General features: G+C 38.0%; 3 protein-coding genes across 3 annotated transcripts; all 3 read left to right on the plus strand.

The window, feature by feature from the left end:
- Positions 1-595: 595 nt before the first annotated feature.
- On the plus strand, positions 596-10,567 carry tmem106bb (transmembrane protein 106Bb). Its single transcript, XM_053612637.1, has 8 exons — positions 596-704; positions 2,816-3,060; positions 3,975-4,038; positions 4,916-5,075; positions 5,252-5,392; positions 5,564-5,613; positions 7,340-7,393; positions 7,517-10,567. The coding sequence occupies exons 2-8, from the start codon at positions 2,856-2,858 to the stop codon at positions 7,644-7,646; spliced, it is 804 nt and encodes a 267-aa protein (XP_053468612.1). The 5' UTR covers positions 596-704; positions 2,816-2,855; the 3' UTR covers positions 7,647-10,567.
- A 3,204-nt stretch (positions 10,568-13,771) lies between these two features.
- On the plus strand, positions 13,772-25,040 carry scin (scinderin). The gene is made up of 16 exons (XM_053612636.1): positions 13,772-14,057; positions 15,549-15,703; positions 15,930-16,091; positions 17,915-18,064; positions 18,287-18,379; positions 18,493-18,625; positions 18,809-18,897; positions 19,234-19,449; positions 19,926-20,059; positions 20,183-20,273; positions 21,156-21,326; positions 21,436-21,613; positions 22,480-22,601; positions 23,302-23,379; positions 23,527-23,587; positions 24,386-25,040. The coding sequence occupies exons 1-16, from the start codon at positions 13,865-13,867 to the stop codon at positions 24,529-24,531; spliced, it is 2,172 nt and encodes a 723-aa protein (XP_053468611.1). The 5' UTR covers positions 13,772-13,864; the 3' UTR covers positions 24,532-25,040.
- A 1,322-nt stretch (positions 25,041-26,362) lies between these two features.
- arl4ab (ADP-ribosylation factor-like 4ab) lies at positions 26,363-29,434 on the plus strand. Its single transcript, XM_053612638.1, has 2 exons — positions 26,363-26,535; positions 27,261-29,434. The coding sequence occupies exon 2, from the start codon at positions 27,360-27,362 to the stop codon at positions 27,963-27,965; it is 606 nt and encodes a 201-aa protein (XP_053468613.1). The 5' UTR covers positions 26,363-26,535; positions 27,261-27,359; the 3' UTR covers positions 27,966-29,434.
- Positions 29,435-52,415: the final 22,981 nt, after the last annotated feature.

Here is a 52,415-nt window from a genome sequence, read left to right on the forward strand (position 1 = left end):
CCATTGATTTTACATAGTTTTTTTTTTTTTTTTTTTTTTTTTTTTTTAACTATGTATATCTTCTTTGTCTTTGTAGGCATAAGAGAAAAGCATCATCAAACTGAGTTTAATGTTTTTTTTCAAATATTTTACTGCTGTTTAGACAGTTTGTTAGCTAAGTTATATATTGTGATACACATCATGTATCATATGACATTTTTGTCATATCGCCCAGCCCTAGTCTGCAGTAGTTGACTTATTATTTTAGATATATTTGAGATATATTTAGATATTTTTTGATAAATTCTATTCTATTACCTTCTGTACATTGCAATAACCCTTACATAGCTGTACATAGCATCTGCACCATGTCTATTCTTCCTTAAGCTTATTGTGTCTTCTATATATTTTTCTTACTTAATTCTTATCACGTGTCACATTATTATTATTATTATTATTATTATTATTATTATTATTATTATTATTATTATCCACTTACCATAATAAATTCCTTGTGTGTGAGAGCTGCACACTTGGCAGTAAAGCCCTTTTTGATTCACATTCTGATAACTACACTTTCTACTGTGTTATTTAACGCACTTCCAGTGGGGGGCAGTGCTTCTCCTCGGACTGACCTACAATAAACCACAAGAAGAAGAAACAGCCGTCGCTCAATAAACAGGTTTTGGAACAGAGGGGAGTTTCACAGGAAATAACTAAAGCGGGTAAGGAAATAAAACATTGGTATAAAAATAAAATAGTGGTTGAATACTGCAAGTTATGTTGTATCCAGTTGGATGCTTTTGTCTTGCAGCTGACTAATACGAGCTAAACCTCGCTAACAATCCAGCTAGCGTAGTAAAGCACTTCAGTCAAGTTAATTTATACAACCATTAGCTGTCTTTAAAATGTTAGCCAAATTATAGCTTGATTATTTTTTTAATTATTTATGTTTTAGACGTGTAACAGTAAGGGTTAAATATTTCCCTTACAAAACATTAATATATACTGCAGCTTGGCTTGTTGTCATCATGTTGTGATCAAAAATTAGAACTGCTGTTGGCTGCGTCCCAAATAGCTCCATTCCCACTATATAAGTGCACTAATTCTATTAACACACAGTGGCTTTACAGCGTAGCTGTCTAGGGTCGGTCTTGTAGAATAGGGAGCCGTTTGGGAATCGGTCGTTGTCCCAGCATAATTAGACTGGCGAGTTTCACACTCTGGGTAATTTACCGTGTTTTTCTGGTTTGTTGTATTTTACGGTAGGTAAAATACAAACAAACAAACAAATAAATAAATAAACACGTACATGAGCTTCAACTCAAATAACATTAGTGAGCTAAAGTGGTCCTGGAGTAACCCCAGTCCTGGACATTTTTTTTTCTTTTGTGTTTTCTCTGTGTAAACACAAGCACTTCGGCTCAGGAAGCGGCGTTTGTTTGAATCAAAGTGTGCAGGACGGGACAGGGAGGCGTCCAGGGTTAACAAACAGATGTATGAGTGTATGAGTGGGTCATGTCCAGCTGTGTTGCTGTATCTTTTAAATACGGTGTACAATTCTTTTAGAAATATTTACCGACTGTCACCTTGTAAGTGTACAGTTAAAGGATATATGTTGCGTTATCATCCTCTAACCTGGGCAGTATGGTGTAGCGCTGCGGCCTCACAGCTCCTGGGTCTCTGGTTCGATCCTGAGCTTACTGTCTGTACTGAGTTTAACAGGTCCATGTGGGTGTCTCTCTGGGTTTTTCTGTTTCCTCACACTTCCCTAAACATGGCCATATGTGGAATTTCCCCCAAGTTGTGGAAAATTATGTGCATGGTGTCCTATTCAAAGGTTTAGCCACTCCTTGCACACGGTGTTCCCGAGATAGGCTTCGACTTTTCACTGCGACTCTGACCAGGATAAAGTGGGTATTGAAGATGAATGAATGAATCCTCAAGCCCTTTATCAGTATTAATTTCTGATCCCAGGACTGATCTTTGCCGGAGCTTTTTGTTCAGGTGCTTATTCATAACATAGCAGTGACATTAAGGTGTTTAAAATCTCCTCATACAAAGCATCACAAGTGGTTCACCATGCCACTCAAATTATATCAGTGTTGCTGCTGATGTCATCTCTTTTTATTAATGGATGGCGTAGAGGATTGCTAACAATTTGTAGCTTATCTACAGATGGACTACAGCCAATAATTGTGACCTAATAAATGCTGGAGGTACCTGATGGAATTGGCAATTAGTGTGTAGGCAGGTGTATCTAAAAAAAAAAAAAAGTATTCAGTGAGCGTATACAACGTCCACAATGACATATTAAAATATGCTTCTATTGAAATATTCCATGAACAAACTGAAAGACCTAAGAGCTGCTGCATTGGTCCCTGTAGGTGGAGTTGTAGAAAGGGCTAAATTCCACTGGCGCCACTATGAGTATTTCATTACAGTATCTTGGATGCAATTGAATGTCGTGTGTTAAATATAAATATTAATAGGCAAGTGGATTTTTGCTGTGTTAAAATGTAATCTATAAGGAGATATTTTGATTGCAGTGGGATTAATGTCTTTCTGTGCTCTTACTGGAAATGTTTTTTTTTTCTTCTTCTTTTTCTTGTTTAAGCGTGAAATCTTTGCTGATCATGAGTCAAGTTACCATAATTTCTCTCTGTGTAATAAGGATGAGGTAAAAAATAAAGTTTAGTGTACTACATTGAACTACGTTTACACTGGCTGAAACAACACAAGGCAGCATTTGGTGAGCAGGCCTTGAGTTGTGACACATGTGCCCTATTTGATTTGATTGCTGTATTATTGAGATATTATTTCTTGTGCGTTTTAGTTCTGAGGGAAAGCTTAGCTCTAAAAGGCCAGGTGTGATCATGGGGAAGGCACTTTCCCACCTGTCCAAGCAGACATGCCATGAGGAGTGCCACGCCACCCTGACCTCTGGCCCTGAGTACAACCGCATGCCGAGTGAGGATGTCAAGGGCGGCGGGGATGTCTCTCAGTTCCCCTACGTGGAGTTTACTGGCAGGGACAGCGTCACCTGCCCAACATGCCAAGGCACTGGAAGGATTCCACGAGGTAAATGTTACATCATTCAAATAAAAACAAGGCACACATTACCTCCACAAACTAGCTAGCAGTCCTTTACATAATACAGTCAGTCTGTACAGGCTTTTTTTTTGGAACAAAATGCATGAAATTATTTTGCACATTCATTTGCTGTGAAGTTTGTTGGTAAATGAGACCTTTTAGCTGTACACATGTTCGACGTATGTGAATCGAAGAGGGCTTTGGCTGAATGTGCGTTGTGACGAAGTCACATGATGCATCTCGGCCCAAATCCGCTGTAATTTAGAAAAATGACCAAAGCTCAATCTAATTAAAAACCTGTAGGAGATTTTGGTTGATGACCATCATCATCAAGATACCAACTGAAGGAATATCTTTTGGAAGAATAGTGTTTATCCTCCAATACAGATGTAGAGACTTGCCTTGTGGTGGCCCAATACCTTACTGCTATTTGAGATCAGACACAGAAAAGGATGGATATTGTGACAGTGTTTTCACTCAACATTCAGTTTGTTTGTAGGAAGATGGAATTATTTTCACACTTGGCTTTATAAGGGTTGAGCTCTGAGATTACTGTGACATTTGACAGCATTTTAACATGCTTTATGCCTATTTTTACATTTTATCTTGTCATAGGAAAAAAATGTGAAATTCGAGTGGCGTTTCATCAGTCAGTTAACTGTAATAACAGACACGGATTAGTCAGTTCCTGACCATGAATAAAAGTCAGCCCACAACCTTCAGAAAACTCCTATAGTACAGCTAATGCTATACAGTAGGAGGGACACACAGGTACTTAACCAGGATAGGGATGGAACTTGATTTGGATTAGTATCTCCACTGTGTCTACCGCAATGTCAAATGAAAAATTGCTATAAAAGACTATGAAATGGTCGACTTACTGAAAGATGTTTTTCTTGCAGGTCAGGAAAATCAGCTGGTGGCGTTGATTCCATACAGCGACCAGAGACTGAGGCCAAGGAGAACGTAAGCACAGACTGGTTGTAATGATCATACTCTATGAACTATGTTAGCTAGAAGTATGTCATCAGAAGCATGTCAAGTATGTTTTATGAAATTTAAATACTCCTAGAGAACTCCTAGCTTGTCATTTGGATTCCACCGTTACAAGTACCAAGGAAAGACAAATAAAAATATAGAGTACTAATAATATAAATACAGTTAAATGAATTAATTTCTACAGTATTCGCTGTAGATGAGCTAATCAGCGTAGGACTCTGGAATGATTGACAGTTGTGCAGGTGTTTTGAACTTTCCAAAATTTCCTCCATCTCTCATTAGTGTCTTGTTTTCCTTTGATTTGTGTCCTTGCTTTCTGTCCTGGTAAATGGAGAATGTTCTGAGTTCATAAATATGAAACAAAATAAAGTACACCCAATCAAAATTTCTTTTTTTTTTAGGCTGAAAGGGGGAAAAAAGGGCGGGGGGGGATTAAGGTGACCTACAAAGAAGTGTCAAATCCAAACTTTACAAATAATTTTCATAGTAATGATACTGAGTAAGTGATTAAAGTGCCATTTGTTCTGCTCTGTCAGTCAGTGCAGATGCGTTCAAACAGCACGGTGAAGCCCATAGCAGTAGAAAATGTTTGTAGATCAGTTTAAAAATAATACATATTTTATGGCATAAATATGTAGTCTTAGTTCTGTTTTATGGGCAACTTTTATATTATTCCGAATTAAATTTTTTTATCTGCGTGTATCACCCAAATCAAGCATATCAAAATGTAATGCAAAGATTAATTGCATTTTTAAATTAAAGCTAATGTATTAATTCATATTCTGCTTATGTATTTTGTTTACGATTTAAAACAATGATCATCATCATCGTGTGTGTTTTATAGAAAGCTATATGTGTCAGCCTCGGTCATCGTTTGCCTGCTGCTCTCAGGCCTGGCAGTGTTTTTCCTGTTTCCACGCTCCATTGATGTAACCTATGTGGGGGTGAAGTCTGTATATGTCACCTACGACCAGGCCAAGCACATTGTGTATCTCAATATTACTGTAAGCACACATCACCATTTCAGCTTAATCTTTACAAAAGCAGCTCTACAAAGCTCACATTTGTGTGTTTATGTGCGTTCCAGCGGCATTTCTTAAAGCAAGAACTGAATATGATGTATAAGTAATAAAGAGGAAATTTCACATTTCTTAACAACGTGTTATGGTTTCTTTTATAGAACACGCTGAATATTACGAACAACAACTACTACTCGGTGGACGTGGCCAACATCACAGCTCAGGTGCAGTTCTCCAAGACTGTGATTGGAAAAACCCGCGTTAGCAATATTACCACCATCGGCCCACTTGACATGAAGCAGGTAGGCCTTTTACGTAGAATTTTAGATTGATAAATGATATTTATCAGGTTAAGCAGTATCGTTTGATATTATCTAGACTTATCACAACACATCACTTACTCTCTACATCTCAATCTGGTTTTAAAATTCAGGATTAAGATGCTGTATACTGATGTTGCCTCTGTGTTTCAGATTGATTACATGGTGCCTACCATTATAGCTGATGAAATGAGTTACATGTAGTAAGTATGCTTTCAATTTATACATACAAACGCACCAAGACTTGCACACACTTTCACACAGCACAGTTTACATATGCTTGGTTCTTATTACTGTGTGTTGTTACCTGGATGATCAACGACTGTTTTTATGTTTTGTGAGAGTTGTTCATGAGTCCCTTGTTTGTCCTGAGCAGTTAAACTGCCCACTGCTCTTCAGAAAAATCCTCCAGGACCTGCACACTCTGGTTTTCCAGCATTGTCTGCATATTTGATCCCTTTCCGACAGCGGCTGTATATTGATGAGATCCATCTTTTCACTCTGAGGACAACTGAGGGACTCGTACATGACCTATTACAAAAGGTGCAAACATTCACTGATGCTCAATAAAGTAACGCATTAAGAGCCAGGGGGCAGGGGTGTTAGCTGAACTGTTAATCATCTGGGGCTGAGCCCAGATTCTTCTCCATTTAAAAAACAAAAACAAAACTTTTTCAAATGTATTTGTAAATAGACTATTTGCATGCCCAGGCCAGGTTACACCCCTGCGGGGGGTGTGTGTGTGTAGACTTTTGAACAGGATGATTAGTATAAATTATTATTTCGTCTTCTGGGGAACATGTAAATATCTTATGTAGCTTTTGAAGGGCAGTACTAAATGGGGGGAAAAATCTCTTTAAACAAAATAGTAATTTACACCAATCATCCTGTTCAAAAGTTTACATCCCCTGGCTTTTAATGTAGTGTGTTGCTTTCTTGAGTATCAGTGAATGTTTGCACCTTTTGTAATAGTTTTGTATTCCAGTCGTTGATCATCCAGATAATAACACCCACTATTAAAAATTAAGCGTATGTAAACTTTTGAGCTGGTTCCTTTGTGTAAATTCAGTTATTATTGTGTCTTGTGGACTTTATGTAAACAATAAAAAATAAAAAAACAAAATGCAATTTACAATCCCTCTTTTTTAAAAAAATGATTAACGTTGGCAGATTCTGTAAGGGGTATGTAAGTGTATGAGCAGGTAGGTATTACCCTGTAGTAATACCTACCAGTACAATGACATCCACTGATAGGATACTTCACATTCACAATCACCATAGCGACCATGGCAAACCAGAGGAGCTTAATCGTCTTGTTGTGTTCCTGTCAGATTTCACAAATTTACTATTTTTTCCGTCTGTTTTTTGTTGCAGTCTTCTTGATACAATGTAAGACATGTTACAGTGTAAACTAAACTTGCAATGCAAGTATCTTTAGCCCAACCTTGACCTAGCAGTCTAGCCTTCGATAATCACTAAGCAAGGTTTTTCATTGGTCTATGCACTTTAGTACTTGAAATATTCAAATTTACTTGTGAATGAGTGGTGTAATTTCAGTTAAACGTGTTTCATACACCATCAATTCTGAAAAGAACTGTAAATCGTTTGGTGGGTTGTTTAAATGGTTTAATGCAACAATAGGTAATAAATGTTAATAATAAATATTTTGAATTATTTTAAGGAACCTGCCCAATTTAACTGCCAAAGATGGAACACTGTCTTTAACACAGCACACGGGTTAAGACGCATCAGAAACATACATTCTTCACAGCTCATATTCCAAGAATTTCCTTTTGCTGGATATCCATTTCTATTTCTCAAACATGCACATGTGAACATTCAGCTAGTCAGTGATTTAATACACCTCTTGTAGCCCGGCCCAGTCTAGGCCAGCAAAACTAACTCTTCCCAACCTTGTTTATTTTTCAGTGAGTACTGTACCATGCAGACTATCAAAGTGCACAACATTGTAGTCATGATGCAGTGAGTATTTCACCGTAAATGCCTAGATATTCCCTGAAGTGAATGAGAAGCACAAGTGACTCTAATCATTTTCTTTAGTGAATCACAGGGATAACATTTCACGTTTTGACTCTTGCTTTGCAGGGTCATGGTCACCACGGTGTATTTCGGCCACGCTGAGCAGGTCTCTCAGGAGATGTACCAGTATGTGGACTGTGGGGGAAACACAACATCGCTGCATGAGTACAATCTAAGAACTCCTGCCTCAGATTAATGCTCAAGCTGGGGGTACGCTGTGTTTATCCCTTTTCCCTGCAATCACCAAGTCCGTTATATTTTGTCAAATTGGTTGATTCCGTTACATACAATTGTTGAATAACAAGGGTGTTTCAAAATCATGAGTAATGCACTTTATTTTCCAATCTCCCGAGACTTCTGTATTCTTAGTGTGTAGTGAAAATAAGACAACTGAAAAACCACTCACAGGTGTATATTTACATACTCTTTTAATGTTTGACAAAAACACTTTAGTTGCAGACACTGCTACACTAAAACTTGAAAGCTGTCTGCTTAATATCTAAGCTTCTGTATTAAAAAACAATGCACTTTGAATACTTTTCTGTTCTGATATAGAGTAACATTCATGAATATCCTGATGCTAATAGGTCCTGCATGTTTTTGAGATCTGTTTGAGTATGTGCAGCATAGTTGCTATATACTAAGTAAAATTATTTACTAGAAGTTTGGTTTATATCCTGGCATTTGCAGACCCTCATCTGCTGCATCTCAGCCTGCAGTGGATATTGTTGTTCTCTAGGGGTTGAAGGTTTGCACTTTGGATCTCTTTTTCAGCTTGCTAACAAATTTGCTTTATTTGTCTCAGTTTTTGAGCTGTCAGAGATTTAATTTACCTTGAAACACACATTTGTAAAAAAACGCAGCTTATGAAAGAGGAAATGTGTCTGGAAAATGGAACCAAGTAATTACACTGTCAGTGTTTGAATTTATGCTCAAACATTCCAAAGGAAAATTTCACGTGTTAAAGTATATACTGGCTGTGATGAATCCATGTATCACATTTAGAAAGCTATTTCTAAACCTAGTAAGCCAGTTGCGTTGAACGTGATGAATTGTCATTTTTAACATTGAACATGAAATGCTGATAACATAACACTTTTAATCAAACTTGTATGAAAGCTTCTAGTACAAACATTATTAATGAAAACTAAATAACTGAATATTAATTAAGTTGATTTAGTGTGTTATGTATGAAACATGTGTTAAGGTCTGTTAACCTACAGTCCCCACTGAAAGTATTGGAACAACAAGGCCAATTCAGTTGTTTTCGCTATACATGGAAGACATTTGGGTTTGAGATCAAAAGATGAATATGAGAAGGTAGATCAGAATTTCACCTTTCATTTCATCATATCTACATGTAGTTGTGTTAAACAACTTAGAACATGGCACCTTTTGTTTGAACCCACTCATTCTTTCAAGTGATCAAATATTGGGACATGTGACTTCTATTTGTTTCCTGCTGCCTAGGTGTGTCATGTTAAATTGATTTTTTTTAAAAAATTAACAGCTCTGAATGTCTGCTCATGGTTTGAGCCCTAGGTTTTACCTGTGAAAAACCAACATGAAGATCAGACCAATTTGAAGACCAGAGCCATTTTGAAGCTGAGAAAAGAGGGAAAATCTAACAGAGCCATTGCACAAGCACTGGGCATAGCCATTACAACAATTTGGAATGTCCTGAAAAAGAAAGAAACCACTGGTGTATTAACAACCAGACAAGGAACAGATTGGGCAAAGAAAACAACAGTTGATGACAGAAACATTGTGAGAGCTATGAAAAAATCCCCCAAAACAACAGTTAGTGACATCACTAACATCACCCCTGCACCTCCACCGGGCAGGGGTGAAGATGCAATCTACTGGTTGAAGAAGACTTCAAGTGCAGAAATATAGAGGCCATACCACAAGATGTAAACCACTCATAAGCGGTAAGAATTGGAAAGGCATATTGGAATTTGCAAAGAAATTCAGAGATGAGCCACAAAAGTTCTTGAACCATAATTAACCTCTACCAAAGTGATGGAAAGGCCAAAGTGTGGAGCTCAGAAAAACATCAGTCAAGTATGGTGGAGGTAGTGTCATGGCTTGGGCTTGCGTGGCTGCTTCTGGAATGGGCTGTCTAATCTTTACTGATGATCTAACTCATGATGGTAGCAGGAGAATGAATTCAGTTTACAGAGAAGCACATTCCATCTAATTGGGAGGAACTTCATCCTGCAGCAAGACGATGACCCGAACAGCACTGACAACCCAACGAAGGACTTCATCGGGGGGGAAGTGGAAGGTTTTAATCCTGCCAAGTCAATCGCCTACTGAAGGGAGAAACACCCCAAAACAAACAACAACTGAAAGAAGCTGCATTATAAGCCTGAAAAAGCAACTCGAAAGAAAATGTAACATTTTTTTGATGTCATTGGCTGGATGTCAACCAGCTGGATGCTGTTTTATATATAGTATAAAATATTTGACTATCAGTTCCTATACTTTTGTTCACCTAAAAATTGGGTGGTCTCCAACCAAAGATGCCATGTTTTAAGTTGGTTAACACATCTAGATGTAAACATCAGGAAATTAAAGCTGAAATTCTGATCTATCATCTCATATTTTCTCAAACCCAAATGTCTTCAATGTATAATGAAAAAAATAGAATTAGCCTTTTTGTTCCAATACTTTCTGATGGGACTGTAAGTGTTTTTTTATTTTTGTTTTTAACACTAAAGTGGTTCACGATTCGATATTAATCACTGAACCCACTGAATATTTGTTTCAAGGTCATATTTTTGTCTATTTAAAGTCTTTGCACTCATCTGCTAAGGATCATGATTTTCGTATCTAACATCAGCAAAATATACAGCAGACAAATGGCCGAAGGTGTCATTATATTTAACAGCTGTGTCTGACAGTGTGTGAAGTTTATAACTATTATAGTGCTGTTTTAGCTTAAGCTTTGTTTGCAGAGTTTTAACAAAGAGATAATAGTTCTAGATGCTGAAAGTATCGTGTAATAAAAAGACTTGTAAAAAAAATAGTGCACTAATAGTTTTGGTACATGTTCATCTGAAGCATATTTTCTTGGCTTGAATAAAGGTCTAAATCCTCTTATGTCTTCTTTAATCAGTTTTGCTTATGTGTGCTAATGTACCACAGATACTACAGGGACAGTCGTGTGGTTTACTTATGGTAAGACAGTGGCAAATTGCTGATTTATGACTTTCAAGCTGGAACAGTTTCATTTACAACAAGATTAAGGCTGCTGTGCCTTAGGCATGAAGGCTGGAGTGCAAGAGAGACAGTAAAAATTATAATATCATTATACATAACATGCATTCTTCTGAGCACTGGTAATAGACAATACACAAACTAGTAGTAACATTAAAAATGATTCCAACATTTTTCCCCCTACTATTTATGAAAATATACTATTAAACAAAAGCATGAAAGATAAAATCTGATACCTTTAAACAGAAAAATAATGTAACAGTGCTACAGGCTAAGTTTATAATGTAACCTTCATTGGCTGCATATCATGACATGATGTAATATAAACCACACTGTCATTTCTAAATTGCATTGATTCAAAACACACACACACACACACACACACACACACACAGAGTATATTCCAGTTTCCATCAATGCTAGTGATAAGATAATATGTTCTTTATAAGATCATAAAAACGTTGTTCAAAGTGTCGCTTGCTCTGCCATGACACAGTGAACTTTGCTCTGCAATGTTGTTAATTTAACCTCTGATTATGTAGAGCCTGTTCAGGGGGATGATTCAGAACGAGTGCTTGAAAAATTAACCCTCACATTTTTTTTATTTGTTGGTTAAAAATAAACAGTTTTCTAACAGAGTCCTAAATAAGTTAAAAATGAAATGATTTGGTATATTAATGTCTAGTTAACATACCAGATAGGTCTGTTAACTACGGGTGGGCATTATGGCATAAATATCTCATCACGATTCTTGAAGATGTCTTCCCCATACTCGATATGCATACAGATAATTCTTCTGAGTGTTTTTATTTTTTACTTTTATTTTTCAGAATCCTGACAGATAAACCGGGATGCTTATGTAATGCTTGGAAGGAGCTTTGCAGTAAAGGGAAACTGAAGAAGAGTTAAATCTTTCAGTGGTGACTTCACTGTTATGAGTAATGAACTCAGATCATTTGATGAAGGACAATGAAAGGTCTAGTGACCTAAAAGAGAAATTGGGAACTAACATCTTCCAGCAAGGAGATGAAAAGTTAAATCCATTGTATTACTGTCTTTGTGGACAGCGTCTGTGCCGGTTTCCACTTTGGTTAAGTTTTACTCCTAAAAACATGTCGGTGTGGATTGGTGACTCTAAATTGCCCCTAGGTGTGAAGGAATGTGTAATTATGTGTCTGCATGTGACTGAGACCCCTTCCATGGTGTATTCTTGCCTCCATTTGGTGTTCCAAGGATAGGCTCCAGATCCACTTTGACCAGGATGACGTGGTTACTGATGAATGAATGTTATACACAGACCTTCTACTTTGCCTCCCTTGATGATAAAACCCATCTCACTGCCTTTTGGTCACTGGCCATTACCAGCCCATGATGTCCTGTGCAGTGGTTCAGGGACCTTGCACTGTAAGCAGGAGTTGGATATTCCCGAGGCAGTATGCTTAACATCCGATCTAAATGTGTTTCAAAACTTTTATGTGGGAAAAGCATGCACGCCAGCAGCAAATTGTAAAATTACTTATCTACATTATCTTACCATCTACCTTATCAATCAAGTGCCTATAAAAAAGTCAATCAGTAATGCATACTCTTACAATTCTCTAGCAATGTTATCAAGAAGCCTAGTAGGTTAGTGTATGGGATGAACTGTGATAAGTGTGTTTATGTAGGTGAATGTTTTAAGAGCACAGCATTAATCTCTGACTCAGTCAGTGAGGCTAAAGTGGCTCCTGAGCAGCTTCAGCAGGATTATAGAGATAATCAAGTGCAGAGGAGGAGTGCAGAGCATACAGCAAACCAGTTTTACCAAGTGGTCCTTTTCCCACCACAGACAGCCAACTTTTTTTTTTTTACCCGTTCCCAGTTCTCATCATATCTGTACAAGGCATTTGGTGTGACTCATTTAGGTGTGTCATCGGAGGTGTTCCAGATGCCCTGAGGGCCAGAACCCTGGCATACAGTGGTGTGCCCTACTTTGGAATACAGATGGTATACAAGTATAAACATACTATAAGGATTTTGTTTGGAAAGCTACTGTCCTTCCAGACGTTTATGAATGGCTTGACTATACAAGATGTTGACTTCCTTATTGCCAGTGACAGGAAAATGCAAACACATTCCCTCTCACTCAAGTTCTCTTGTATTCAGGCATACAGTTGACGCTTTCATGGCTCATGCACATTTATTCACAGCTTGTGATGTTGCAGTGGCAGGCCTTTTGAAAGTCATATTTGTTCTGCTGTGTGCTGAGAAAACAAACCTACTTCAGTGCACCCGCCTGAAGAGCGCAGACAGCTTAGATGTTCCATCCATCCATCCAACTTCTATACCGCTTATCCTTCCTTCAGGGTCACAGGGGAACCTGGAGCCTATCCCAGGGAGCATGAGGCACAAGGCGGGGCACACCCTGGACAGGGTGCCAATCCATCGCAGGGCACACACACACCCATTCATACACTACAGACACATTAGACATGCCAATCAGCCTACCATGCACGTCTTTGGACTGGGGGGAGGAAACTGGAGTACCTGGAGGAAATCCCCACAGCACCGGGAGAACATACAAGCTTAGAGGTTTTTTTTTTTTAGTCACATTAGATCACATATAAGGTCAAATTATTGTACACCAGTTACATCTTTGTATTACATTGTGCTGCCTTATATTACTTTATTTAATCTTTTTCCCACGTGCTTGTAAATTCAACTTTACATGCATCAATTCACATGAATACATTAGAACAGTTAAAGTTAGAGTTAGCCCCTTTATTAGCATTTGCACTTTTTAGACTTTATTTGTATGAACAGGAACAAAATCCAATCACTTTCTGTTTAAAACTCTCATGAGATAGGGTTCCTTCCTGCATGATATACTCTTGTAAAGTTCTGTTGAAATAAACTCCACAGAGATAAAGATTATATTGCCTTTAATTGCATTTCTACTTCCACTGAAATGTGTCAAATGTGAGTCAAGTGAGTGTGGTTTTCTTTCTCCTTCTTTCTTTGACACACTCTGTTTCTGCATACAACTGTCTACTTTGGGTTGGAAATTTGTTGAACACACCCACTTGCCCTCTGGTCTCTCTAGAAGTGGAAGTGTGTTATACACTGCCACTATTGATTTCAGTCCTGTAAGGCTGCTGTGTCTCACACCACGCTCGCAGCTCCGTACACCTAGACTACTCACTCCACTCAGCCATGGCTGTCTACCACAAGGAGTTTGAACAGGCAGGCAAGAAAACGGGCCTTCAAATCTGGAGGATCGAGAACATGGAGCTGGCACCAGTGCCAGAAAGCCTGCATGGGAGCTTCTATGTAGGTGATGCATACTTAGTCCTTCGCACAGTCAAACAGAAAAATGCCTGCTTCTATGATCTGCACTTCTGGCTGGGTGAGTTACAGAACATCGGTAGCACGTAGTATTTATTTTCTGACATGAACGTTATTCGTGTTATTTGTTTGGAGTTTGAAATAAGAGCTATGTGCTTATGCTGTCAGGATTTTTATAATGGGCAATTCAGGCTATTCAAAGTGTATTAACGTGACCTGTCAAAATGTGTGTGACATTTCCCTGTTGCTGTATCAAATCATTGATAATATTCTAATGTGTAAACTGAGACATGTAAGGCTTAATATAATCTGGCTCGGGGGAAAGTGGAATGGGGAAGTATATCAAGTGTGTCATTTGCATCTCAAACCCATGATGCAAAATCCTTTTTTGTCTTAATGACACTGACCTCTATCTTATATTGACGCGTGTTTGGGGAAAAGAGATGTCTGAGTAATGGGAACTTTAAATGCATGGCATTGGAAAATGAGTGAAAATACATAATGATTTTGCACTCGTCTTTGAACTGGTAATTGAAGCATAACTAATGGTAATTAGACAGCTTACAGGCATGACACATTTCCTGATATTTTTGTGATGCAAATGAACAATCTGCAATGGCACTCTACTACCGATGTGTTCTGATCTTTGCTGATCACATTAAGTTGCATTAGAACATATACTGATGAAATGATATCGGAAATTGTATCGGTTCACTGCATATTCAAGGTTATGCGCTTGGCTAGCTGTTGAGTGGCTTCATGGGTTCTGAGGAAGTAAGTCTGCACGGTAGTGCATGCATGCAAATAATTCAAACCAGTTCTGGCTTACTATAGTCTTATGGCCAATGAAAGCTTGCAAAATGAGATCTGATATATGTTACAATTTGCAAACAATTCAAATCAGATCTGTTTTATGCTATTATTTCTTTAACTTCACCAACATGAGAAAAAAATGGATTCTATTGACATATGTCGCCTTGTCTCTGCTCTTAAGTCTTGTCTTTCTTTCAACCCACACCATTAAGAATCACTGACCACTGAGGATGTAATGGGCTCTTAATGGATTTTCTGTCCATCACATCCTCATCTTAGGAAAGGAAATACTCTAATGCACTTCATCAGATAATGGAGAGGAATGCATGCAAGGCGTTTTTATAAAGAAATCATATCAACCACAAGTGTTTTTATCGTGCTTCTGTGCATCTTGTAGTTTAGCATCAAAGTTGTTTGCAAAGCATAAAAAGTGTTATCCTTCAACTTGAGAGTTTAACACAATGAGTACCAACAGTTGTGCAAAAGTGTGAAAACAGACAAACTGCTTACCATCACAAACTGAACACTAATGCCACTGATGCTAATTCATGTAACATGCAACAGTGGAAAACTTTAATATTATGAAATTCATATACAGTGCCTTGCATAAATATTATGAAATATGCAATCACAACCTTTAAGGGATTTTTTTTTTTGTAAATAATTTTGCAAACTAATAATGAATATTGACTTATTCTCTAATGTCTTTCTATCTGTATATATTGCTGTATTTGTCCAGGTAAGGAGTGCACTCAGGATGAAAGTACAGCTGCAGCCATATTTACAGTACAGCTAGATGACTATCTAGGAGGAAAGCCTGTTCAGTACCGTGAACTCCAGGGCTGTGAATCTACTGCTTTCACCAGCTACTTTAAAGGAGGGATCACATACAAAGTATGTTTTCCTACATAGTTCTTAAACTTTTGCTTTTTGAGACTTTAGCTTTAAGTGGTTCATATTTGTTATACGCTTGCTTTTTTCTTTTTCCTTATAACGATTGACTGTTTAGGAGAATGTTTGTGCAAATGTTTGTAGTCTTTCCAGACAGGAATGATGCATGGAGTTAAAAAGTGTCTTGCAGAGTAGGAAAGTAAAAAACATTGTTTCTTTATGACCGCAGGCAGGAGGTGTGGCATCAGGGTTCCAGCATGTGGTCACCAATGACCTCAGTGCCAAACGTCTCTTCCACATCAAGGGCCGGCGTGTGGTCAGGGCTACGGAAGTACCTCTGGAGTGGGCCAGCTTCAACAAGGGCGACTGTTTCATAGTGGACCTGGGTGCAGTAAGGGCCCACAAAAACACACTGCCGTTAGATCCTAAATAACTTTAAATGATCTTAATCAGAGAATACACAAGATTAGATCAAGTTTATTTCAAGTTTAAGAAGAAAATTCTTGAGGTATGTCTAGGGTATTTATTGCTGGTGAGTTACTAGCTTAACTGTAACTTAACTTATAATATTGCCTTGTTCCATTTCTGCTTTAAAAATATGCTAATAAGAGCACTCATTTCCAGAGAAGGCAAATGGTAAAATCAGTTATGTACTTTCTAATTACACTTCAGTACACTGTACACTTCAGTAGTATGAAACAGGATCTCTTGTACACCACACATGTGCTGTGTATGTACAATGGGAGGGAATATTATTTTAATTCCTCTATTGTCAACATGGAGACAGAGAGAACTCAAGGACTAGTACAGGATTAGCAAGGATACATGATATTGTTTAAACAGGGTGCCTTGTTTGGCAAGACAGATGCTGTACAGTATATGGCAAGATATTACTTTTGAATTTATTGACCAGCTTCAACTATCATTCAGACAGTTGTGTTGGTAATGAAATCAGATAAGCACACCAATATCATTTAAGCAAAATCTTTTACATGTATTCAGTCAAAAGTGTATTGGATAATATATCGATAACAACTTGTGAAGACATTTTACAATATAGTTTCAAGCAGTTTTTAAATTTTATTTCACATATAGTTTACAGTATATAGGTTACAAAAAAAACTACAAATACAAAAATATATACATGTATTATAGGTAGACCAATACAAGGTATACTATTATTAGTTCAATCGTAGCATCCAGCAATGCATAAGACATTATATGGCTCAGCATTTGACGTAATAAAAGTGTTGTTTTATGATAACAGTAGAAGCCCAAAAAAGAAACATAATGCATATAGATTATTAGATATTACAATAAACTCATAATATGTACAGATTTTGACATACCGATGGGTCACAAATTAAAGGTGCCTCCTAATTGCTCTGAGTGAGTGTGTCCCCTTAGAGGGAAAGATTCCAAAGTTCTTCTGACTGATCACCTTTATCTTTTGATGAAACATTTCTATCCTGACTGTGGCTGACTGAACGTTTTGATGGGTACCAGTTAAACACCTATAGGAGACTGTTGAATGCCATCATCAAAGCACCTGTTGAGGGAATATATTTTGGTACAATGGTGTTCATCCCTCCAGTGCGGTTCCAACTTGTGCTGGCTTGACACATTATTAAGACATGCTATGTTGTTTTTTCCCTTTAATTTGTCACCTGTCTGTACCTTGGTCCCATCAGTGCATGCAGTAAATGTTTCATCATATGATAAATGAGATCAGTCAGAATAAATTTGCATTCATTTGCACTGGTGTTTCACTTTTACACTTATTGTAACATACTGAGAGCTTACCCTTAGTTGCCCATTTATTAGATTCTGTAGCTTCTCCTTCTCTTTGGGGAAAAAAATATTATGACTTATGATATACTCTGAGTGAATTGCTGAATAAGAAACCTGGTGCTTTATGGTTTATTAATATGCCTTGACTAATCACACACAAACAACTAAAATATTTAAATGCCCATTAAACAATTCCACAGTGTTTCCCCCAATGTAAACACAATAAGTACGCTGTCAGAAGTGAAATCAAACATTTGTAGTTGACAGCAATTAAAATATTTGTAAAGTAATTCAAACATGAAGACAAAGAAGTTGTAATATACAGAGCAAACAGTTGAAATTACAGGGTTATTGAATGTTTGTATGGCTGTTATCTGGGGCCTTATTCTGTCTCTCATTGTCTCTCATGCTCACTCTCTCCAGACTATCTACCAGTGGTGTGGCTCGATGTGCAACAAGTTTGAACGGCTGAAGGCAGCCCAGGTTGCTGCAGGCATTCGTGATAATGAACGCAACGGCAGAGCTCAGCTTGTAATTGTAGAAGATGGAAGTGAACCCAATAGGCTGACTGAGGTAACATTTAGTCCTAAATCAAAGCTATAGAAATATTAGAAGGTCTCTTGATTGCACGTCATGCAGTTCATTACTGGAATCAGGAAATCCTCTCTGTAAAACAACAGGAAGCATGCAGTGTGTGTGTGGTGTAAAAATTTTTTAGCAACTTGAAGCCACTGTTCATGTATACACATCTTGTTGTGACAACAAATGTTGCTCTTAATATTTTTCATGTCACAGGTACTTGGTGAAAAGCCAGACCTTGCAGATGGTGATGATAATGATGACATCGCAGCTGATCTGTCTAACAGAAAAATGGCAAAGCTTTACATGGTGGGACAGTTTACCAGCTGCACCACAACACAACAAAATATACAGAAACAAATTCACATATTCAACTTTACCATTAAACCACAGCACAAAACAAATGATGATGTTTTTATTAGGTATCTGATGCCAGTGGGAAAATGCAAGTGACACTTGTATCAGAAGAGAATCCTTTCTCTCAGAGTCACCTGTTGACTGATGAGTGCTTCATTTTGGATCATGGAAAAAGCAAGATGATCTTTGTGTGGAAGGGTGTGTACAACTGAATCGTATAATCTTCATAGCATCGTCCTTCTATGAACTTGTATAGATTCATAATTAATGAATTGGGTCTAATGATCTGCTGAGTAAAAGAAAGCCTGCTGAGGTTTTCTATATCTTGTTCTTTGCTTTATCTCATACTGTATCATACAAACTGCTTCGTATCTGACCTAGGCCGCAATGCAAACCCCAGTGAAAGAAAAGAGGCTATGAAGACGGCAGAGGGCTTCATCAAGCAGATGGGTTATCCTGCAAACACACAGGTATCATAGCCCTAAGTTAATAAAAAATTATATGACAGTCTAGGAAATCCCTTAACATAGTGAATTTTTTTTCCACCTACACTGAACAATTAGGAAAATGCGTATATGAAACTTAAGGTTGAATAATGAAATTCCCCCTGAATTGCCAGGTCATGTATCTAGTGTGTAGATGAAAAAGCAGAATATGCCCCATGTGTACAGTTTTCCCAGGCTGCCACACAGTTATACTGCATTATATTACAGATTCATTAAATCTGTCCTAAAAAGCATAAACAAGCTTCATTGAGTCATAATCACTATGTCTTTGAAAAAGTAATGGTCCTTCCTCAAACACAGATTCAGGTGCTTCCAGAAGGAGGAGAGACTCCCATCTTCAAGCAGTTCTTTATGGATTGGAAAGAGAAGGACCAAAGTGAAGGACTGGGCCGGGTCTATGTCACTGAGCAGATTGCTAGGATTCAACAAGTGGAGTTTGATGCTTCTAAACTTCATGAATCTCACCAAATGGCAGCCCAGTACAACATGGTGGATGATGGCACTGGAGAAACACAGGTGGGCAACATGTAGAGTGCTTGTTATAAATGGACTAGCAGGATGTCAGGGGTCTTTCAATGATAAAAATTTTGGCATCGTTAGATTATTTGCTGTTAACAAATATCTTAAAGTAGATTATTTTAGACAAAAGGTTGTAAAAATGCACTATATTGACAAACATTTGTGGACACCTGACTATCATACCCATACGAGCTTGTTAAACACCCCATTATAGATTTAGTCAATTGTTACTGTAATAATAACCTCCACTCTTCTGAGAAGGCTTTCCACTAGATTTTTTGCAACATGGCTGTGGGGATTATTAGTAAACTCAGGCACTGAAGATTGATGAGGAGGACAGAATATCTAACTGTAATCATACACCTCCTCAATCAATTGTGCAGATGCCTTCACATAAAGACACTGTTTTTTTTTAAATATCAATGTGTATTCTTCATTCATAGTTTGTTGTTTTTCAATGTTTTACTTTTCAGATCTGGAGAATAGAGACTGGTAATAAAGAGCAGAGCAAAGTTCCCATAGATCCTAAGACATATGGGCAGTTCTATGGAGGGGATTGTTATATCATTTTATACACCTACACAAGAGGACAAATCATTTACACCTGGTAAGAGTTACACTTTTTCAGTGTTTGTCTATGACTAAATTTAACGATGTGACAGACACTTATCTTACCTGTAGTTTATTTATTAGCTCTGAAAGTATCGACCTTTCTGCTCTCTCTTTATAGGCAGGGTTCCAGCAGTACAATAGATGAGGTGACTGCTTCAGCCTTTCTCACTGTGGAACTGGACAAGTCACTGGGTGGAAATGCAGTCCAGGTGACTAGCTGTGCACACGCTTTAGAAATAGAAAAGAAAATTGATTATATATATACCACCATGTCTAATGATCTAGGTTGGCCTGGTATAAAGCCGACGGTGGTTAATAGTAATGCTATTATATTTGATAGGTTCTTGGTCTTCATGATGCTGTTTGTTTAGGTATGTTTGCTGATAAACTCTGGGTCTTTACAGGAACAGGTGTATTTATATTGAGATCATGTGAGCCTTTAACTGCACACAGGTGGCCTCCAGTCATATAACTGAGTGCATCAGAGCTAATTTAGGTGTTTCACAGCAATGGGGATGGATTCATTCACAACTTTTACAAAATCTAGTTGGCAAACTCTGTAGATTTTTCTTCCAAATTCAATATTATGGGCTATTTTGTGTAGATTAATGACATATAATCCAAATTACGTATAATTCAGTTCCAGCTGTAACACTACAAAATGTGGAAACGTTTAAAGGGGTGAATACTTATGCAAGTCACTGAAAAAAAGAGAATATGTGCAAAATATGAGGTTTAAGTAAAACAACTGTAGCCATCAATCATATTGTACTAATAGGTCATTTTTATTGCAATTTCATATTACAAAAAATGTAATGTGCAATAAATAACTCAATTTAAAAGTACTTGATTAATCAAGTAGTAAAATAATTGCTACATTCAGGGATACTGTAAAAAGGAGAGAGGAGGGAACCCTCAGTAGACGGGGCTCCAGAATTAAGACTGTTCAGGGTGGAGGCCCAAATGTTTATAATGAAAATGTTAGAGAAGCCCCATATGTAACCTACAGTATGCATATTATTCAAGAATAACACTGCCATCTTGTGGTCATATTTAAAGCTGTGTTTAAAACTCAAGCACGCAATGTTTAGGTCCGGGTGACCCAAGGAAAGGAGCCAGCACATTTGCTGAGTCTGTTCAAAGCCAAGCCTCTGGTTGTGTATAAAAATGGGACATCCAGGCAAGGAGGGCAGGAACCTCCACCCCCGACCCGGCTATTTCAAGTGCGCAAAAACCTGGGTACCATCACACGCATATCTGAGGTGAGGTCTAGCAAACATATGCGCAGGTGATTGGGTATAAAACATATGGTTCCAATTTATCAGTTAATTTATTAACTGGAGATGCATTTTTATGTATGCTTTCTAACAGGTTGATGCCATAGCAGCTAGTTTGAACTCCAATGATGCCTACCTATTGAAGGTGCCTCAGGGGAACGGGTATCTGTGGGTAGGGAAGGGGGCGAGTGAAGAAGAGGAACGTGGAGCTAGATACATGAGTGAGCTGCTGCAGTGTCAGACCCAACGTATTACAGAGGGAAAGGAACCAGGTGAGAACACACAGTTGCTGTTTAGACACACTTATACCAGAGTGCTGTTGAATGTTTGATAATTATTGGTCAACAGGTGTGGATTAATTTTCTATAACAGTACAGGTCTGACAATACTTCCAGCTGCAAGGTTTATATGAATGTTCTCACTCTAGTATGTTATCATTTAACTTACATAGGGACATTGCATACCATACACTATTGTTTTTGTAAGGTGACATTTATTTAGCATGTTTGGAAGGAGTCTCCAGTTTCAGCATTTTGTACTGGTCAGAATTCCAGGTTCCCTGTGACATGTGAAGCTGCATTTTTTATGTTATTAAGAGATAAAAAACAGAGGCTGTTGAGGAATTGACTATTTATAGCAGCTATAATGTGAGTGATAACACAAACTAACTTGTCTCATAGATGATTTACATCATTAAAAGTAATGATAAATGGTTAAAAGTAATTTAAAAATTGTAATCATTGGCAACATCATGAGATTTAATCATACAAACCTGAATTCTGGGATATTTGTATAATAATAACAATTTTCACAGTTTCCACTGTCTAAAGGAAATGATTTTAAACACTTTGACAGCTATTGCTGATAGAAGGGCGTCTTATCATTAGATTCAAGAATGCAACACCTAATGAACCATTACTGACTGAACAATTTGACATCTACAGCCTTTAACAAAAATCTGAATAGAATTCTAACTATGATAACCCCTTGGCTAGGTCTCTTTTGCAAATGAGATTAATACATTTTACCCATGGTTTTTTTTCCCCCCAGGTGTTTTCCACGACAGGAAATCTAGTCTATACATTTCCAGGTTGGAAATATGACATGCCTAATTTTTTCTTTTGTTAATTTTATAAAGAGAAATTCTGGGAAGCTTTGGGTGGACAAACCAAGTACCAAACATCAGAGAGGCTGGAGAGCAAAAGCATTGTACGGCCTCCTCGTTTGTTTGCCTGCTCCAACAAAACAGGAAGATTCATTGTGAGTATTCAGCGAATATAAGAGTAAAGGCATACCAGTAAAACTGTATAGTTAGTGCTAAGACAGTTTGGAATATAACATGTTTGCTGTTTTTGCGCTATATTAAATGAGGCATTTTAAAATGATAGCTTATGAGTTGTGTATTTTGGTCTCCACATTTGGCTTGACAAACATCTTCGGTAAGCATCACATGTAATTCCTGGCTGTATTCTGTCCTGTCTGTAATGCAGCCATGTTTGGTTCCTGTGTTTTAGGACCTTTTCTTAGTTTAACTAAATCTGATTTAAGTTTTAGTACAAAATAAGTATCATTTCTCAACGTGCGTTATTTAAGTTATTGCATTATTTAGGTTATTTATATGTCTAGTTTTATACAAACTTGTTCATGGTAGTGGTAGCTCAGTGGGTATGATGTTGGACTACTGAATACTGAGAGATAAATATAAGTTGCTCTTGATAAGGGTCTTTGTCAAATGACATAAATATAATTTTTTGAGAAGCCAGAGAAAGTACAGCTTTTTGAAATACCATCTTGGAATGATCACATATAGCAAACAGTGAGTCTCATTTCATAATAGCAACATATTTATTCCAATTTCTATATATTATTTGCAGACTTTCTTCATGTTTAAGAAAATAACAACTCATACTTTATAGCATAATAACCAGAAATAAATCACACACTTATGGTTCATACTCAGATTGAAGAAGTGCCTGGTGAGTTCACTCAGGATGACCTGGCAGAGGATGATGTCATGTTACTGGACGTCTGGGATCAGGTAGAGTAGACGAATTCTTACATGAATTTTACATTTTGACAAGTGAATATGGAAAAAAAAAAATCTTTATCACTCTCTATATGAATACATATATCTGTGATCTGAATAAATCATTGGACTGTCAGGCACTCACATAGTGTTTAACAGGTGTTTATCTGGATCGGAGCTGATGCCAATGAAGTGGAAAGAACAGAGTCAGTAAAGTCGGGTGAGCAGCACACGTTTATTTCTCTGCATTAAAATCCACCACATTAAGCTGGATAATAACATAACAGTATCATTTGACATAATCATGTGTGTCAAAATGGAGCACTAATAACACTCAAATGCACATGTAACGACATTAAAATGCATTACAGATTAAATCATTGCCAGCATCATTTTGGACTGTTGTAAAAGTGTATTGCGTGTCATATTCAGTGTGACGAAAATAATGGGAGAAAATGACGAGGTGAAATATTAGATTCTCGAATTGTTTTTGAGCTTTGGGCCTTACATTAAGTGCTACCATACAAGTGTAACCTACAACAAAACATTAAATGTCCTAATCATAATTACATAATTGCTGATTTATGGGTCTGTGGGTTAAACAGAATGACTTAATTTCAAGTCAGGTTTACTGCCATTGTACTAATGCCAGAGGTGATTTGAATTGTTAATGATATTTGGTTTAGTTTGTCTGGTTGCTTGGAGTCAATATTGAATCAAAAAGCACATACATTTTAATTAAAGTGCCTAATATGATTTAAAAACGTATACATTTGAAGGAATTAAAGGCTTAAAATGTACTTTGAGGAAGAAAAGGCTGTTTTCCCGTAAACAGAAAGAGTTCAACAGAAATTTACATATCTGAGAACAGTGCAATACACAATACACACAGAGTCAAGGCTGGTGTCTACCACAGAAGTATGTGTAAACAGCATTGTACGATCAAGGAAGCACAGACCTCCAGAGGCGAAAAGGTGAAAAAACTCTCACTGATTGCTGATTTACCATTCCTTTACAGCCAAGGCATATATTGACACGGACCCATCAGGACGGGATAAGGGGACATCCATAGTGATAGTGAAACAGGGCCATGAGCCCCCTACCTTCACCGGGTGGTTCCTGGCATGGGACTCCTCCAAGTGGCAGACTGGGAGCGAAAAGTAAAGGCACAGCATGTCATTTTCAGCTCAGGGAGTCTCTATGACTGTGGCTACATCTAGGTGAAGGCAGGCTATGCCTTAAAACTAACATATCAAACATGCATTTATGTCAAAATAGTACCTTATCATAGGTTACCTTTCCTTGTCACTGGAATGGTGCACATCGTTTGCTAATGTGTATCATTTATCTGCAAAGGTGCATGAAGTAATATCTTATTATAAAAGCTCAAGTTAATACAGTGGTTCTTAAGTTGCAATTAGGTACTTTAAATCCTTTTAAATATGAAATTCATACATGACACCATATAAAAGATACGTACTAAAGGTACAAAAGATGTATTCCAGAGTGTACCATCTTAAAGACAAGGAAACATACGGGTTAGTACCATTTTTTAATTGCACTTGCATGCATTATTCTTCCCTGCATTGCCTAATGTGTCTGGCTTATGGTATTTTTGATACTGCTTGATAAAATAAAATAATAAAAATCAATAAAAAATATTTTAAAACTGATCAGAGCATTGTCCGTTTCATTTGAGTCACATCTTCCTCAGTGATGAATGATCGTCTCAGTGATTACCTTAGGCGTAGGCTATCAGTTATTTTAGAAATGCAATCAAGGTCGATGCCAACTGTAGCCTAATACTACAGTACAGTAGCTATCTCAGACATTGATCCAGGGGAAATAAAGTGATATGGAAACCAATGGCCGCTAGATGGCAAGCACGAGAAAGAGACGGGTCGAGAAACCGAGCACTTGCCCTACTTTTCTTATTTATCCTCAGAAGAGAAATAGTCTGATTGATATCGAATGAACACTATTTTAGTCTTAAAGACAACTGAAAACGACGATTGTGTATTTGTACAAAACACAATACAGTACAGCCAGTCTGGACTCTTGTTCTTTGCCCCTTTTTGGAGGTCAAACACGTGTTAATGGCCTGGTGATCCGTGTGATAGCCAAGCTCATCTCAGCCTCATTGGCCGGTAGATGGAGTTGTTGATGGATCTCGAGACACCAGCTCTTTTCATCAACTCCCACTTTGAGCAAAGACCCATTCTTTTCAGTTTTCATTTAGATCCTGAATATTATTTGTAACCGAAAGAAAGTGTGCACTATCAACCATTCAGCAATTCACTTTTTTTTTATTTATTTATACCTATGCATTTAAGCACACTTCAAGACACATATGCTAAATGTTGATAAAAAAAATGCTACCTTCAATGCAACCTATTCTTTTTTACTCTATTTACGTAACTTCCTAACAATATCTCTACAGTGTATAATAATAATAATAATAATAATAATAATAATAATAATAATAATAATAACAATGCATTCAATGAATGTAGCATCTAACACAAAAATGAAGCATTATCCACCAAGCTGCATGACAAAAATGCATATAAAATGAAATGTTTAATGTGTTTAAAGTAATGGAGTAACATTATTAAAGTCAATTTATTTATTTATTTGTTTGTTTGTTTTTAGCTATAATTTAGTAAAGGATGCCTTATTGGTAATCTTGATCTTGTATAAGATCATAAGATCAGCCTTATATATAAAATCAACGTTAAAGTAAAATTTTCAGCACTCCAGTTTTGGGTCTTGAACTCATATTTACAGTAATCCCCACTGCACATGAAGGTAACACAGAAAGTCCTTATGATAGTCCGCAAGCGCGCGCGGAAGGCGGTAGGTGTGTCTCGGGCAAAAGATGAGCGTGACTTCTGGCCAATCAGCATTCAGCAAAGCCGCGAGCTTGTATTGAAACGGACCAATCAGGAGCTCCTGCATGTTGTCAGCCGACGCAGCAGGGCTCGAATAAACTGGCAGGCGGCTTGCTGTATGTATCAGTCAGGGAGAGCGAGTCAGTGAGCCGCAGCGCTGTGTAGAGACGGGGTGTTGTAGTTGGCTCATGTCGAACGGTCTTAATAGAGAAAATACGTCGCTGTGGAGACGAACAGACGAAATTATCCTTTCCAAACAGCGGACGGAGCGAATAAGGTGAGTGTCAGTGTTATATTCTGTCTTCACATCCACCTGTGTGTTATGTGCCGGTACATTTATTCTGAGGGGTTTTAATGATGATAATAATGATGATGATGCTGATGATGATGAACACACCGCAGCAGCCTGATGCACGCGATTCCGACTCACTTGTTGGCAGCAATTACAAATGGATTTTTATTTGACGGCAATGTTTCCCTTAGCAACTGCACTCACAGATGGCCGGCGACAGCGTCTTAGTCGTAAAGCAGATTATACCCGATTTATCATCATTACATTTGGTTAAACAGTGACCAAACTAACGGGTTTCCATTTTATTTTCTGGAAGCACCTGCACCACATTTATCCTGAAAAAGTGGCATGAATAGAAGCCAGTGGGCGGAAAGAAGCTCGTTCTTGTCATTCATTGTGGATTTTTTTTATTGCAATTGAATGGGATTAGGTTTTGGCAGTAGAGAGAATTAGCCTATGAAACCTCTGCGCTCTCCACTGCTGCTACATGTGCAAATGGGGTGTCGGGCTCCTGCTGATTTTATTCCACATTCATCCTTCCTGCCTCGGAGTGACATCCAGCTAAGATAAAGCTGTGTGCGATTTTAGAATGACAAAGGGAAAGCCCACTTTAGATCCAGTTTCTCAAGCCGAAAACCAATGAACTGTGTGTTTGTTAGGGACTCGCACTGCTGGCCTCATTGCATCAGCTCTCTTTTCATCTCTTTCAGGTTCTTGCGGTCTCCAGGGAGTGAGAGAAGCCTTGCGACTGCTTGGTGAAGCAATAGTGGCTTCTGGTCTCTTCAGTCTCCCTTTTCACCTTTGTCAAGATGGGGAACGGTTTATCGGAGCCCCACAGCATCTTCCCGGGACTGCCATCGTTCCAGGCCTTGCATATTGTCATTCTCGGACTGGACTGTGCCGGCAAGACTACAGTGTTGTACAGGCTGCGCTTCAATGAGTTCGTGAACACGGTCCCAACTAAAGGCTTCAACACCGAGAAGATCAAATTGGTTCTGGGCACTAAAAGTCGGACGGCAGCGTTCCACTTTTGGGATGTAGGCGGTCAGGAGAAGCTGCGGCCGCTGTGGCGCTCATACACACGCTGTGCCGATGGCCTTGTGTTTGTGGTGGACTCCGTGGACACTGAGCGCATGGAGGAGGCCAAAACAGAGCTGCACAAGATCACAAGGCTGCAGGAGAACCAGGGCGTTCCTGTGCTTGTGCTGGCCAACAAGCAGGACCTGCGTAGTGCGCTACCGCTGGGTGAACTGGAGAGGCTGTTGGCGCTCAATGAACTCGGTTCCCACACGCCTTGGCATCTCCAGCCGGCTTGTGCCATCATTGGAGAGGGCCTACAGGAGGGTCTGGAGCGTCTGCACGGCATGATCAGCAAGCGGAGGAAGATGATGAGGCAGCAAAAGAAGAAGAGATGAGTGAGACGGGTTAGTCAGGTTCACTCATCTTGTTACATGCCTCCTGTCACTGTGCACTGGTGGATCCATTAATTTTACTGGTTGAGTTTTATCAGCCTGATTGATAGAGCTGGAGGGATACAGTTCAAAGACTGTTCGTTAACCACTGTAGACTATTGATTTGTCACCTTGGTCGTGGAAGGGTGCGCCGGAGTTGTCCAGATGACATCACAGGACCTTTGATACTACTTAAGTGGACATGTTGTTCATTGATTTCTTATGAAGGTAAACACTGGAGGAAAAACTCGTACATCGTGATGTTCTTTGACCGCCAGTGTTAAATAATCTGTGATCCACATGTGAATTAATGAAGCGAAAAGATAGATTACCAAAGCCCCTGCGGAATGTTCTGAAAAATCTAATGTACACATAGTGGTGATCTTTCACTCCTGTTCATGTGCTAAACACAAGCCTTTTTTTATTGGACCACTGTTGCACAACAGAGGTGGCGTTGTAAGGAGAACCAGGATAAGCTTTATGCGTCACTACTTGGGAAACACATAAATGATTGCGTATAACGTCAGACAACTGAGTGCTTCACCAGCCAAAACACATGCAGTCCTGCACTATCAGGTGTCTTGTTTGAAGGTTAACAGGACTTCTCCCAGGGTTCCTGAAGTTTTTCTGTCTTTACAATCAAAGTGGAATGATGGTGTTATTTGTAGTACTATACACCATGTGTGCTTCCCTCTACATTTAAATGCACTTTAGCAAACCCCTTTTGTAGACTATGAACATCAGATTTTGTATAAAACCTATGACATTGCTTCAAATGAAGCGTTTTATAAGTTGTTTCATGTTCAGGTGTGTCATTTTGTCACTCAGTATGTGTGTGATGGAGGGCTTTGTATGTGTCAAAAGTTATGCGCCTTGAATAAAACAACAGATTCAATCAAGAAACTTGAATATTTTGAGTCCTGATAGTGTATTGCATGCTTTTCTCTGCTTTTTATTGTAATCATAAGCCAGTGATATTTATGGAATTTCTTAGATACTATTTCCTAATCTGATAATGATATCTAGACAACTGAATTCAGTGGACGTTGGCCTTTTAGTCTGTGGCGTGGAGAAATTGTACCATGCCTTATTTAAATGGAAGTGCTCCATTCCATGCGAGTAACATGCACTTTTCCCCTCTTCGGCCTCCACCACAATGATGTATAAGCTGATCTTCACAAACACACACACATACATGTCCATTCCCCATTTTGAATGCGGTGTCAGAATTAAAACAGCTTGAGTTTGACTGGAAGTGGGCTATTTAAAGTCTCAACAATTCAGCAGATTGATAAGATCTCTGCCTATATCAATTACATTATGGTGCTTTAGAGATATCTGATCACATAAAAGTGGCTCAGGGCAGCAGAGTGACTCAGAGGGTAGTGCTGCCACCTCACAGAGTACCTGGTTCGATCCTGAGCTCAGGTAACTGTCTGTGCTGAGTTTCACATGTTTTCCACATGGGTTTCCTCTGGGGTCTTCAGTTTCATCCCACCTCCCAAAAACATGCAGGTAGGTGAACTGGCTATGCTAAACTCTGGTTACTAAAGATGAATGAATGAAGTAATGAATGAAAAAATGGCTCGTGTACATCCTACAAAGACAAGCTAGCTAAGAACTCACAAGTTCTTGCAATATCTTCTCATTATGTCCTAGAAAAGCATGGAGCTGTAAATAGTTGATATCTGAACATCATCTCAAACTTGTCAAGCTCTCAGTCTGGTTGGTTTTGGCTAAAGTCCCCACAGAGGTGTGTTGACTTTGGAAAGGATCTGGCATGACTGTGTTTAGGAAACGCTTCTCTGAAAACAATGAGGTGCTAACATGGGGACAGAGGCCTTTCTAGCAGCTGACGCATCAAAACAGGAGATTTGCTGGACTTATTTGTGCTTATTTTTGCTGTTGTTGGAGGGAAATGTTAGAGACGTGAGAGAAGAGCACCTGTGGCTATGTTTCCACGCTAGAGATTTATTGAATGGAATTGGCATGCTTCTAATTGTGGTCTGGTTTAGGAAATATGCAAAACAAATGCTGCAATTTACAGTATGGAAAAGAAAAGTTCTGTTTGGCACAGCTATGTGGAGAACGTACAATCACTTCTAAAAGAATTCTTAATTCCAACCACCATTGCATTTTTTAGAAAGACAGCACCAAGACTCAGTAATGAAGCATGGATTGCTGGAGGGCGAGAGAGAGAGAGTGAGTGCAGTGAGGAAGAGAAAGAGCGAGAGCAGTGTTTTGCTAACTGGTTTGGTTCTGTGTTTAAAATGGTTTTGAAAAGAGGACTAGAAAATCACACCTGACAGTCTCTGCCTCCCATACTATGTGGATTTGCTGAGGAATTTTAATGATTCAGAACATACCAGGCCTCTGTGTTTTCATGTAAAATAAAGTCTTTGCGGGAATCTGGCGGTGTGCCAAGTACCCAGTGATTTGTTCCATTACTGCTTAAGCAGGGCCTGGTAGTTCCCATGACGGTGAGAGGAAGTAGACCTGGTTTATCAGACCCTCCCTACAGCTAATAGGTCAGTTGTACCCATACACCCACATCACGCCTCTGGCTCTTCCTGTACTACTGTGGCCTCTAGCCTGAACAAATTTCCTTTTGATCATGTGATGTCATTAACAGAGGATTAAAGGGCTTTGTGTGGCACAGCAGAGTTTATTCTGCCTAGCACACTTCCTGTTCCTCTTGTCCCTGAGCTAGAACATACTTTCTCAGGCTATGGTGCACTACTATTCCACCTCTACCTTCACACTACTCAGTCCATGCATGCCACTGTGCTACTACACCCAATTATAAAAAGGCACCTCAGGCACCTTAAAATGTTGCTCATGGTCATAAAGTCTCATCTACACTGTCAATTAGGCCTTTCAAAGAGGAATGTTGGGCAGATCTGCTATGTTTCTTTCACAGCTGAGGCTGATTGCGATTTCCAAATTGTATGATAAATATTGCAGCTATGCAGTGAAGATGAAGACAAATTTGACCCTCACATAGACACATGTATAAATGTCTGCAATTATAGGCTTCATTCAGTAGAGTGAAGAGCAAACTTACATTAAATGGAAAGTAGAGGTGAAGGAATGGCAGACAGGCTCTATACTTTATGACAAGGTTAGGAACACTTCCTGATTTGGGCAAATACACTCAACGGAACCTACCGGTAATAAAATCGCTTTAAAACAACAACTGATAAATGGCACTCCATTTAAATCCATATCAGTTAATGTACTGGTGTCTCCGTGGTTTCATTCATTCAGTCTGGCTCCTTTCTAAAGTGACAGACCTGCTTAAATTTAGATTAGCAAAACCTTTGAGCAGGATAGCCTATCACAGATGTCTAGCTGCATGGCTGAGGGTCGTATTATGTGTGTGTGACGTGAACAAGCCTGGGTGGGGTTGGTTGCTTCTAAGCAGAACGGAAGGCAGACAAAGATAAGTGTAGAACCACTCCCTGAGAATATCTCTGACTCACGCCCTCTCTTCTCAGAATCTCTTGACTGTCTTCTCAACCTTCCTGTTGCTGCGTGCCTAATGCCTCTGACTGTTGCATTAATGTCATTTTTAAAAAAAGCTTCACTGCACATAATTAGATAGTCAATTTATTTCAGTCTCAGAAACGATTAAAAAAACACATTAAATATCTTGGAAATCTTGAAAGGGAGGCATTCTTAGCTGCAAAATTACTGCACAGTCATTTCATCTATTGTTGCAGCTTATAATAATGAGGGTATAGTCATTACACGAATAGGCAATTATTCCAAGTGCTTCCAGGGCTTTCTATTTTAATCATGTGTCCTTAAATTATAAAGGCAAGATCTGGCTTTTTGCACTTGCTAACTTATAAAACAGTGGCAACTTTCATGTCCTGTATACTTTATACCCAAGTGGTCATTTAATTATTATATACTATATACAGCTAAAGAATGTAGATTCAGTTTGAAGGACACTCATTGTTTATTCCTCAGAGGATTAGCATCTGATTTAACACATCTGTGCATTTTGAATAACCGCACACATGTGCAGCTTGATTGCTAAATCTACCACAGTTTACTTGACTGTCTCAGGGCTTGTCTGGGTTTATTTGGATTAACACTGCTTTGGTCTGGTGGCTGCGTGATTCACGCTTGCACGAAAGCCACATGTCTAAGAATGCCCGCTTCGTTTGAAGAGAAAATCAAAAGTAAAAGTTAAAAAAGAAGAATAGAGGAAAGTCATGCCTTAACGCTTTGTTAATGTTGGAATTTACATTGCTTGTAAGTGGAGTCAAAAAGTGTGACCGCACATGAGAAGCCACAGTAGGTGTATTTTGTGTTGACTTATGTTGGACAGGAAGCAAGGGTCCACACCACCTTGTCCATTTCCTCTCTTTCTCTGATTAGAGGTCAATGGTCATGAAGATGGATTTATGAAACCTTAAACAACTGCGTCTAACAAAAACATTTTGTGCAACACAGTAATTCCCAATATTCTTCATTTCCATGAAATGAACACCTCCTTTCACTTTCCTCAAAAGCTCTTTAATGTGACCAGATAGAGTTCAGTAAACATTTGACTTTTTATGCAGATACATTCCCTTTGTATTTCAATCTACAAATAAGAAATAAATGGAGTAAACCTGACGTTGTTTTTAAACTTATTAGTCAAGTGTGAAAGGGGAAAGGAAACAATCGAAGAATCACAGAATTATTCAGTTTGATTTTGTTCTGTGGCTGTACTTCAAACACGCCATCAAACAAGCTGTAATACCTTACAAATGCCAGGTTTAATTCAGCCAGAGCTTGTTAAAAAAAACAACTTCACTTTCATCAAAAGACTTTCATCTGAAACACATTTTAAAATTTATGAATTATGCACAAGTATGACAGCACAGCTGCAGTCTCCCTATTCAACTTGCAGTAAAGTGAATGGCTGGGGGGGATTAACTGGCATAATTGTTAACAGTGGATAGTCATTTCTGGATAATATGCAAGGATTTGGGAATAAATATAATGGTTTATGGGGTAGTGTGCAAATTGATTTAGCCTCCCAGTGTATGGCAGGGTTTTGTACAGTAATTGTTGATTCTTGGCTTTCAGGGTCATAATATTAATTCGTGAATAAACTTAAGACTTTCATAAGACTTTGTAAATCCTTTCACTGGATTAAAAATGAGAAAGAGAGAGGGAGGGTTGAGCTTTGGGTGTGGATCTTAACACTAGACAAGGAAGTATGGATAGGAAGTATTCTGCTTTGTTGTTTGGTTAGCAGGGTGGGGATGTCCTGAGCTTTCTATAACATCAGCGATGTGCTTAGAAACCAGAGTGATCAAATGAATAAATGAAATTCTTGTTTTTGTTAAACAACCAAGGATCTATTATAATGTCCGAATGGCTCTATATATTATCTTCATTAATGTAATGCCATAATCTATGAATTTAATTAAATATGCAGATTAAAAATGTCCCCTTGAGCTTTTGCTATCCTTGAAAGCTAGACAGCTGGTTCACTGCTAATAAGCTAGTTTACATTTGTACCAGGTAGACATGAGTGGGATTTTAGTATCAAAGTACAGTTTATTTTGTTATATTCTCAGATTAGTTAAATTTGCTAGTTAGCTAAATAGCTTACTTATAGGTTCTGTGGCTAAAAGTGTTTGGTTAGCACATCATACTTTATAATTTGTATTGATGCCACAAATTCTCAAATCTGATTGGTCAAGTGTTGGTTAATTTTGTCTATAATTTCTAATTAATTTACTTAAAATATTTTTTCTACTTTCTAACTTAAATGGTAAATGGTCTGCACTTATATAGCACTTTTATTGTCTCATTCACACACACACCAATGGTAGCAGAGCTGCCACGCAAGGTGCTAACTTGCCATCGGGAGCAACTTGTGGTTCAGTGTCTTGCCCAAGGACACTTCGGTATGTGGAGTCATGTGGGCCAGGAATCGAACCGCCAACCCTACAATTAGTGGACAACCCACTCGACCACCTGAGCCACAGCCGCCCATGGCTGTGAACTTGAATTCATTTTCTAATTCCGTTCTACAGTAACAATTAACTCACAGGGACCTGTATGGCAGTTGGCTCCACATTCAAGGCTCATAATAAATTGATTAAAAAAACAAACAAACAAAAAACATGCAGCTATTTAATAAAGAAAAATTGATCATTCTTGATATGGTGAAATAAGGAGGCTTTTGTGAAAAGGAGGATTTTGTGCTTTCTCAGTTACCGACATTTTTTGTTTTATTAATTACAAGACTGAGAATAAAATGAAAGGCTAGTTTGGGCACAAGTGTTCATAGTTGCTATAAAATAAGGGATTACTAATTTGTCCCCTGGGTGTTCCAACATGTAAGTATAAACAGTTAAAAAGCAATGTTGTGTCATTCATTAATGTTCTCATGCTGAGCTCATACATAATGCACCCGAATTAATAATCTGTTCTCCCATATTACCTCACCTGTGAATTTAAAATTACATAGCCTATTTACCTGTCTATCATTAGAAGTTAGGAAATCCCATCCTGTCCATATATTTTGCATACTGCTTATCCTACACAGGGTCACGGGGAGCCTATCCCAGGGAACTCGGAGCACAAGGCGAGGGACAGCCTGGATGGAATGTCTTTGGACTGGGGGAGGAAATGGGAGTACCCAGAGGGAACCCCCAAAGACCAGGGAGAACATGCAAACTCTGCACATACAGGGTAGGGGTGGGATTTGAACCCCCAACCCTGGAGGTGTGAGGCAGACGTGCTAACCATTTAGCCACCATGAACCCCCATCCTGTTATTTCCTCAAATAAACATTCACATGATAAACAAGTTGTTAAAAAAAGTATGTGCCCTAAAGTCCTTACGTGACTGTAATGTCCTAGTACCTACCTACTGATGATCATTTCCATACCTATTGAAATAGGTATGGAAATGATTTAACAGCCCTTTCTTCTCATGCACATTGCTCACTCATCTGGAAGACATAGAGGCCTTGCAATAATTCAGATATCTGAGTTAAACAACTCTTCTTGGCATAGTGGGAAAAAGGCAGTGTGAGTGCCACTGGAAGCACAGAGGGTTGTCACCATCTTGGCTCCACACACCTGCTATTAAGCTGGAGAGCTCAGGTGAAGACTGATTGAATAACCGTGTGTGAAGAGCTGTGTTTGTGTGTAGGTTGGTGTCGTTTACAAGAGTAAACGAACAGGATTTATCCTCTCGGCAGGACAGCACCACTAAGCCTGGACTCATTATTTCTTTGGGTTGGCATGAGGAAATGAGGCTCTCAGTAATCTCTCACTGCAAAGCACCATTTACCCAGAAAAGGGCTTAATGTCTGTGAGTCACACAGAACAACTGAACAAAAACTTTAAATTGTCCCAGGAAGTGAAACTCTATTATCAAATTTGGATATGAAAATAGAATGGAGAAAAAGTTCACAGCTTACGTACTGTGTATGACTGCAGGGATTTGTAGAGATTTATTTGAATAAGAATTTAGTTGAGAGATATAATACTTTTGTGTTAAAGTGCAGACAGGATCTCTATTTTTGTGATGGATGTAATCAGTTCCTGTTTTCATTGGAGCAGACAACAACAAAATGTAAAATGTAATTATAAATATCAAACAACATACAGCAGGCATTTGGCCCATGTGAGGAAGGAAGTGCTAAGTTGCTTAAACGTCTTAGCTGTGATACCGTATCTATTTTTCTCATCTTACATAAATCCGTTGACATTTCCCCCTGTGTGTCTGCAGTTGTGTGTCCTGTGCAGTGACTAAGACTTGACTGCGGTCCAGCTGGAGCCACCTGTGTTTTTGTTAAAGACCAAACGCCAATTTGTTCTTGCTTTGCTGGAACAGAAACAGCAGCCATAGAGTCCTGGGCACTGTCTTCACCCACAATAATATTTGGGGTAGAGTTGAGTAATGGCTATTCTTCATGCTATACTACAATTGCTCAAAAGGGGGGTCAAACAACATGTTTACTGCTGCTAATCTCAAAAGACTAGAAGTTGCAAGTAATGTAGAATTCAACTGGATGGCAGAATTTTATTGTACTGCAGGGCTTTTCATTTCTCAGTCTTTTTTTCAATGCAATGAGGCATATGAATTATTATTATTATTATTATTATTATTATTATTATTATTTTAATAATAAAGTGTGTTGAAATCTGGTCATGCTGTAAAAATACAGTCACATATTCTACGAAAAGAGAACGTAGAGCTAAAATACGTGTAGTTCTAGCTCTAACCTTTTCCCTCTTTCCTGTTCAGTCACTAACGCATCTCTTATCAGTGCCTTTTCCTGCTCTTTCATATTCCATCAGTATACCTTTTCCTCTTTCCCTCCATTTTCATACCCTTCCTTTATTGCCCTGGACTTTTCCACATGCTATCTCCCTCCCTTTCCTTTCCTTTCCTTTCCTGTTTTTTTTTTTTTTTTGGTAACATTTTGACTTTTCCTCCTTCTCATTTTCTTCTCTGAAGTTCTAACTCAAAACACTTCTCTTTTAGCCCCCTAGCTTTTAATCCCATTTGTACTGTAACTCTCCTCCACCTCTATGTCTCCGTCTTTCTCCTGTCTATTAAGGCTGGTTGATATGAAGATAACTGACCCCGTAGTGTGAGAACAATAGCAGGAGAGGAGTTGTTTTCCCTTATCCTGAGGTCACAGCAGGGGGAGGATGCAGCCAGGGGCCTTTAGTGGTGCCAGAGCGGTGGTGTAGAGTTTAACTCTGTAACTGATCACCGGCAAGCAGGCTCTATGTTTGTTCTTTGGCCAAATCACATTAGCTAAGAGGCTGTCCTTGACTCTGTAAACAAAGTGTTATTGCACAAGGGTAAATCTGGTCAAAATGCTGTACAAAGGACAAAACAAAAGGTAAAATGCTCAGTCGTCTTATTGAAGTGGGCCGCATAAGAGACTGATAAGATCTTGTCCCAGCCACTAAATCTGAAATCGTGTTATGTTTTGTCTACGATTTCAGCTCATGGTGTATCAGAGTGTGGCATCAAAGCAATACTACAACATTTTTCCACCTCATCTCTATCAGCACCCAAAATCAGCACATTGCCCTTTTGAAAAATGAGGAATGAAAATGAAGAACACATTTACTTCAAACTGAGTCTAAGTGTAGTCTGTATATGGGGCATCTATGGTTCAGGTGGTAGAGCGGGTTGCCCACTAATCGTGGGGATGGCGGTTCGATTCCCGGCCCGCGTGACTCCACATGCCGAAGTGTCCTTGGGCAAGACGCTGAACCCCAAGTTGCTCCAGATGGCAAGACATGTAAACCTGCTGTCTCATTGTTACCCTGATTGCACACGGATAAACCTTTTACTTCATTGCTCTACTTTGGGAAGTTGGATAAAACTACACAAAGCAGCTTTCTTGTCTGTCTCAGCCTAAGACATTTCTAGAAACAAATAATGGTAGTTTTGAATTTGCATTGCATAGTCACATAATTTAAATGTTTAAGTGATTTTACGATTGGAGTGTCATTTGTGTCTCTCTGATATTACATTTACAAATAAGTTGTTTATATTTAAGATAAAGTAATTTTAAACCTTGGTAAAGTTTTCAGCACAACTACACGTGAATATTTCAGATAAGGAAATTCAAAATATTAATAAAACCACAACACTTAGAAAATGGCATTAAAATTTATAATCATTAAAATACCTCAAATATATTATTATTTTTGCATTAAAATGTGAATCTATTTAACATCTAGTGCTTGAAATATCATTTGCCATAAGTCATCTCATCATTATAGATTATGAAAAATGTACATTTTAGTTATGTCACATTCAACCCTGTTAACTGAACACATTCACCCTTATGAAACATTTGGAATAGTCCACAAATCCCACAAAATGTTCAACAGGAAGTTGCATCATCTGCATTCCCTGAGGATCATGGGAAGAAGAAAAGTAAGTTTATTTTCAAATATATTGTGATATTGACTGATGAGGTCACTGTAAGTAGAACCCTGTTACTCAAAGTATAGACTGAAAGTGAAAAATAAGTCAATCTTGTGTTACACACACACACACACATACACACACACACACACACACACACACATATATATATATACACATATATATATATATATATATAAGAAACCTTGAAAAAAAATAGTGGTGAAAAATATATGGTTAAAGAATTAAGCTAATATTTTATATTTACTCATATACCAGTATAAGTGAGTTTTGGAAAACACATTTTCTGTTCATTTCTTATTACACGTTATTGTGTTCTAATTCCTGACCATGGTAATCTCACAAACTCTACAGAGGCATTGGATGGCGATTAGGTTGAAAAAACGCTGGAGAAAAAAAAAAAGCTGAGTGTTTTGTCTGATATCCTCTGTTTCAGAGTGACCTGGTGCTCACGCCACAAACTTGTCGGTTTTGTAATGACACAGCTGTAAATCCAGCAACTCCTCATGGGTTGGGTTTGCACATCTGACCTGGGTGAAAAAAATCAAAAGAACTGCTACTCTAGTGTGTGATTTCTCTTTCCTCTTCCCCCACTTAGGGTATATAACTGAGTTTCCACAGAACATTTTCCCAGCATGCTTGTGGTGGGACTGGTTTACCTGTCAACACTTGCAGAAAGACAAGGAAGATAGGAAACATCTGTTCTTAACATGTGTTTGGCCTAAACTTGAACAAACATTAGCATCTAATCCAGAAAGAGGTGGGAGGATTCTGGTACTAGAACGTGAGAGAACAGGACAGTAACTGTGTATGTCACTTTAACATTCTTGCCGACAAATGTTCTTTCTATATGTCAGACTTAATAGGGGTCAAACTGCCATCTGGCATTTTATTTTCCTTTTAACACTCCTGATGTTGGTGCTATATTATTCATGCAGTATAGCTATTAAAAAAGTAAAATATTCTTAGGGGTCAAGAGACATGAGAGGACAGACATCCCTTCAGTTAATATAAATGTCAAAAATTCCCCCTTTGTAAACCAGCCGTATCTTTTTTAATCCATATCACATAACATATTATCTATAGTTTGATTCCATTCATATTGTGAAATAAGCACCAAGATGTAATCATGCTATGTATAATCCAATACCATAGATGCATTGTCAGTTCTTTCTGTCAAACCAATATCTTAGCTAGCTACACTATCTGACCAAAAGTATGTGGACACCTGACCATCAAACCCATAAGTAGTTCTTCCCCAAACTGTTGCCACAATGTTTGAAGCACACTTGTACAGAATGTCTTTGTATGCTGTATCATTACAATTTCACTTCAATAGAACTAAGGGCCCAAACATGTTCCAGTATGACAACGCTCCTGTGCACAAAGTGAGGCCCATAAAGACATGGTGTGCCAAGGTTGGAGTGGAAGAATTGAGTGGTCTGCACAGAACTCTTTTGGGATTAATTTGAACGTTGACTACATGCCAGGTCTCCTTACCCAACATCAGCCTGACCTCACTAATGCTCTTGTGGCTGAATGAGCACAAATCCCCTCAGCTACACTTCAAAATATAGCGTAAAGCCTTTCCAGAATAGTGGATGTTGTTATAACAGGAAATGATGACTAAATCTAGAATGTGAATTTCAACAACCACTTATGGGTGTGAAGGTTTCCACAAACTTTTGGCAATAGAGTGTATCTAATTTCTGGGTCACAGGATAATTGGACTGATTTTGCCCACTTGATGATTGCAAAAATTGTCCTTATATTATGTTGGTCAGAAATGATTATCACTCCTTAATATTAAATATGTTCAATATTTATGGCCCAACACCCTGTTGTTTGGAAGAAACTCCAACTGTCTCATTTTGTTACACATTCTATACATGATGCATTAAAGGTGCATAACCAATGACAGCTTAGCTGAACTGTCATCCTATATGTTTGTTTAGATCTGAAGTCACTTTTGATCAAAGGAAACTTGACCAGATCCAAGAGTCTGGCTTATTGGTACTTATGTTAAAATCGTGTGAAGTTAGGTAATTATAGTGTTGGGGTTTAATGACAAAGAGACAAAGCAGAACAGAAAATCAGCCAAATCTGTCATTATATTTGAGGTCGCTCACATTTTCAATATTAATTGAACGATTATACACTTTTAGAAAAAGAATAGTACTAAACTGTACTTTTCTTTGTAGCTGGGGCGGTACCCTGGGTACATCTGTTGTACCTTTTAATATGTATTTTTCACCTGAAAGCGTGGATTTAGTGTATCTTTGAAAATGATTTAAGGTACAGATATGGCTCATAATCGGTTTTTAGAGTAAATCATGATCATGATTTAACGGTACACTCCCTGCACCTTTCTAGGTAAAAGATACATATTAGGTACAAAAGGTGTATGCTTAAGGGTGCCACCCTAACAACAAGGAAAGGTACAGTTTATTACCTTTTTTGTGAGTATATAAATGTTGTAGTGTGGTCCATGCATAACTGATTTGTGTTGTTTTTTTCTGTGTAGTTCCATTTTTTGATGATGATTAATATGGTATATGCCATGCTGTACTGCCCAGTGGGAAACTTTCTTGCCCTTCTGAAATTATTTTAAGAGCAATTTATAATCTATGAATATAGCAACATTCTGTGGCAATAGACAACTGTAATATACATTCTGATAAAAATCTATAGTCTAATGACTAAATTACTTGGCTTTATTTAGACAACTGCACAGTCTTATCACAGTATCAGATTAGTATCAGGCTGAAAAGCCTTTTATTGCCATGGTAATATTTATATCTACAGTTTAAATCTTAACTAACATCATACCACCGCTTCTTTCCATTTCATAATCCCTCTACAGATTCTCCTTCACCATCAACCTCAAGTCAAACAACAGTGATTCCAAATCCTGTACACCTGTTAAATGTGCCTGAAGATCAAAATGTTCTGAGGGTTTGGAATCATTAGTGTGGATGAGTTGTTTTACGTCAGGAGCTGCCTCTCAGAGGAGAGCAGGGAGAACAGGTAGGGATTACCCAGCAACCTCTTAACTCTCTACGTGACGAGACTGAAGTTCCTCAACCATGACTACCATCACAACAGTTAGTTCACTTTCCTCTTGGCTAGCAAAGCATATGTTTGCGCTTTTTTTTTATTATTTTTTTTTAAAAAGAAGACAAAAAATGGATCTGTGTATTTGTCTTCCTGCCTTTCTTTTAGTGGGTCTGTATTCAAAGCATGCCTGTGTGTTGAGTGATATGAAGTAAGTGTTTGGTGCGAGCCTAATGGTGCTGTGATAATATTTACCACAATCTAAGACAGTTGAAATGCGTGCACACCAACACACCCAAACACACCACACACACACACACACACACACACTATTTTGCAGGAAAATCCCAGGAGAACAGGCCTCTCAATGCAGAGTCTTTCAATACATGTGGGATTGATTTTACTGTGTATGAGTGAGAGCACTACAATAACAGTGTGCAGGGACACATCCCTCAAGGTAGTATGAGAAACAGAATAACACACTGAATTGAAAATACAACTACATTGTGTGTGTTATGTAACATAGACCCAGCTTTCAACATGATCTAATTCATAATTACAACCTTAACCCGGTCACTTACTCATATGGTGCTTTTCACTAGCGATTAAAATACTACTGCGGATTTCACAAACTGATTTCACACTCACCAGATCATATCTCAGTTGTGATCCCAACACCTGATGGAAGTTTTGGACTGACAGTGTTAGACAGTGCTCTACAACACCATCATTTCTACAACATCAACTGAGTGAATATATTCAGGAAGATTGCTGTTCATTCCTCCAGTACAATTCCAGAGACTTGAATCAATGCCAAGACACATTGAAGCTGTTCTGGTGACTCATGGTGGCTTAACACTTTACTAAGTCACTTCATGGGTTTTATTTTTTCCTTTAATGTGTCGATTAGCTCATAGGGAGAACCATCACACATGAGAGACACATTGAGTGTACTTAATGAACCAAACAAATTGTATAATCTTAGTGAAAATACAGCGGTTTCAACTCTTACATGGTCATTTTGGATTCAGACTAACTTGATGATAGATTTTATGTAAAGCCACCAGAAAAGGACATTTGTAAAGAGAAAAGGACTTGACAGATAATCACTACACTGCTAATAAAAACTGCTATACAGTGCTGTGTGGTGCAAAAGGGAATCTAATAAAAGACATATTGATGAGTGCATTGGACCAGTCAATGATCTGCACTATTTCTACCCATATGACTAAGGTTTGTACAATTGGTACCCAAAAAAGAGTACCCAAATTCAACAATGGTACTGTCAGTGAAAACAACATTGTCAAACAACACTAAAGCGGTAAATCACCAATGCCATTTGCATCCATGCAGCTTCAACAGTAAAGAGTTCAACTGCAAACTTATTTCCTTGTAAATATTCTGACATAGTGTGATGCAGTCTCAGGTTATTAACATTTAACATGATTTAACTGCTCAGAGTTTATATCCCTTATATATAAGGGCTGACCTGAAGACATTACCTCATTCTGGTTCAACAAGTGTCAGGTCCATCTATAAAAAAAATGGTTCTATTAGTATAAATGGCAGCCTCCTAAAATCATCATGATTTCTGGGTATCCTCCAGAAAGATTCTGCAAATATGGAATCCTAATGGCTAACGTGGTTTCTTACTGACAGGTACTATCTTTCTTTGTCAACTTGTCATGTAATAAGTCTCTTGGAGATAATTGATATCTACTCTGATCTTTGCACTCTAACAAGCCTCAACTAGCACAAATCACTGGACCTTAATATAAGATTCTTGTGATAAAAAACCACAAATTGTGGTGACCGTTATTTATCTCGCACCTCTGCCTTATGCCTTCAGTTTTGCCATTTCTACTCGCCATCATTAAGCTGTGGTGTATTAAATGGGAGAAACTATCCATCCATCCATCCACCCATCCATTTTCCATACCACTTATCTTACACAGGGCCGTGGGGAACCTGGAGCCTATCCCATGGAATTCAGGGTACAAGACGGGGGACATCCTGGATGGAGTACGAACCCATCACAGGGCACAATCAAATACACATTCATACACTACGGACAATTTTGAAATGCCAATCAGGCTACAATGCATGTCTTTGGACTGAGGCAGGAAACCAAAGCACTCTGAGGATATCCCCCAAAGCACGGGGAGAACCTGCAAACTCTGTGCACACAGGGTGGAGGTAAGATTTGAACCCTATTCGAATTGAACCTAATTCATTATGAGTTTATAATAGTATTTATAAAATAGCACTATTGATTTCTCAAATCTGGTTGGTCAGAATGTGTTGATCATTTTCTATAACAGCAGCTCTTAAGGTAATGCCAGCTGCAAGGCTTATACTAATGCACAGGTTTATCATAATGTGCTCACTCTAATATGTTAGCAATTCCATACGAATAGCTAACACAGGGACTTATGTTCCATAAATGTTTATTTAGCACATATGGAAGGTAAATAAATAAATAAATAAATAAATAAATATCAGAGGTAAAGCTTTCATTTTAAGTTTTCCATCACAGGATGGAAGACTGTGTAGCTTCTTCGTGACATGACAAGCGGCATTTTTTGTTTTATTAATATCAGGAGAGAGGCTGTGGAGGGAATGGCTGTGTATAACTGCTATAACATAAGAGATAAGCACACATGTCACTGTAAATGTAACTATAAATGAAAAATGTGTGACATCATTCTTTACTCACTTAATAATTGTTTCGTTCGGCAAATTGCTGTTGTACAAGTTGATTCAAATCCTCAAAGCTTTCAGTTATTAGAAAATAATCAATCTCAGGGTGTAAATAGTAAAAAATGTGCCCCATCACATTCAAATAAAAAAAATTTCTATTAACCTATTTTCACAAATTAATATTAAAAGACTAAATTAAAAAACATTTCAAAAGGAATTTTTTTATAATAATAACAATGGTTCCTATAGCTAATACTGCAAAGGGAGTAAATATTTGTAACTGCTGCCCTTGTTCTGATGTAGAATCTTAACCTTGAACAAACTAAACTAACAAAGACACAGAAAAAAAGAATATCACATAACAGCAAATAAGTCACATATATCCCCTCTCCCGTTTCACTGGCAATATACCTAAAGTGGATTTTCATTTGGGGTTCTCCTCTAATATCATATCTCACGCTAACAGAGTTGTCTGTAGCTTTGTGTACGTGATAAAAGCTTCCAGAAAATTGCTTTACATCCACTGAGCAAAGATTAGCAGCTGCACAGGCTTAAGGGAACACACTTCACTTAAAACCAAATGAGAGTCATTTCTCTGGCACCCTGCAGGTCTGTGTGGGACCAACACCTCCATGTAAAGAGGCAAAACTCATTGGGGGGTAGATCCCTTCCAAACTAATCAGTGTACATGTATCCTTAAACAATTACTGATGAAATCCCACATCACGTGTTCATAGATGCAAAACCCACAGTTCCATTTAGACTAATCGCTACCATTTCACATTTAACCTCCAATTGTGTCCGCGTGTGTATGTGTGTGTGTTTATTCAAGCTGAGGGCTAAACTGTGACCTTACAAAGAGTTTAGATGCAGTCCCTTTGTGCGTCTGTCACAATGTAACATGTGTCTTTGGCTTGCATCTGTTCTGTCCTGCTCCATCTTGCTAAAAATTCAGCTTTAATTAACTCCATACTTGAAGGATCTGCAGTGCATTGTTCAGATTTCTCTCTCTCTCTCTCTCTCTCTCTCTCTCTCTCTCTCTCTCTCTCTCTCTCTCTCTCTCTGACACACACTCTGAATTACAGAGATTCAGTTGCAGGTTCTAAATAGCCAATGCTGTGGTGTGGAAAAAAGGGAGGGTCATAGTGAAAGACTGATACTTGAGTTACAAATGCTGTGAGTGGATCTAGAACTGGGTTTCCCCACTGAGCATATAAAACAAACTGAGAAGAACAATGTAATATAATCAGTACTCTCTTTTTTTGTATATTCTGATTCATTCTCAGACACAAACGGAAGAAGGTCAACACACAGACTGAGCCTCTTGGGTGCCCCTGGAACAGTTATACACAAGGGTGTAGGTATGGTAGCTCAGGGCAGCAGCATGCTTGTGAACCCCTGCTAATCCTGAGACTAATATCTTTAGGTTGCAGGTGCAGATGTTTAATCACTAAGCTACTCGGAACACAAAATCATGGGCACTGTGTGGGGATTCAAACCCAGAATCATCGGTGTACTCGGCAGGTACAGTGACTGACTAGGCCAACATAAGCCTAAAAAGAACAGTATGGAGGTTGAAATGTTAAATAAATAAATAAACAAATAAACTATATATATAGATATATTCACCCCATTTTCTCCCCAGTTTAGTCTGGGCAATTCCCACATAGGGTATGTCTCAATCAGCTCCCTAGTTCAGTAGTCAGGGAAGGCACTGATCAGGGAGTCGGCCATTTTAAGGGCTGTCGCAATCACAAAATCCTTCCAATGTACTGGAGCGTTTGCTTCCTAAAAATCCCATAATGCACCACAAAAACTAGGGAGCATCGATGTGCACTATGTTACTTTACTGGAAATGACGTCATATTTTCTGAAGCCTCTCAGCTCGAAAAAAAAATGGCGGATGAACTCTCAGCCAAATTCCGGCTACAAATGTACTGTGAGTGTAGCTGGTTATCGTTGTTGTAGCTCTCAAATGATTATTAACGTTAGCGATTTTGAACTTTATTTGACGTGCTATATACAGTTTGATTGAGTCTAACGACTTTTAAGTGTTTAATGATTTTTTAAAAATCCACTAGATTCCCTACGATCCTGCTTGAAATACCATGACTGAAATGTGTTTAATTAAGCTAAAAAATGTATATGACATATTAAACTTAAATATTTTAAAGTTTTGAATTTTTGGTGATGTTTTACAGCGAGTATGTAATCATGCCACTGGAAATTGAGTTATCAGTGTCCCAGTGTGTAGTGTGCCAGAGTCCTTAACAGTGCCCAAACCTGATCTAGGGAGCTTGGAAGCTGATTGAGACATAGCCTAACTTTCCAATTATCACACATCAACTACTAACTGAGGAGGGTGGGGCAAACACATACTTCCACCGAGACAGTCGAAGCCAACCTCAGCATCTTTTCAAATTGCTGCACATACTGCATCACAGGGCAGTATAACATACTTAGAGCAAAGGGCTATGTACTCTCGTCCACGTACAAGAGCACACAGAGCCCCACAGTTGCCCTCCCACCCAACGATCACAGGCAGTTTAGCTCTCTTCTTCACTGAGAGATGCTGTGGCATCATTGGGATTCAAACTCCTGACAGTATCTCCTGACAAAAGGGCAAACAATTCTCTGCTGCACCATTCAGATGCGTTTAATTATATTTTTACCCACCGCTGTATTTTTTCTTCTTGTGATGTTCCTGTGTTCAGTGCCCTTGAAATGGTCAAATACAAAGAATCATTATATCAGCACAGCTAGTATTTGCAGGTACCAAAAATGTTTAAAATATTAAATATTTACATGGTTTATGTACAGTGCTTACACAGTTGATTGTAAAGGTTTATAAACCCTATGGATAAAATAAGTGAGAGAAAGAAATGGCATTTAGTGTGTTTCACATACGTTTCACAGATTAAATTTTCACAAAAACCAAAAATGGTTAAAAAAAGAAGAAGCATAATGTACAATAGGGTGTTCATTATGGAAAACAAATCAAAATGATATCAGTTCAAAGGTTTGCATGTTCCTTTCTGAATGTGATTATAATTATTCTGTAATAAATGGAATACCTGGTGTTTTTCCTTATAAGTGCCTCCAAGTTCAGGATTGGTATACCCCTTCAGCAGCTTTTAAATCATTTGAATTGTAATGTTCCCATTCTTCATGAAATCTTTGGACTAATTCAGCGATATTGCCCATGTCCTGATGTACTGTATCTGTCATAATTCATTTAATGCAGTGGTTAATGCCTTTAATTATGTGGAGAGTTTAATTAAGTGCGGTATTAAAAATTTCTTCTTCTTTTGTTTCTTTTTCAAATTGCTTTTATATCAATTTTGTCTATTTGAAATTCTTGTTTCGTTACAGGAATGGCTTTGAATTTTTTCGCCCCACACTTAGAAACCATGCAAATTCTTAAGGATTCATATGGTTACAATACGTGTGAGTGTGGACCTGCAGTGTTCGAAGAATAAATATTCAGTAAGTTTAAACATGTGGCAGTTCAAGTGTAAGCAAGTAGATTTTTTCATTGGATATTAGCACATTTATGATGTAATTAATCTAGAAACCCACTACAATTCATCACTATCAATGACAACTGATTTAGATGGTGGGTCCATGCTTGAACTTTTACAATTAAGTCTATTTAAAGTTGAGAACTACACACACACACACACACACACACACACACACACACACACACACACACACACACACACACATTAATGGAGAGACAGGATTGAATAAAGGCTGGAACCAGAACTGGACACAGACCTTCCCCTCCATAAATATCTCATATAAAAAAAGAAACCCTTCTACTTCTGAGTATTAATGGCAGGCCTGCTGCTGTGAGTTCCTGTTCTGGGCCCATTCCAAATCACCATCTCGTTAATCTTTTGATGAATACATCACCCTCGTTCTGTCAGACCCCCAAAGCCTGTATTGCTCTAAAGGGCTTTTTAAGGAACAATACTTTATCACCTTGCTTAACTGTAATGATTTGGATTTCTGCTTCAGCTGTTTTGTCACAGTTTATCCAAGAATGTATTTCATATCCTGGTGTTAGTGGATAGAAATAGCTTGTTTTGGTTTGTGGCATAAGGTCTGAGTTTCTGTTGTCATTTTATTGCGTCTAAAAAAAAAGAGCACATTCCACACCATTTCCTCTTACTCCCTGTGCAGTCTCCATTTTTCTCTAAGGCTTGAGCCATTCTGCTTGCAAACGTATGTTTGGAAATCCCTTTACAGCATGTGCAAAAGGCACATCTTCACATATGTCTAAAAATATATGACATGGCTGTTGAGGGAGGATTCATACTGTATATAATAGGGCCTTCATACATAAAATGTGTGTGCTAATTTAATCACCTGATGATCTAAAAACGATTAGTCATACATGTAATCATTCCCTTCATCACTTATCTAAACGATATAATAACATATATAATAACACACAAGGGGCATGAAAGCAATAATAATACCAGACAACAAAAATGAAACACAACACGGCTTGCTGTTATAGGAAATAGTCAATGACAGGATTGTGTGAAGATATTTAGATATAACATCACATCCTGAAGTGTTCCTGTTAAACCAATACAATTTTCCTTCTATTCTTTTTGTAAGTCTTAATTAAAAAAACGTCATACTTTTATGTCAGAAGATAATGTCAGTGACATGTTAACACTTACTTTACAGCTCACAAAGTAAGTTGCTTCCTCAACAGCCTCTCTCCTTTTTTTAAAAAAAATCTCCCTTGAAGTAAATATAATAAAATAAAAAAATAAAAAAACAGGAAATGGAAAGCGCCTCAGTTCTGTAGACTTTGAGGCAGAAAACATAATAACTGTCAAAAAGCACTGACACTTGAGACTTAGCCTTTGATTCTATGGTGCATCAGCCACTATAGAAAAATTAATGCATTAGAATGAGTGCATTAATATAAAACTGTGCCTTGCAGCTGGAACTACAGACCGAGCTGCTGTTATAAAAAAATTATAACACCTTTTGACCAATGACATCTGAGAATTGTACTAAAATGCAAATAAAATTTAAGATTTAATAGCATGAAAACCTAATTAATATACCACTAACTGTGCTGTCCATTTGTAGATCAGAATGTACTGTATTTCATCTTTTCTTAAGACTAGAAAGGTGAGACTAATGGGATGTCTTGCAGATACTTGTTATATTTGTACATTTTTAAAGACAATTGCTATTTTAATTGCCTACAATACCAAACATTTCAAAGTGCTAAAACGTTTCTGGCTAAAATTTCTCAGATGGAAACCTGCCAACTAACAATTTGGTTTTGTCACTACCTCAACCGGTGATGGGATGTTTCCCTTAAAATGGAGGAAGCCATTACTGGATTCTACATTGGGGGGGGGGGACGACAAAAGAAGGAAATTGTATGCAGAGATGACGCAAGCAGCCATCTCTCAGATTTCACAAAACTTGTTTGTTTACCTTTTCTGACGACATTTCCTTCTCTAAATTTATGGGCAGGGCAGAGGTGTTTGTCAGGCAAATGCACGGCACGGAATTTGATATGTATACCATGCTACATTCCCGATGTCTAGTCTGCGAGGGAGACAGCTTGCATCATACAGCCTCCCATGGATTAAATTACAGTTATGTCTCACCTCTGAGTTTCATTTCTGGGTTTCACTCAGAGTAATGTCTCTGTGGTTCACCTCTGGCAATAGTATTGCTGATTATTGATTAATAATTTTCACAACTTTAACCTTTCAGGCTAAAATTCAGTCACAAGCAGAAATAGTAAATGAATAAAATAAAAAACAAAAGAAAAAAAATAAATGAATGAAATTAGTTGATGTGCCAGCAGGGTTTTTTTGGAGGGACTTTCCACCAAAACAACAAGAAGTGCACATGTGCATGTGCATTAGAGTTGTCTGAGTAGTTTAGCTGCTGTTAAGACACAATAATAAGACACATGGGTAAGACAAAACTGAATAAACGGAAGGAAGGAGAGCAGTATGGAGACAGGAAGCCTGTTTGTCTGAAAAAGACAATGTTCCAGCAAAAAAGAAATCTGTTCCAGCACTGTGTCCTAATACAGGGGCTGTATTATTTATTTTTATGTGTGTGTGTGTGAGAGAGAGACAGACACAGACAGATAGACACATATACAGATAGATAGATAGATAGATAGATAGATATACAGATAGATAGATAGATAGATAGTTTGTGAACACTTTGGAATATTCTACATTTCTGCATAAATTACCTAAAACAATTTATCAGAAATCAGACTTAAATAAGATTAAAAGTTTACATCCTAAAAGTAGATAAAGAAAACCCAGTTAAACAAATGAGACAAGAGAATTATACTTGGTCATTTACTTATTGAGGAAAATGATCCAATAAGACCAATAATATCCAATAATAATAACTGTGAGTGGCAAAAGTGCCATCAGTATCTGGTGTGATCCCCTTGTGCAGCAATAACTGCATCTAAACATTTCTGGTGACGGTGGATCAGTCCTGCACATTGGCTTCGAGGAATTTTTTCCCGTTCCTCAGTACAGAACAGTTTCACCTCTGGGATGTTGGTGGGTTTCCTCACATGAACTGCTTGCTTCAGGTTCTTCCACAGAATTTCTATTGAATTAAGGTCAGGACTTTGACTTGGCCATTCCAAAACATTAACTTTATTCTTCAGAGACTCAGTTCACACACAGATGTCCTGATATATTCCTGTAGAATTTGCTGGTAAATGATGGCAGGCTGTCCTGGCCCAGAGGCAGCAAAACAGCCCCCATGACACTTCCACCACCATGTTTCACAGATAAGCTACTTACACTGGAATGCAGAATTTTCCTTTCTCCAAACATAACCTTTCTCATTTAAATAAAAAAATTCTATTTTGGTTTCAATTGTCCACAAAACATTTTCCCATTAGCCTTCTGGTTTGTCCACATGAACTTTTGCAAATGCAGACGGGCAGCAATGTTCTTTTTGGAGAGCAGTGACTTTCTCCTTGCAACCTTGCCATGCACACCATTGTTGTTTATTGCTCTCCTGATGGTGGACTTGTGAACATTAACATTAGCCAATGAGAAAGAGGCCTTTAGTTGATAAGACATTATCTTGCGTTCCTTTGTGACCTCACAGACTCTTACACGTCTTGCTCTTTATGTGATCTTTATTGGTGGACCACTCCTAGAGAGGGTAACAATGGTCTTGAATTTCCTCCATTTGTACACAATCTGTCTGACTGTGAATTGGTGGAGTCCAAACTCTAGAGATGGTTTTGTGTCCTTTTCCAGCCTGATGAGCATCAACAACTCTTTTTCTGAGGTCCTTAGAAATCTCCTTTGTTTGTGCCATGATACACTTCCACAGACATGTCTTGTGAAGATCTGACTCTGATAGATCTCTTTTCTTTAAATAAAACAAGGCGCTCTCTCACACCTGATTGTCATCCCATTGATTGAAAACACCTGACTCTAATTTCACCTTCAAATTAACTGCTAACACTAGAGGTTCACATACTTTTGCCACACTTACATACAAGAGATGTAATATTGGAACATTTTCCTCAATAAATAAATGACCAAGTTTTTGTCTCATTTATTTACTTGGGTTTCTCTTTGTCTATGTTTAGGACTTGTGTGGAAAATTTTATGTTGTTTTAGGTAATTTTTATGCAGATATATAAAAAATTCTAGCACCACCAAAAAATTCAAGCACCACTGTTAATAGATAGACAGACAGACAGATAGATAGATAGATAGATAGATAAAAAATAGAAAGCCATGTGTTAAGAAGGACATTACACAGAAGGAGAGGATTTATGTATCCACATGTGCTCAGGAATAGCCCTTATGAAATATAACCATGACACTCTGACACACAAACTATGTCTACCATGATTTTACTATTATTAACACGATAGTTAACATAAGTACAGTACAATTAAAGCAATGTCATGATCAACACTACAACAACAACCATAATTACCTTAAGATAGCACATTACAATTGTGACAGCATTATGATTACATGCATTAAACATTGTTACACATAGTTACATCCTTGGGAGGAAAAACTGTCTAAATTGGTTCTCCGTGAAAGGAGAACATTCTGTTCTAAGGTTAGATAGAAGCCTGAAGGTTTTTCACAGAGAGAAAAACAGAGGAGGTCTTAAGTGTTCCCAATTTACCCTTCTTATATAAAAGTGAACCCTAAAGCACAATAATAAAACTGGAATAGTGCCATGGATAAATATGTAAGAAATAAAATACCACAGGTCATGCTGTTGTAGGAGTTACCATCACCACCCAAAGTTGATCATTGTCCAATAACAGCACTTCCCAAAGTGTTTTATTCCTCTTATACCCTATTTCTAACTGTTTTATAGGAACATTTAATGTTTGTCAAACAAGTCAGTTCTTCTTTTCTATTGTTATAGCAGCTACTACAAACAGTTGTTTTCTAACAAGTCTAATTTAATAAGGCAAAAACATTAAAAAAGCAAAAATGCAGCTTGCCATGTTACTAAGAAACTAGAAAGCATCCTGAAGAATATAATGTGCAGGAAAACTTACTGACTGTTACAAAGCCTTGACATCCGAGACTTTCATAAATGTTATGTAAACGTCTCATTATGGAAGGCTTCACCGTATCAAAGATTAGATATTTTTCTGTCAAAATTTTCTTTAAATTTCTTTTTAAATAACAAAACATT

Source organism: Ictalurus furcatus, chromosome 24 (genome assembly GCF_023375685.1).
Source record: "Ictalurus furcatus strain D&B chromosome 24, Billie_1.0, whole genome shotgun sequence".
Classification (NCBI taxonomy): domain Eukaryota; kingdom Metazoa; phylum Chordata; class Actinopteri; order Siluriformes; family Ictaluridae; genus Ictalurus; species Ictalurus furcatus.

Coding starts and splice junctions, on each gene's coding strand:
- arl4ab (XM_053612638.1), top strand. CDS start 27,360: ATGGGGAACGGTTTATCGGAGCCCCACAGCATCTTCCCGGGACTGCCA.
- scin (XM_053612636.1), top strand. CDS start 13,865: ATGGCTGTCTACCACAAGGAGTTTGAACAGGCAGGCAAGAAAACGGGC. Junction 20,060..20,182: donor GGACAAATCATTTACACCTG/GTAAGAGTTACA, acceptor CTCTCTTTATAG/GCAGGGTTCCAGCAGTACAA. Junction 23,588..24,385: donor AACAGAGTCAGTAAAGTCGG/GTGAGCAGCACA, acceptor ATTCCTTTACAG/CCAAGGCATATATTGACACG.
- tmem106bb (XM_053612637.1), top strand. CDS start 2,856: ATGGGGAAGGCACTTTCCCACCTGTCCAAGCAGACATGCCATGAGGAG. Junction 4,039..4,915: donor AGACTGAGGCCAAGGAGAAC/GTAAGCACAGAC, acceptor TGTGTTTTATAG/AAAGCTATATGTGTCAGCCT. Junction 5,393..5,563: donor GCCCACTTGACATGAAGCAG/GTAGGCCTTTTA, acceptor TCTGTGTTTCAG/ATTGATTACATGGTGCCTAC.